This window comes from Cervus canadensis, chromosome 11 (genome assembly GCF_019320065.1).
Source record: "Cervus canadensis isolate Bull #8, Minnesota chromosome 11, ASM1932006v1, whole genome shotgun sequence".
In the NCBI taxonomy this organism is placed as follows: Eukaryota; Metazoa; Chordata; class Mammalia; order Artiodactyla; family Cervidae; genus Cervus; species Cervus canadensis.
This window is the reverse complement of record NC_057396.1, coordinates 18,808,713-18,880,801: the sequence shown is the minus strand read 5'-3', so window position 1 is coordinate 18,880,801 and position 72,089 is coordinate 18,808,713. Positions and strand designations below refer to the sequence as shown.

The window sequence follows — 72,089 nt, the reverse complement described above, 5'->3', positions numbered from 1 at the left end:
GAACAGTTCAAGAAAACTCAGTAGTCTATTGAACTATTTAATTTAAAATTAATAAGGACTAACATTTATTTACTCCCAACTAGCTATAACTCAGTCAATCATTTTCCTCAAAATCTTCTTATACTATCTGTTGGCTTAATCCTGGATAGCTAAAAATAGTCACATGTTCTTCCTAGCTATGATATGTTATAACAGAAAATATTTTCTTAAAGTCATAGTCAGTAACTTGGAGCTTATCTACATTGTAGTTAATGGTTGGGTTGGGGAATATTTTACTTCTCTGGACTTTTTATGCTATTTTCTTTAAAGTTGCTTTCTTCACTACAATAAATACCTGAAGTTTACCAGTCTGTTCCTTTTAACTATTCAAAGTAAAGCAGCCTGTGTCCTCTGGTTAAATTAATAACGGTACTAACTGAGTAATTTAGGACTTTTTTGTTTTAGGTTTCAGGTGGTGGCTTTAAAGTTTAAAGGGACCAGCCTTGCTCCGAGAGTCTGTGCTAGGAAGCAGAGCTGCGCACGCCCGTCTCCTGTCTTTCGGGGTACTCTGCACGCCCGTCTCCTGTCTCTTGGGGTACACTCACAGCTGTATACTGAACCGCTGGGAGCCTGCACAGTCAGTCGCTGCTGAAACAGGAGGTGGTGTTAATTTTGAAAACGATCCATGCTGTAATGTCATGAACCAGGAAGCTGGAATCCTTCACCAGCTCTTTATGCAAATATTTGGCTGCAGCTTGAGCTCAAGCACTTGGAAGGAGTGGGTTTTAAAAACTCGGCTTCATTGTAGAGCTCTCATTAACCCCATTCCTCCCCCGGAATGGTCCCTTTGTAGACCTCCCCAGGTTATCTCCCGCAGGTATGTTTATAATATCCTACGTGATATTATCTCGCTAGTCATGGGTTCACTTTCTACTCTGCTCCAAGAATACAAAGAAAGTCTCCTCTCTCTAGATTTCAAACAGCGCAAAAATCCACAATCTATGATTTATAAAAATACATCATCTGTTTAAAAAAATTAATAGTAGAAAAGGGTAAATTATGTTTTTTGGTAAGTACTAATTCAAGTTTCTCTTTATCCTGTAGGTGAAAGAGTTATGTGTGTGCATGTGCGTGTATGTGTGTAGGGCTGTTTGTAAACTAATTCTGCTGAAGTAAGTTTTTGAAATTGATAAATCTGACATGCATGTGTGTCTCCTGGCACTACCGGATACCTTAACATTTGTCTCAATCTATAACTTCCATCCAGGATTGCCTTCTTAAAATTTCAAATTGTGGATACTACTCTGTCTTTATAACAAATTATGATAAATTTCTTCCTGCTTTACGTATTTGATAAAAAATCAACTCCTTCCTTGGCTTAATGCTTCCCAAAGGTCTCCTTCACCCACTGAACAAATTGGAGATGATCTCTGTTAAACCAGAAGCAGGCATACATACACTATCCCCTGCTACCTGCCATCCGTGTCTACTGACTATACCCCTAGGCTTCCTAGAATCCCAGATCCTTTTGCTGGTTCCCAGTGAGGAATTTTACATCTGACTCTCATAGTTAAATCATCTCTGTGTTACTCCTCCATGCCTGTGAGGACCTGGGTGGATATCATCTTCCAGAAAGCAAAGCTGGGGCCAGCTTTGCCCTGCATGTTCCTGCAAAGCACTGGTTTAGAAGTACTGCTTGATTATTTTTCAGAGAGGAATTCAGAAAAATTTAGATAAATCAAACTGCTCTAGGGAATAGATACTAGTCAGATACACAAATGAAATGTTTCAGCCTTGCTTTCATTCCAGCAGCTAGCTAACAGGGAAACAGTGGCCAAACCAATCCAGAAGTGGCCAAGAATAATACAGTAGCCATGTGCAAGTGAGGCTTCTCCACATTGTAGCTGGAGCAGAATTGTACAAGGTACCAAAGCCCCTTAATGAAAGATTACATTTTGTTAGGAACATCCTGATGATTTTTTTTTTTTGTACCAGTAGTATATCCCAGTTTCTTTGTTCCTGGTTTTATTAATTTTAAAATAATCTCTGAAATAAAGGAGTTGGTAGTTAAGGCTACCAGACTCCTGCTCAGTACAGTTGGATCTGCAGGAAGATGAATTTAGGGAGCCAACAGGTGGGAAGGTATTTTTTTTTTTTTTTAAGAATAAGAAGGTCTTGGTCCCACTTTTTGCTCTACCATTAGCAACTGTAAGGCTTTGAACTTTAGCTATAATAGAGGCATACAGATCCCTGATTCACTCACCTCTCCTGGTTATTGTAAGAACTAAAAGAAATAGTGAGTGTGCAAAAGTGCTTTAAAAGAACCACTGGAAAGACCTCTACAAATGGAAGAAAGTTTTATGGCATGAGCTGAAGTTCTACATGTGGAGGCACTGACTTTGCATGCATGCTCACTGGCTCAGAAGTGTCCGACTCTTTGCAACCCCATGGACTATAGCCTGTAGGCTCCTCTGTCCATGGGATTACCCAGGCAAGAATATTGGAGTGGGTTGCCATTTCCTCCTCCAGGGATCTTCTCGATCCAGGGATTGAACTCACATCTTCTGTGTCTCTTGCATTGGCAGGTGGATTCTTTTACCACTGAGCTACCTGGGAAGCCCACCGACTTGACATCCAGCAAATATAAAATTTGTGCTGCCCATGCCATATCACAGCGACCTCTAAACTCCCACTAGAACCCTAAACTCTGAGCAAAGGGTGTGAGTGAACACTAGTGAATATCTGGCTTTTAACTTCTGATTCTAATTTTATTTTAGCTACTTTTCACAAATAATAATAATGATAGCTAACATGTATTGAGCACTTTTTAAGTGGAAAGTGTTCTTCTAAGTGTTTATGTGCAATAACCCATTTACTCCTCACAAAATCCCATTATCTCCAGCGTAAAGATGAGGAAGCCGAGACACGAGAGACTGAGTAACTTGCTCAAGTCTTCACACCATGGAGGAACTGGGGTCTGAACCCAGTTCACTGGTTCTAGAACCTGTGTTCACCACTGCTATGCATCTTCCCCCAAAGGCCCATTTTATGAAATCAGGCATTGCACACAAACAGCACTGAATACAAAAACTGTTGTGGGATAGATGCCAATAAGCTGAAGACAGGACCACTGGCAATATGGGCCCATCCTTCGTATCTGAATCTACACCCAAACTAACCCAAAGGCAACTGTGTGATCAAGGGCTCTCAGTGATGAATTGCCCTCTTTTGGGGGAAACCACCCTAGTTTATTTGGTTCTGTTGCTGAGCATTCTTGCTAGTGTCTTCTGCTTTAGGATGCACATAAAGTGGTAGGTACCCATATGACTGCCTAGGTCTATCTCATAACCCCGAACTGCTTAAGGCTTCATCACATATAAGGAGGTGGTTCTATATGCCAAGCTGTCTCCTCTGAGGCTACACAGCCCCTTTCAGCTGGGTAATTTCAGTGCTTGGGATCATAAGAATGAGGACAGAGGGGGTGTGTATGTGTGTGGGGGGGTTCTATGGAGAATCACCCCATGAAGGGCTCCCTAAAAGGACATTTCTGGGAGAGATTTCCTTTGCCTATGTGAGGACATACACTATCTTCCTACAGAATAAGAACCTACTTACCTACTGGCTGCATTGGACCAACATGCTCGACTATGATCAGTGAGGGCTGGACTCCCCCAAATCCTGAGCCCTAGAACATGTCTGTTTTCTGTGGTGAACTGGGATGAAGGTGGGCACAGATGTTATAAGATCAGCTAAAGAAGGCCAGCTCTGGGGATGGTGATGGGCCCAGGGAGGCCTCCTACAACTTTCTGGACTCAGGGCAGAATGAAGCTGAACACGATCTGGGAACAAGGGAAGGGTTCATGCTTACGGTTCCCCCTGAGGCTGCCTGATGTGCCCGTCTCTGCTGCAGCAGCTCCTTCACCGTGATCTTCACCCGGACACCTTGATACACCTTAGGTTTTTCTGGGGAAAGGCAACTGAGTCAGTGGTCAAGTGTGTAAGGTCTGCAGTGTCAGGCAGGGGTGTAGGGGTCTTTATAAACTAGGCATCTAATGCCAGATCTCCAGGTCTGGATAACACAAACAGAATGCTAAAAGACAGATGGGAAAGAAACTCAAATTTCTCAAACTTGAACGGATGAAGAGATTACCACGGGCAGGTTTCAGGGCCCCAGTGGAAACAGAACCTCTGGAAATCTGTGGGCCTACCCACCCCAGGCTGGGCACAGGTTTTTCTGCTCAGGAATGTGGAGACCAGTCTAGGGAAGCGCTCCTCCTTGGCTCAGTTAGGGAAACCCAGGGTTCTGGTCTGGAAGAGAGACCGGGGGAGGGGCTGGATGCTTCAGTACTGACCTAGCCCACCCCACTCTTTTCCACGGGACCAGTCGTGGCTTCTGGGGAGCCTCTAACCTCAGTGTGCCCCTGGTCTGGAAGCCAGCCCTGGGGCAAGCAGCGGGCGGGTGGGGTTTGGCCGACCCTGGTCCTTGGATCGGTGAGGGGCTCACTAGGCTGAGCCCAGTAAAGGGTCCAGGCGTGAGAACTGCCCCCTCCCTCCCGTCTTTTTCTCCTGCCTCCTCTCTCCTCGCCCCTTTTCTGCGCCTTCGCCTCTTTTCCCGCCTCCCTCCTTAGGCCCCGCTCCTGCTCGCCCCTTTCCCCGTCTCTCCCCACCCCCTCCCTTTCTGGGGCTGGCATTTCCCGGCGGCGCCCGAAGACTCCAAGTCGAGTCCGCGCGGCGCGAGCCCTGGGGAGGCGTGCGGGGCGGCCCAGGACCGCGGGCGCTCGGCTGGGAAGCCGCCCTCCAGAAGGGGCCGCCCCGGGCTGCCGGGCTCCCGGGACAGGCCGGGCGCCCGAGGGGTCGGCGGGCAGGGCGTCCGGCGCGCCGGGAGCTCGGGGCAGCCGCGGCCCCGAGTGGCGGGTGGTGGTGGGGGAGGGCGCGGAGCCGCGGTGAGTAGGTCGGGCCGGGCGAGCGTTCGCGGGCTGAGGTGGCCGCGGGAGTGCGGGCGCGACTCCGGCCCTGACCTCGACCCGGGAGTGCGCGAGCGCGGGAGAGCCGCGCGGGGAGGGGGCGGGCCGCGCGATCGGCCCGGGCGCCCGCGACCGTGTCGGGCCGCCAGCGCCTCGCCTGGCCACAGCGGAGACCGCCGCAGGACTGGTGGGAGCCCCCGGGGCCGGGTCCCGGGAGCTAGACCTCTCCCCCCGCGAAAGGAGGTCGCGCAGTTCGTCGCCCAGACCCAGGGGATCCCGCAGCTGGCCCGCAGGGCCTGGGCGCCGCACCCTCGCCGCCATCCACCGTCTCCTGGAGACTTCCTCGCCGGGTCGGCGGCCCCACGGGCAGCGAGTGCGGCCCGGGGTCCGCGCGGGAACCGCCGCGGCCGGCTCTGAGCGGCCGGCGCGCGTCCCGGGCTCTTCGCGAGCCTCTAGCTCCCCCCGCCGCCGCTGCTGCGCGCGCAGAGTCCGCGCCGCCGAGAAGTCCCAGGGTCACAGCTGTGGCCAAGTGAGAGGGCCGGCGGTGGACCGCGGGACGCGGACCGCCGCGGCGGCCAACTGGGTCTCTGGGCCTCTGCCCTGGGGACCAGGCGCCGAGTGGGAGCGGCCACAGCGTGGCCCGTGCCCGATCCCGGGCTCCTACTTGCACGCCCTGACTTTGTGCCTCTCTGTTCCATGCAGGAAAAGTCGTGGAAATACACCCGGATCAAAACGCCCCTCGCCCTCGTGACCCTACCCCAGAAGAAGCAGTCGAGTTACCCGACATCGTGGTCAGCAGAAGCTGAGGTGGTGGCTGGATGCTGCAGCTGCAGGGAATCAGCGTGGAGGAGGGCTCCTGTGCAGGGGGAGAAGCAGAGATGCAACATTTTTAAAGTTTCACAAAGCATCCAGCTGCATCCAGGTTCCTGGAGCAGGAGACAAACAGAATTAATGTTTTATACCTTCGGGTATAGGTTTGAGTTTTTTCCCCCTCATGCCAAGTATTTAAAACCTCTAGAAACCCATGATTTGACAATCAATGATTGCGCGATACTTTCAATTTGAATATTCAAAGGCTTAACAAAATGGACTATCTTCTGCAGAAATCCTGCATACAGGCACCCCAGGGAGAGTCCACAGAAACAGGGAGTGAGACCCCTTTGGGTCCTGACCCTTGCTTTTACTGTATTTTGAGCATTTTGCCCACCTTCCCACAGAGAGAGCAGGAATCCTCAAAGATGCTCTGTGTTTCTGCCTCAAAGGGAGCTCTGGGATCCCTGAGTGACCTAGGCTGCCCTTCATGTCCACCTGAGCCAGACTGACTGGGCTGACTGGTTTCCATCTCCTCAGTCTCTGTTTTAAGGGAAAATCTCAGGTTTTGGGGAGTGAACATGGCAGCCAGTAGGTATGGCCTGGCAAGGAGTCACTCTGGGCCCAGGTTGCAGGCTGGAGGCCTGCAGAGGCCTTCGCTCTGCGCCTCATCTCCTTCTGGCCCCGCCTGGCCACGTGCCGGCTTCCCTCCCCTTTTCCCCCGCTCTCTTGTCTGTGCCCGACACTGGGGTTTCAGTATGGTATGCCTGCACATTAAGACCCTTTGCTCCTCCCCACAGAGCTGGGGGTGCCTCTGGGGCCTCACCCTCTGGAGAGTTTCTGAGTCTGGTGGTTTTTCACTGTGAAGTTCCCTTTTAATTTTTTTTTTCCTCTCCTCTTTTCCCCTCTAGAGCCACCCCTGCCTTTTGGCCACAGGAGCATGTGTTGAGAAAGGATGATAAGCTTGGCTTCTGCTCATTTTAGCTGAAAGGATATGGATTTGGGTTCAGGCCTTCACACTTTGGGTGAGAGGTGGGAGGGCTTTGAGGTCAGCTGCCCCCTCGGTCCCAGCCTAATCCCCTCACAGATGACCTGAGATTGTGCTGGGTTATGTTCTTCAACCACCTGCTGTACCTCTCCTGTGTGATTTGGAAGCTCGAGAAGATATGAGTGGCCCAGAGAGGGAGTGGGTGCCAGGCCAGATCCTCTCCTAGCCCCCAAGGGAAGGCAGAGTGGGGTTCCCTTTCCAGGTAAGCCAAGACATTTACATGTTGCCAGGACAGGCAATGATTATAGGCCCCTATTCTTTGTTCTCTGAAGTGAGAACAGTGGGTTTGAGCAGAAAAAATATCCAGATGCTCTGGGATGTGTTGGTTGTAGGGTGGAGCATGCAGAAGTGGAGAAAGGAGCTCTCTAAGAGTGACAAGACACCAAGAGTGTGATGGATAAGTTGCCTGACAAGTGGAGCCATGTCTCTGGGATAGGAGATCAGGGCTGGGGACCCTTGAGGTGGCTCCTGGCGGTAGATTTGTCTCCAGTCCTCCTGGAATCTGTCAGCTCTGGAGCCTCTTTTTCCAAAGGCACTGACCTGTGTTTTCCTGATGGACCTCAGGACCAGCCTGGTGAGGAGGGGAGGCCACTGGGAGTTGAGAGAGGAGAGCCCCTGTTTCCTTTCTCCATGTCCTGTTGTGTGTGGGCCCAGCCCTTCTCAGGAAGCAGTGAGTCAATCAGCGTCGAATTAGGGACAGTCTCTTGTCCTCCTAGCTTCTTCCATGACTTCCTTTCTCATTTGTCCTCCTTTTTCTTTTACACTTATTTTCTTTTGGTTTGCTTAAAAAAAATCTTCTCTTGGACCTTTGTGGTGTTACTATTTTTTTTTCTTTCTTTTTTTTGCCATTACTTTCCTTCATTCCTTATCTGCATTGCTGTTTTTTTCCTGGGCTTTGTGTGTGTGTTTTCCTGTGTTCTGGGGTGCTGTCTCAGTTTTTCAGGCTTAGTCACCTTCCTAATTTCTCCTTTCATGTGGAGATGGGCAGGGATGGCAGGAGCCATAGGGTGCCTTTAGCGACATCATGGAAACTGATGCAGTGATTGGTTGCCCTTTGGAGAAGGCAGGCAGGGCTGGGTGAGAGGTGAGCGGTGTGGAGGCCACACACTCTCGGGATAGCAAAGACCTCTCTGTCCCTTCTTCCAGAAGCCTCTGCCCAAACCAGAGCAGCAATTCTGGGGGCTTTTGTGTTGGCCCCTAGCTGAAGTGATGGATGTTCCAGTGCTGTGGCTAGCTCGCAACTTTGGAAAACTGGATTTCCTTATGCTGGAGCCCTGATTTGAGAAACAAGCCCCCCACCCCCCTCCCACCCTAGTTTGTAGCCTAACATTAAGGGGTTTGGTTTCCACTGTTTCTATAATTGCAAAACCCTAGCACAGATATGTAAGAGCCGGATGCCACACCGGTAGGGGTGAGGGAGCATTCTTTCTAACTTGTGCCCGTAAATTCTCCTTGTGGGGCCACGTGAGGCCTGTGGTCTGGAGCAGTGAGCTTGGCTCTGAGACCCCATAGCCTTGGATATTCCTTGTAGACTTTTTAGAGTTTGTCCTTCATTGAGTGTTTGTTGCATGTCAGGCACTAAATGGAAGAACCTCCCCAGATCCTAGATGAGGAAACAGGGTTCAGAGGGATGAGCAACATGATCAAGATTACTAAGCAGGTACATGGCAGGATTAGGAATCAAAGTTTCATAAAGCCCTTACTCTTAACTATCATAGTTATCTTCCTGATCTTTTATAGCAGACACTTTCAAACTTTTTAGACTTCAACCCACAACTAAGAAATTCATCTTACACGTTCACATACTATAACAGTATTTATATGTTTATAGAATAAATTTTCATGGAACAATGTACACCTATGCGTGTCAGATGTTCTGAAATTTCCTGTTCCATCTTTTCCATCTCATATTATTTAGAAAAAAATCTATGTTGGTTGGGAGTCACTGAGATAATTTAATGATCCGCTGATGAGTTGTGACTAAAACTGGGAAATACTGGCTGTGAGACGTGTAGACACACTTGTCAGAGCGTGCTCAGATAGCGCAGCTGTTGTGTGTGGACCGTGTGTGCGCTGTCTCCTGTGCTGTTGGCGCGTGTGGGGAGGCTGGGGCAGTGCAGATACTGCCTGGAGAGTGGTCTGTAAACACTGGGGTGACGGGAACCCCGAGAAGAGGCTGCCTGGAGGGGAGGAGGAGCTGCTGATTAGGCTAATGACAGCTTGTGTGCCTCGGACTGGGAACTCTTCTTTCTTGCTGGGGGCATGTGCTGTGCTTAGTCATTCTGTCGTGTCCAACTGTGTGTGACCCCATGGACTGTAGCCCTCCAGGCTCCTCCGTCCATGGGGATTCTCCAGACGAGAATATTGGAGTGGGTTGCCATGCGCTCCTCCAGGGGATCTTCCCAACCCAGGGATCAAACTCACGTGTCCCACACTGCAGGTGGATTCTTCACCATCCGAGCCACCAGGGAAGCCCAAGAATACTGGAGTGGGTAGCCAATCCCTTCTCCAGGGGAACTTACTGACCCAGGAATCGAACCAGGGTCTCCTGCATTGTAGGTGGATTCTTTACCCACTGAGCTACCCTCATGGGTGCCTGCTAAGTGTCTGCCCTGAGGTCCTGATCATCCCGTTGGAGTTTTTAGTAAAAGACTGAAAAATAAAATGTTGTGGACTTTAACAGGTTCTCTTGCCTCAAAATGTAATACAGGGTCCTGAGGTTTGGATGTTTAAAGGGATCTCTGAGGGACTGAGACAGACTTGGAGTGTTTTTCAAACATCCCTGCTGGTGGTCATCTGGCCAAGGCTCCCTCTACCCTTGGGTTGAGCTGTAGGCTTGTAGATGAGCCTTGAGGAAATGGGAGCTCACTGCATGTCAGGCAGCCTGTTCCACTGCTTTAAATATAATGATTGCTGGCTGAGCCAAAATCCAATGTGTTGTGTTAGTTGAACACCATCTACATGCTTGGCCTGGTATCAAGCACCAGGAATACAAAGACACATAGTCCTGCTTTCTGCCATCAACTGCTTGGTGAGTAACGTGGATTACCTGTTCTCCCACTTCCACATTGCTGCTCCTTCATTATGCGTCTGTCCAGTACATTCATTGGTTCATTCATTCATTCAGTGAGTGTATAATGATGACCTGCTTTGACTAGGCCCAGAGCTAAGCCTGAAGAAATTATCACACTTCCTTCCACTCCTACTGTAAACCTTTTCTTTTTGAGGTTCACCATCCATAGCTTCTCTAAGTCTTCATGTATTACAGTATTTCAGATCTCTGAGCCACTGATCTTAGAAACTCTTAATTGTTCCTTGACTGTCTTGAAGTCCTGTAACACCAGATTAATGGGAATAGAATACATTTCTTTTTAAAGTTTTAAGCTGAATATTTTAACTGAAAAGTTTTGGCAGGCTTTTGTATGCAAATGACACTGCAAAGCATTATATTTTTCCCCCAAAGTAGGAGATTTTATTAAATTACACACATTTGACACATGGATATGGAAAGACTTTCAGTATAAGAAAAAGAAGGAGTTTATTCCCTCTAAATTTGACTATGGCTATAAATTCTCTTTATTAATGCAAAGTTCTTTTGTCATTCTTACTGAGGAACACTGTTACCAAACCTTGTGGGTAATATCAAGTTCCAAAAATATGGAGGAAACAGGTAGTTACTGGGATCAGTGTGAATGCTTGGTCCATATGAAAATGACCAGGAAAACTATTATACAAAGGTTATTTAATGATTTGTAGTAAGTCAAACTCTCTCCATACAACAGATTCAAAGTTTTTACTTTAAGAGACTTCCATGGGGAATGAGCATTTGATAGTTTATCATTTAGGAAGATACCATCAGATTCTTCTTGAAAAGTTCATCTTTTACTTAAAACATTTTTACTATGCAACATTTAAGACATACAAAAGCATTAAGATTACCATGATAAAAGCCCATGAATATATTATCAAGGTTAAGAAATATTATCAAGGCTAAGAAATAAGTAATCACTCATTCATGTTTAATTTTTTGAATTTTTCCACCTAAGATATTTGGTTAAGAAAGAAGGCTATTGATTTTCCTGATGTGAAGAGCTAATTCTTAGATACTATTTGTTCTATCCATATTTTTTCCTTTCAGAACTTGGACATTTTTTACCTATTTTCCTTTTGGCTTGTAATATACTGACAATTGCATATTGCAAACCCACATATCTTATTTATCAGAAATTATGAATAAAGGACACTTTAATATCAAATAAGTCATGGTCTCATCATTTACAAATAAGTATAAAAGATTTTCTTATTATTTATTTAATGTGATCTTTAGGGATTCTAATTCTTAATCTATTTATCATACTTGTTTTAGTCACACCAGATATAATACCAAATACTGAGTAACTTTTATTTCTAAGAATTCTTAGTAATATTTACAGTCTACATAGATCCTAAATGAATTCATAAAACATTTTCTGTGCTACTTCAAAGGTTCAGTAATTTTCCTTGTTAAAGACATTTAAAAATACAAAATCAATCATCTTAAATATATTACCAGTAAAACTTAATATCTAGTACTGACTGAGTTTGCAAAGAGTATGACTAAGTCAAACACTAAACTTAGTGAGGATTTTTCTCATATATCAGAACTGTCATCCACGGTGTTGGGATCTAAGTTGTTATTCATCTTTGTGGTATCATTTTTGCTCAATTTAACAAAGACTAACGGAACACCTACAACCTGCTGGACACTAAGCCAGCTTCTGAAGACATAGAGTTGAAACAACCAGGAGTCTTTTCCTTGATGAGTCTAGTTAGAAAAGCCTCTTTAGCCAGAGGGTACAATTTTGCACTTAACCCCTCAAGAGTCAGCATTTATCGAGTATGGTATATAAGATGAACAGTGTGATATTGTTTTCAACAGAAGGGCTACCCGATAAAGAACTTAATGACAGAATGTAAAGAATGAGTATAGGGCCTTCCCTGGTGGTCCAATGGTTAAGAATTCTGTGTCTGGGACATGTGTTTCATCCCTGGCCAGGGAACGAGGATCCCACATGCTGCTGGGCAGCTAAGCCAGGGTGCCTCAACTACTGCGCCCGCATGCCTAGAGCCAGGCTCCGCAGCTAGAGAAGCCATTGCAATGGGAAGCCCGTGCAACGCAACTAGAGTAGCCCCACTTGCTGCACCTAGGGGAAGCCCACATGCAGCTAGGAAGGCTCAATGAGCCAAAATAAAATGCATGAGTAAATAAAAATTTTTTAAAAGGGTATAATTTTAGTATTTATTTTTTGTAGAATGACTGTAATGTAATGTGACTTAAGCCTTGGACACCAATTGTTATTTCAATTCTTTAAATATAACTGATGTTTTATTTTTATGAATGTATTATTTAGATTTACATAGTGAAAATGGATCACAGAGATACTACTAATACCTTTATACACACACACAGACACAGACACACACACACAGACACAGACACACACAGACACACACACACACAGACAGACACACACACACACAGACAGACACACACAGACACACACATATATATACACACACACATATGTATATACACACACAGACACACACACACAGACACACACACACACATACACACAGACACACACACATATATACACACACACATATGTATATACACACACAGACACACACAGACACACAGACACACAGACACACACATATATATACACACACACACATATATATACATACACACACATATATATACACACACACACATACACACACACAGACACACACACACGCATATATACATACACAGACACACACACAGACACAGACACAGACACACAGACACACACATATATATACACACATACACACATGTATATACACACAGACACATACACACACACAGACACACACAGATATATACACACATACACACATGTATATACACACAGACACACAGACACACACACACAGACACACACATACATACAAACACACACACAGACACACACACACATATACATACACATATATGTATATACACACAGACATACACACACAGACACATACACACATACCCATACACACACACAGACACACAGACACACACAGACACACACACATATATACACACACACATATACATACACACATATACTTACACACACACATATATATACACACACACATGCATACACAGAGACACACACAGACATACACACAGAGACACACATAGACACATACATACACAGACACACACACATATACACACACAGACACACATACACACACATATACACACACAGACACACATATATACATACACACAGAGACACACACACACACACATACATGCAAATATTTATTTTACTATTGAGGTTAGTAATTCTCCCTTTGTGGAATTCTCTGTGCCGTACTCTAGTACTGAAATCTGCCCCCGTCCACTATCGTGCCATCATATTGCATTAAATAGTAACTGAGCTGTAGCGGGTCATAATGCTCATTTACAAGCCGTTATTAAATAAATGAGATAAAGCTATGGTTTTCTTCTCTCATTCTTTGGGGTTTGTATAATATTATAAGAGAAATGCAAACACTTTCAACTACAGACTATAATACCTGTATTTAGTGATTTATAGGCAATTGCCTGTATTTTAGTTTTCGCATGGGCAAATTTTGCTTTCCATTTTTTGCGGACATTATCCTCTAGGGAGATTTCCTAGCTTGAACTTGATATCACCATCTCTGCTTGCTTACTTTGTTTATTTTAAACTTGCTATTGGCATATAAATTACTTACATTGTTGTGTTAGATTCAGGCGTACAGCAGAGTGAATCAGTTATACACATACATATATGCACTCTTTTTTAGATGATTTTCCCAACAGGTCGTTACAGAGTATGGAGCAGTTTCCTGTGCTCTACAGAAAGTTCCTACTAGTTATTTATTTTATGCATAGTAAGGTGTATATGTCAATCCCTCTCCCACTAATCTTCTGCTTATTTCACATCTTAAGGGACCTAAAAGGGATGGTGTTTTGAACCTGAGCTTTTAAATTTTCTCTCACTTCCCCAGGAAAGCTGTGAGTCTGAGAAGAGCAGGTTTAATAAGGAGAGGGAAAGGAGAAGGTGTATTTTTTTTTTTTTTTTGACATCGTACGTTATTACAAAAAGGCACAGTTAAGTCTCTGGCATGCTCTAGGAAACAGAGAGTACTTGAATGGGAAATGGAATAAGGAAATAGAATTAACTTCCCTGACATAAGTTTATATCTTGGTCTCACTTTTTAACAAGTATTGTAAATTCCCGGAGAAATAAAACAGAATTAAATTAAAATACATACAGTATAGCAATACACTGGCAAGCTAAAGAGAATTCTTAAAAATTATTTCCTGTTTGGAATTATTACTACCATTCCCCACTCCCCTTGACCTTTTAGACTGGAGAACTGGAAAGGGTACTAAACAGCATATGGGCTGGTGTGTGTCTCCTTTTTTATTAATTAAATTTCCCCAACACTATGAAAGGACTTGGGTGCTCTAAGAAGGATGTAGACACCACTGGTCACTGAGCTCTACTTATCTGAGAGCCAGGTTGTGAGAAGAAGAACATGACAGGTGAGCAGAAAGCAGCAAACCAAGAGAAATAAGCATGCCTAATATTTAGTGTTATAATCAAATAAAAATTAAAGTTACAGGAACATATACTTATGATTTACACATACATTTATAATTACTGTGTTGTGTGCTACTTAGTAACACATAGAAGCGGCAGATGATTGTAGTGATTATCAATTTTATACAGTCAATCTAGAAAAGTGACTTTAAGACCCTTCCTTGTGAAGACTCCCGCACCTCCAGGGACGGCCAGATCTCCTTCTGACATGGGGCTTGTCGTCCAGGTATGAGTGAGGCTGGATGACAGATGGCTCTGCCAAAGATACTGGCAATCAGGACTAAGTTCTCCAGTGGGAGGCTGGTGACCTGGGAGAGTGCGGTCCAGCAGCTAGGGACCACCAGTGCTCCTTCCATCAACGTCTGTTCCTCTGAGGATGCTCTCCCAGGAGTGGGATGAAGGGTATGAGTAAAAGAGGCTCCTATTCAAGCATTTCTCTGGGGATGCCACAAATCAGGAGTGTGTTTGCTGAACCAGAATATACTCTTGAACACCCAGAGAAGGAGGAACATCAATTATTCACTTCTAAGTGTGAATTAATATCCGTTTTTTACTTTCTAGACTTCTAAACAGAGTGTGGGACCCTGTCACAGAGGATGCGGTGGAAACTGTTTTGAGTGGCTTTGGGCCCCCAGGAGATGGAGGGAAAAAGCATTGGATTAGGAGAAACCTGAAGGGTTAGAAAAATGTGGTGAAGGGAATAAAGAAAGGAAGGTGGCGAGAAGACGAAAGGAAGATTCTGGGTGCAACCTGTGGAGCTTGACACAGGCTATGCAAAGTTAAAGTGCGTGCAGGGTGTTTATGATGGGCTTGGCCTGCAGACCGGCGGGTACATGGTGGGAATTACTGTGAGAGCTTAACTGGCAAAGGAATCCAAACCAATCAGACTTATATGAGACAGACTGATGCTTCAAATGTCAGTTTCTTCATTTATACAAAGCAAGACCTATATATTTCTGACCAGTGAGCCACCAACAAGGTCTCTCTTCAAATAGGAGCTGTGTGTACACCTGAAAGTATGTCCTTCTTCAGAGGCCCTTTGCTTCTGGCAATCTGCAGCCTGTTTTTTCTTGTCGACAGTCCAGGCCTTCTGTCTGCGTTTTCCTTATAATGCATGCGTTCTTATTTGATTATAGAATGTCCATTTCACTAATCTGCTCTGATGACTGCTGGTGTATTCCATCAGAGAAACAATATCTAGCTTAACTGATCAAAGAGGCCATTGGTCAAAGAAAGTTTTTGGCCTTTATTGTTTTTTGGATTAGCCTAATTTTTGGACATCCTGGGCTTCAGTGCAGAGTCAAAACCATATAGTTATGAAGTCATAGTGTCCTGGCTTCATCCTACTTTAATGAAAATAAAGCACTTTTTTATGGCATCACATTTGTTACTTGCAAGTTATTATTTGTTATTTGCAAGTCACTGTAAGGAGAGAAATGTATATAATACTTCACACTTTATAAAGTCACATGGTATAAAGTGCATTTTGTTTTATGCTCCCTAATCTATTTGATACCCTATGCATTATCTTTTATTGAGGAACATACACAGTACATAACTAAGAAAAATTAGACAGGCAAATCAGTATGTTTTATGAGCTGCATAAAGTTTTTAATGTAATTTAAGGAAAACTATCAGTGCTAAAATACTTCAAAGATAACAGAAGATGCAGAACACAATGGGTTATTAAATTCCCCCCAAACCTCACTGTCAGGCTGTCTATCTAGAATCTGGTCCCCGACACACGGAATTCACATTGTGGTGTGTTTCAGTGGGGTTATGGTGGGTGGATCACAAAGAAATGCCGTCATCCATTAACAAAGGGTGGCACAACGGCTTGTCCTGAAAACCCACTTCTGAAAGAACGGCCACACCACAACAGTCTGTGAACACAGAGAACTGACTTCAAGCACAGAAGTCCTCTGGTGCCCTCAGTAAGCCCTGCGGCACTCGTATGCCCCCCATGCCAGGCTCCCATCTTCTTTGGTCCATGGAGAAGCGTCCTGGAGGGCAGAGGTGTCTGCCCCCTCGTCTGGGGAGAAGGGCCCCACCTTGGGCGGTGGGTCATTGGACATTGTCATGAAAGAGGTGAAAGGGTAGGGGGCCGGGGTGGGGTACCCCTGCGTGTGGTACAGATCCTCCAGCGCATGCAGTGAGTAGGACTGAACCCCGGTGAGGGGCCCCCCGCAGCCGGCGCTCCTGTGCTGGGCGACACCTCCTGACTCCAGCTGGGAGAGGCAGCCGGTGTTGGGTGCCAAGCTCTGCAGGGCATCGGCCGGCATGGGGTCTGGCTGGCTGAGGCCTTCGGGCACCGTCTGCTCCCACGAGTCCCTCTAAGGAGGATGGAAAGGTCACTGGGGTTAGTCCCTAGGTGATGGTCTGACGGGGACACATTTCCTTCCCGACACGGGGGCTGCTGGTCTGTGTCTTCCAAAGCCTGCTTTGGAAGCACAGCCTCCCGGTGCTGCCCAAGGCCTCCTTACAGGCGGCCTCTCCTCTGCTGTGGGACAGTGAACCTTCTAGTGCCTTTCTCTAGAATTAAGTGTGTGTGTAAATAGAGTCCTTTCCCCAGAAAACATTAAAAGAGTAAATGTGAAAATAATAAAATGAACATTTAGGCAGCATTTCATCTACCCCTGGAAGGAGAAGCCTCTAAATTACCGGGTGGGCTTCTAAGGGGGCTGGGAAGGCTACCCTGCCCCCAGGGAGCAAAGACCTGGAGCCTCATAGATTCGGGGCTGGAAAGGTTTAGGTCTGATTCACTGCTAGGCCACTTACTAGCTTCCTGCCTCTGAGTGCCTCACTTGGTTCATCTGTAAAATGGGGCTTTAATAACTGTACCCTAAGTTGTTGCCAGTATTAAATGAACATGTGCACATAATTCCCACTCTCTGGAGGCCTGTTTGGTCTAAAACCCCAGGCCCACAGATTCATTCCTTTGTGGTCGCAGGCTTTACAGCTTTGTATAAAAAGGTGATTCGTGTTCTTTCTTATAAACTCATCTCGGGAAGGACTGGGAGAGGAGAAGGTTCCAAAGGGGAGAAATACCGTGGGAGCGGGAGGAGCGAAGGGGAAGGAGAGAGGCGTCCTGGTGCACCTGCCCCGGGGACGGCCTCGCTGGGTCTGCGAGGTAGGTCAGTGCTCTTTTCTCAAGCGCTGGCGGAACAACGGGGGAACATCCGGGGGAATCCTTAGAGTGTTAACACAGTGGCTGAGTCCCATCCTATGCAGTCGTCCTGCCCCGACCCCTGCATAGACACAGCCTCCTACCGCGTGGCTGGCACAAATCCCCGAGGAGGGCTCTCTGGGCGTGGATCCTGGCCTCTCCCGGGGCGAGCAGACCCTTGGCTGCTGGGCGCACGGGCTGCCCAGGGCCGCGGGAACCCCGACCTTGGTGACCCCCTAAACTAAGCCTCTGCTTAGTACTCACCAGCATGAAGTGTGCGGGGTCGCTGGGGAAGGGCGGCGGCAGGAGCGGCGGCAGGGGCGAGGCGCTGAACAGGGTGCCGCTGTTGGGGGTCAGGGCCGTGGGGCGGTGGTCCCCGTACGGCTCCGGGAAGTAGGGGTCCAGCAGGGCCGCGTGGCCCTGCCCTGCTGAGGACTCGCAGCCAAAGGGCTTGGCCCCGCTTGACGTGCAGGCGTCGTTGGCAAACTGCTTGGTGTTGTGAAAGTCCGGGTCGGAGAGGAAGGATCTCCTGACACCATAGTACCCTGACATCACCGGTGAGCCTGTTGCCAAGGGGAAAACAGACGGGCAAATGTTTCCTTGGAGGAAGTCAAGGCATATCTATGGCAGCTGGGTCTTTCCACGTGTGGCATGGTGTTTCTAACTCAGAACTGACGCCAAGGCCAACATTTAAATAGATAGATGGCTTGAAAAGCATTCAATAGAGCGGCATTACCGCTTTTAAGTACTCTGGCCCCCCAAACTGATAGGTTTCAGGTTCGAGCTGCCTTTGGTAATGAGCTCACTTTACGTGGAGATATTACTGCCCAGTGTCTCTCACATACACATTTTTCGGGCACACCTTCTGTCTGTGAGGCACTCTACTAGGTAGTGGCTGGGCCAAAGAGGACAGGGTAAGAACCCCCTGGCATTTGCTGTTATCTAATGAAGCATCTTTTTCACAGCTTCTGAGCCTTGTCCCCATAGATTAAGAGGCTGCTTCTGGGGCATACTATGTGAGATTCAGTTTCTCTAGATAAGGTGACACTGACCTCACCCCGAATCAGAGGCAAGTTGTACTCTTCTTTTGATTTTTGTGTACTGACGGTGACTTGCACCTAGCAGGCAACGGAAAATGGTTTGCCTTGTTTGGCTTCTGCGAAGCCAAGTTAGAGGACCACGGAAAACGTTTTCTGGCTTTGAAGAGTCTGGTGTTATTTGCTGCCCTCTCGTGGCCAGTTTGAGTCCCCACTCAACTCCCCTGGGCCCTGCAAGCTTGAGAAGGGAAATCCTGGCACAGAAAGCCCCCCTTGGTGGAAACCTGGAGAGGCCGAAACTAAGACTCTCCTTTAAGGGAAGGCCAGTGAAATAGTCCCAGAGGAGAAGAGATGTGTTTGCTAAATGTTTTCTGAACCTATAGCTCAGTTGTATCAGGGCGCCCTGTATCATTTAGGAGCATAGACTTAAGGACTGTAAAACAGATTTTTTTCCCCCCAGCTGGTGTTGGGTGTGATCCAGTTAGCTCAGACCTACTCCCTTAACCACAAAAGAGTTGATCTGGGAGGAAGTTGTAGGTGCTTGTCTTTCCTACTTTCCACGATGGCAGTGGACTGCTTCTGAGCTTTGTCCCTGCCCACCCTGCCCACTCTTCTGCAGGGAGAGAAGACAGACTCATCAAGACCCTCCTCCTTGTTACCCTGACTCAGTTGTAGGCGACTCTCCAGACACAGCACTTAGACCCCTGCTACTCAAGGCGGCACATTGTATTGTTCTCAGTACTCTCTCGTCTGAGCGTAGTCCTCTTTCCCGTTGACCCACCAGCCCTACGCGGGCAGAACTTAGATCTTATACATTTTCTGTAAACCCAGTAGTATAATACTATGTGCAACAATTCATGTAAATTTATTCATTCATTCAAAAGAAATCAAAATTCCTTGCAGAAACTTAACAGCACAATTCCACTCACTCTATTTCCATCTTAAATTCTATAGCCCCCGAATTCTAATCTGCTCATGAATTTGAAAGCTGCTGTTAGAGGTTTCATCATAAACATACTTCTCTGAAAAAAATACCTGTGCCCGTGAAAATCAATATCAAAAATAAGCTTTTGTTTCATGCTGTGAATCTATATCCATTGTAGTGGTTAAGGCTGCGAACAGCAAGGAGACTAAGTAAAAAAGGCTACCAGTCTCTCCTGTCTGCATTTCCAATTTCCAAATAAAAAAACACAGAGAAAAAGTCCTTTGCTGTTTAAACATGTATTTTTTTCTCCTTAAAAAGAGGAAGAGCCATTCCAGATAATGAGAGAGGCTGCAGAAATTTTCTTCTGTAGAATGGAGCAGATACAGCCAAATTCCAATGACAGTAAATATGATTGGGAAACATGGCATAGAGACATTCAGACATGCGGGATCTTCTCCTGCTCTAATTTCTTTCCCTTATCCAGTTCTGAAGATGACCCAAATTAGTGGGAAAACCTATGCCACTTCTGAGTTTGGAAGTGGAATTCTCCAGGCAAGAATACTGGAGTGGGTTGCTGTTCTCTTCTCCAGGGGATCTTCCTAACCCAGGGTTTGAACCGGGGCCTCCTGCATTGCAGGCATATTCTTTACAATTTGAGCCACCAGGGAAGCTGTAAAAACTGGATGAAGGGCCTAATTGCTATTATTGCTTTTGCCCAATAAGCTTATACTGGACAGAACTCATTCCAAATTCAGGAACAGCTGCCATGAGGTCTGATTTTACATTTTAAAAATAAGTATTTCAAAGCACCAAAATGTTCAAAGTCTTGTAAGGCATCTATGGAAGAATGGAAGCCTAAATGCCTGATTTACTTCAAAGGGAGGGAATCGACCCCCTTGAACTGCAATACTTACCTGGCACCGGGCCAAATGGAGACTGAGTGGAACCGACACTGCCCTGGAAGAAAGAGGGGCATGCATGTTTTATTCTTTTAAAGAATTTTAATTGGCAGATAATTGCTTTACAATACTGTGATGGTTTTTGCCATACATGAAAATGAATCGGCCGTAGGCATACATGTGTCTCCCCCCTCTTCCCTCCTCCCTCCCCATCCCGCCCCTCCAGGTTGTCTTTAGTTGCAAGTTTGAACTTAAAGATTAAGAATACATTTCACAAATTTTATTTTCTACTGCTAAGAAACTGAGAATTGACAACAAGTTGAATACAAGTACCAGAAAACGAACTTCTACAAGGGACAGAAAGAAATCAAAGTTTTAGATTCTGGTAAACATGCCAAAAAACATAGACTACGTGAAAGGAAATCATTTATCCTTTTTTTTTTCCCTCTACTGTTTGCGTTAATGAAAGTGAAATTTGCTTAGTCATCTCCAACTGTTTGCAACCCCATGGAATATACAGTTTATGGAATTCTCCAGGCCAGGATACTGGAGTGGGTAGCCTTTCCCTTCTCCAGGGGATCTCCCAACCCAGGGATTGAACCCAGGTCTCCCACATTGCAGGTGGATTCTTTACCAGCTGAGCCACAATATCCTTCCGCATATCCTTCCACAATATGTATCAGTGATTTATACAAATGGGCTTTGGACTTCCCAGGTGGCGCTAGTGGTAAAGAACCCGCCTGCCAATGTGAAAGACATGGGAGATGCAGGTTTGATCCCTGGGTTGGGAAGATCCCCTGGAGAAGGGCACGGCAACCCACTCACTCCAGTATTCTTGCCTGGAGAATCCCATGGACAGAGGAGCCTGGCGGGTTACAGTCCACAGGGTTGCAAGGACGACTGAAGCAACTTAGCACGCATATGACACACATGTTTATATAGGTACATACATACATAAATAAGGTTGTATTTGGTGTTACCATTGAATGGCCCCCTTTTAAACTGGCTGCCTCCCTGTAGAATGGACGTTTCACTAAGGGTAGAAACCTTGACTGTGACTTGTTCTCTGCATCCAGAACAGGGAGTGATTCAAAGTAGACACAATAAAAACATGTGGAATAAAAATAGCAGTTTAATGAGCATAGCAGGTTGAGGATGTTGAATTATTGTCTCCTGGAAAGATATATTGAAGTCATAATTACCAGTACCTGTGAATGTGAACTTATTTGGAAACAGGATCTTTGAAGCAGTAACTAATTAATTTAAAACGAATTTACTCTGAAGGCTTGTGGGCCCTAAATCTAATATGACTGGTGTCCTCATAAGAAGAGCGGAGACAAACACAGACGCAGAGGGGAGAAGGCAGTCTGAAGAAAGAGACAGAAATTTGAGAGCTACAGTTTCAAGCTCAGGGCCACTAAGGTTTGCCAACAACCTTCAGAAGCTGGGGAGGGGGGTTTCCCCAGTAGCTCAGCAGTAAAGAATCTGCCTGCAATGCAGGAGATCCAGGAGGCGAGGGTTCGATCCTGGGGTTGGGAAGGTCCCTTGGAGGAGGGCATGAAAACCCACTCCAGTATTCTTGCCTGGAGAATTCCATGGACAGAGGAGTCTGGCGGGCTACAGTCCATGGGGTCTCAAAGAGTTGGACATGAATGAAGCAACTAGGCACCCAAGCGCCTATGCCAGAAGCTAGGAAGAGGCAGACAAGGGTGTACCCCTAAAGCCTTCAGAGGAACTGGCCCTCCTGACAACTCGATTTTGGACTTCTAGCCTCCAGATCTGTAAGAAAATAAATTATTTTTTTAAGTTGCTTAGCTTGCGGTAATTTGTTACTGAGCCTTAGGCATGCCCTAATACAGGGCGTGATTGATGATGAAGCAGAATTCACTGCAGTGTGAGAAGGGGCCCTGTAGGAGTAAGATGGGATGAGGTGGAAACTTAAGCTGTATTAGGGATGGGGTGGGGAACACGTCCTGGGGGAGGAGATGCTCAAGCTGACTGCTGAAGGAAGGGTATCCAGGTGTGTCGAGTCTTAAAATGCCAATTCTGGCTCCAAGATGCCCAGGAACAAACTAAGTGGAAAATGTAGCTGTAAAAGTGAAGAGGTATCAACATCCACTTTTTCAGATTTGAGTTCTTAGTCCTGTCTTGACCCTGATAATCCTACAGACTCTCAAGCATTGGAGGGATTTTATAGAGTCTTATTCACCCAGCACTCAGTGCCGAAATCCTCTCCAATGTTATTAACCCTGGGTGCATTCAGCCTTTAGTGATGGAGAACTCAGCACCCTCTGAGAAAGCCAATTTCTTCTTTGGCAACTTCTGTTACAAAGTAGGATGAAAATAGTCTTGAACTTATTTCTAATCTCCTTGGTCCATAAAGAATAAGTTAAACCCTTCTTCCATAAATAGCTCTTCAAATATCTGAGAGTAACCCATCATTTCCCAACTGTCTTAATCAGACTGGGCTGATATAACAAACACCATAGACTTTGTGGCTTAAACAAGAAACACTTCTCCCAGTTATGGAGGCTGGAAGTTTGAGATCAGGGTGCCAGCATGGTTGAGTTCTTTGGGGGGCCTTCATCCTGGTTTGCAGATGGCTGTTTTCTTGCACTGCCTTCATGCGGCACAAAGAGAGATCATCTTTCCCATGTGTCTCTTCTTATAGGAGCACCAGTCCCATTCATGTGGCTAAACCCTCCTGACTTCATTACCTCCCCAAAGGACCCATCTTAAAATACCATCATACTGGGGACCAAGGCTTTAACATATGAATTACGGAAGAAGGGGGTGAGGTATACAAGGCTTCCATCCATAGGACTAAATTGGAATTTTATCTTCTCTAGGGAAATACCCACCAAGTGGCAAGTTTTATTTTCTTGGGCTCCAAAATCCCTGAGGATGGTGATTGCAGCCATGAAATTAAAAGACGCTTCCTCCTTGGAAGGAAAGCTATGAAAAACCTAGACAGCATATTAAAGAGCAGAGACACCACTTTGCCGACAGAGGTCTGGATAGCCAAAGCTATGGTTTTTCCAGTAGTCATGTACAAGATGTGAGAGTTGGACCATAAAGAATGCTGAGCACTGAAGAATTGTTGCTTTTGAACTCTGGTGCTGGAGAAGACTCTTGAGAGACCCTTGGACTGCAAGGAGATCCGACCAGCCAATACTAAAAGAAAATCGCCCCTGAATGTTTGTTGAAAGGACTGATGCTGAAGCTGAAGCTTCAATACTTTGGCCAGCTGATGTGAAGAACTGACTTATTGGAAAAGACCCTGATGTTGGGAAAGATTGAAGGCAGGAGGAGAAGGGGACGACACAGGATGAGATGGTTGGGGGGCATCGCTCAATGGACATGAGTTTGAGCAAACTCTGGGAGATAGTGGAGGACAGGGAAGCCTGGCGTGCTGCAGTCCATGGGGTCGCAAAGAGTGGGACACGACTGAGCGTCAGACACGGCTTAGCGACTGAACAATAGCCACTCAGAGGTAGCACGGTATTTGAAAGTGCAGACTTTGGAATGAGTGTCTATATTTGAATCCTGGCTCTGCCTCTTGTTTGCTATGTGATCTTAGGCACATGACAATTAAATATGATCTTATATGTCATGCACTGAGAATAGTTCCTGGTTTTGAGTAAGGAGGGCATAAGTATTAGCTATTATCACTCAGATGCATTTTTACGTTTCTTCAAATCTATGGTTTATTCCTGTAAACACGTCTCCATGTCTGAAGTTAAAGTTTTTTAAAAAATTATTTTACTGATGTAGAGTTGATTTACAATGTTGTGTTAACTTCTACTGTAGAGCAAAATGATTCAGTTATACACATTCTTTTTCCTATTCTTTTCCATTATGGTTTATTACAGGACATTGAATATAGTTCCCTGTGCTACACAGTAGGATTGTTTTTAAAATTTTACAAAATATCCATTCTATTTATAGTAGTTTGCCTCCGTTAATCCCAAACTTCTTAGTAGGTGAACAATATGTGTGGGGTCCAAGGTGAGTGTAGGTCAGGATGCTGTGATGTCTTGTACGGGAAGGAAAGGAGGTGGTGATTAATTAGAGAAGAGCTTGTGTTGGGGCACATTTTCCCATGTTGCCAGGGCCCATGTTATCTAGTGTTTCCCTCTGCTCTCCAGCTCTTTCTGGCTGGGTCTCTCCTCAAAGGCCCACGCCAGGACCCGTTCCCTCTGCCTCTTGCCTCAGCCTGGGGAAGCAGAGTGTGGCAGGGTGGTGGCTGTCCTGGGCGCTACCTCGGGGGGTGTCCTGTTGCCTTCTTGCCTCCGTTTCTGTCTGCCTGCTCCCCTTAAACTGCTCTGGCCAAGGCTGGGGCCAGGAGGGAGGCTTCCTGTGAAAGGCGGGGTGCATGTCCAGCTGGACAGACAGAGTATGAGCACGTCTCAGTAATGCACCAGCATCAGCCGGCCCGGCCCTGGCCTCGGCCTGAAGCGTGAGCGAAGGTTACCCTGGGGTCACGCAGTCCCTGCAGCGTCTGCCACCACCAACGCCACCGCCAATCTCCCTCCATCCCTTTTCCTTCTGCCCAGTTTTACTTATTACTGTGGAAATGCCAGCCCTGTACCCCCAATCCAGTTTTAATACCTGAAGAACTTTCATAATGACTAGGCTAATTGATTTTATTTGTTACTTGATGAAAAGAAGCCTCTTGTGTTCGTTTCCCCTACATAATTTTGCCCTTTACCTGCTGTGGAAATTAAACACTATTTCCATTCTTTATGGGCAGTCATAAAATTTTACCTTGCGCGTATTTAACAAAGCCTACAAAGAGTATCTTAAGCCTCCCACTGACAGACAAGACCCTTAGGACATTAACTCTTTTTGCTCCTCTCCTAATGTGCCTGAGTATGTAATTTCTTGAATTTTTAGCTTAAACCTCCACAAATTAAACATGATTATTTTCATCATCATTTTGCCAAGTAAATATGTATTAGAATTACTACATGTTTACCATTTTCTTTGCTTATCTGTCCTCCAAACTTTTTTCTAGATTCATTGTCCTTCTTCTGAAAGAAACCTTTAGAAAATCCCTTTCCTGTAGGTGGTGGTGGTTTAGCCTCTAAGTCATGTCTGACTCTTTATGACCCTATGGACTGTAGCCCAGTAGGATCCTCTATCCATGAGATTTCCCAGGCAAGAATATTGGAGTGGGTTGCCATTTCCTTCCCCAGGGGATCTTCCCGACCCAAGGATTGAACCCGTCTCTTGCATTGCAGGCAAGTTCTTTATTGACCTAACCATCTGGAAAGTCGGTGTTGGTGGCAACTTCCAGCTTTTATGTAACTGAAAATATAATTCCTTTTGCCTTTGTACTTAAAAGATACTATTTCTGGATTCACAATAGTAACTTTACAAGTATTCTTCTCTCAGCACTTTAAAGATTTCACTTCACTGTCTTGTGTCTTCCATGATTGCTGTTGAGAAGTTTGTTATTAACCTTACAGATATTCTATGTAACAATCTTTCTTTCTTTTCTGACTACCCTTTAAAGTATACTCCCTTTGGTTTTAAGATTTTTCAGCTTCACCTCCTTTTATCTTGAGATAGATTTTTAAAATGTATTCTGATTGTATAGGATGTGCTTCATGTGACTGGGGATGCATGTCTTTTGGAAAAGTTTCAACCATCTTTTACTTAAATATTATCTTGTCTGTATTATCTGTGTTCTCTCCTTCTGAGTCTTCGATGTTTGTTAAATCTTTTACTTTTATCCTCAATAAATTCTCACCTTCTCTTTACTTTCCCTTTATCCATGATTCTATGTTCTATGTTTTGGAACAGATTGGCATAGATTTCTTCAGCTCTATATCCAGTTCATTAATTCTGTCTTCAACAGCAGCTAATTTGCTGTTTAACTCATGCATTGATTTCTTTTAGTATCAATGATTAGATATTTTTTCAGTCCTAGGAATTCTATTTGATCTATTAAAAATATTGGTTGGTATTTTGTTGATTGTTCACTATTTTTTATTATTATTTCTGTTTTAAAATTTTGTATTTGGTTATGCTAATACCAAAATTCTCCAAAAGTCCTGGGAATTTGTTTATGCTCTCATTCCTAGTGATTTGTTTCCTTATGCATTTGGTAATCTTTGATTGAAACATGTATCTGGGTTGACCTTAACCTGTGAAAATCTGAGTTCCTAACATGAGGTTGGGTTTCTCCAGAAGATTTATGCTTATATTTCTTGGGAAGCAGCTCCCTTCCAGGTTCCCCAGTCCTAGGTTTAGCTACCCCAAACTTAGCAAAACTAGCTCAAGGACCAGTCAGTCTTCACATAGAAAGCTAGTTTGGGCCCCTGTCCTCTGGGGACTCTGCCTTTCCAGTGTGATCATCTTCTCATCATTCAGTGTCTTTATTTCTGCTCAAATATTTCCCCTCCCTTCCATGTCAACCCTCAAATCACCCCATCAAACCCCCTAGTTTTACTGGTTTCCCTTGTATCCTACCAGCTCAACAAATCAGCAAAAAATATTTATGCAGGATCCAGTTTTTTTGTGGGTTTAATCTCCCCACCTCCAGACCATTGACTCTGCCTGAAACAAAATCACATCCCTAAGGATTAAAAACAGAAGTAGATGCTGTCCTGTCTTTCACATACCAGATTTAAAAATTTTTTTTCTATGACTTTCAACATTTTCCAGCAGAGATATGAGTTATAATAAAATTCATAAGCACATACTTGTAGAAATTTTATAAGCACACATTTAGGCACGTGACCAAATATGTTATATTACTATCTCACTTAATTATCAAACCACCCCAGAAGGTAAGTAGTATTATTTTCATCTTAATGATGAGGAAATTGAAATAGAGAATAACTCAGGTTCCTCTGCAGATAGGGTTGTTGCTGGTGATAATGGTATGATTTCAGGGTTTGTTTCTTTTATTTAAAAAAATTTTTTTTTATTGGAGTGTAGTTGATTTATAACATTGTGTTAGTTTCAGGTATATAGCAAAGTGATTCAGTTATAGATATACATATATCCACTCTTTTTAAGATTCTTTTCTCATATAGGCCATTATGGAGTATTGAGTAGAATTCCCTGTGCTATACCGTAGGTTCTTAGTAGTTATCTATTTTATACATAGTAATGTGTATATGTCAGTCCCAATCTCCCTATTCATCCCTCCCCCACCCCTTGTGAACCGTAATTTGTTTTCTACATTTGTGACTCTACTTCTGTTCAAAACTTATTTCATAACTACCACACCAGACTGCCTTCCAGGAGTTTTAATAACTGGAAAATAGAAGTGGGAAAACATCATAGTTTAAAAATTTAGTATAAAGGAGACTTAGGATATTAAGCATTACTGACTCAATGGACCTGAGTTTGAGCAAGCTCTGAGAGTTGGTGACGGACAGGGAAGCCTGGTGTGCTGCAGTCCATGGGGTCTCAAAGAGTCGGAAATGATTGAGTGACTGAACTGAACTGAACTGAGGACATTCAGAGAAACCAAGTAATTAAATAAATGCTCACAAAGAAGATTCAGTGGGATTTAGATTTCTCTGTGTTTGTGTGTGTATATATACACACACTTCCATATCTATATCTATCTATCTATACATTTTTAGCCTTCAGTGGGTATTCCATTTTGGGGGGAGGAGTTCAAATTATTTAAGGCATAATTATGTACAATGCAATTTCCAACTTGTAAGCATATGATTTGATCAATTTTGACCATTTCAAAAAGCTCCTATATGATCTCCCCCATTGTGGTATAAAACATTTCCACATAATTAATTATTTATAGCTATAATCAGTGCTTATGGTGACCTGCGAAATAGTTAGATTGGATAAGTCATATAAAAGGCAATGATAGCACACAACTTCTGTTCATCTCACAGAACATAGAAGAGTTCTAAAAGGCCTATGTTGGGATCAGGAAGGGTTTCACTGGACTGATTTCAGAGCTGGTATCCCAGATTCATATGTTGAGAAAGAACAGCCTAAGACATGAGCCTTAGATACGCACTAGGTATCTTTGCCCATGTGAAGGGAAAACACATTTCTTTTTACCTTGTTCAAGATATTATATTCATTCAGTTGCATCTCACCATATGAATTCTTTAGAAATAATATTGAAATTAATATTGAAAAGCCCATAACTTTTGACCAAACAAGATGGTATATAATTTTTATTTTGCATACAGCAAACAACAGGATCTTGCAATGCCAGGTAGCCAAATTTAGAGGTTTACATTTGAATGAAATTTGCCAGTGTGCAACTTCCTGTAGCTAACACAGTAGCCTCACAGCTGCCCTGAAAGCCCCTCCATGAAAATGAGTTAATTTGAACTAATAGGTCACCATGATAGTAAAGTGATAAGATCAGGAGTTTCCCTTTACTACATTCATTGTCATTTTTATGACCCTATACTATTTTTAGGTGCAGCCTGAAAATTGAAAGACCGTGTGAGATGTACTAAAGAAGAGGGCTGCAAGGCGTGTAAGATTTTTCACGATATATATTTTAAAAATTCCGACTATATAGTTTGAAAGTGTCTCTTTAAACTCGAAGATATTGCTGCTGCTGCTAAGTCGCGTCAGTCGTGTCCGACTCTTCATGACCCCATGGACTGTAGCCGACCAGGTTCCTCCGTCCATGGGATTTCCCAGGCAAGAGTACTGGCCTGGGTTGCCATTGTCTTCCCTGAAGATGTTGCTGCTAATGCTTAAATAAAAACCATAGCCTCTGCTGAATGGCTGGGATTCCTTTTCAAGGTATTCACAGTATATTTAATTTCTCACTGTCATCATATTGATGATTGGGAGAGAGGTAGAGATGATGATATACTGAACATTTTAAAACCATATTTTAATATCTGAATTGAGAACAACCATTAGTCACACAATTTTCCTCCAACTTTGAAATGAATGCCAGGTATAACGTTGTTATCCTTTAAATAGGTATCTGTGTTAGGATGGAATACCTTCTTCCTCCACAAGAAAATGGGCATAGAGAATTAGATGCCTTAGCTAATGTGACAAGTATGTAGTAGATCTGGGGCATTCTGATTGGTGTGAACTCTTATGCAGTGACTCAACTATAACAAGCCTGTTCTAATAAGTCTTATTAATTTTGAAAAGTTTGAAAAAGGTTTTGATTTATGAACCAGTTATCTGAGTTACCTAGTAATTTAGCCATAAATATTGATAAAAGAAATACTCCATAATGAATAGGAACTAGAGTTTTAAGCATCTACCATGTGTCAGATGCTTTATGTAATGTTATCTGATTAAAAAGTAGATATTATCATCTTAAGTTTACAAAAGAGGAAACCAAGCATCAGAGAAGTTAAGTAACGTGTCCCAAATTATCTATCTTATAAATTACAGGACTAGGATTTAAACCCAAACTCTCTGATTTTAAGATTTATTCCCTCTCAAGCTCTCAGTGAGGTAACCAGTAGGTTTTGTGCACTAGACCTTCCATCAAACCAAAGATAGCTCCTGGCAATTCTGACATGCTGAGTACAATGTTGAATGCTTCAGGTGCTAGAAAAAATGCAACCAAAGGGCTTAGATTAGGATCTACTTAGGGACAAAAGCCATTTGCTATAGATTAAGTATGGCCACAATTACTCTGCAGCTCTTCCCATCAATAAGTGGCAGACCTCTACTGGTCTTGAATCTGGGATGGTTTTGTGACTTGTTTTGGCTAGTAGAATGTGGACTAGCATTTTATGAATACCTCCTTCATGCCAGACTCTATGCCAGGCACTTTATATATATTAGTATGTGTCTCATCGCTTTTAGTAATTAACATTTGTGTACTTTATATACTCTGCATAATGCTAAGTGATTCACATTGTTTCATTAAAGCCTTGCCATTATACCAGTGAAATAGATCACTGTGATTCTAGATTACAGATCGGAAAACTAGCTGGCAGTGTAAAGACTGTCAAGGTCACAGAACTAGTGAGTGACACAGGCTGGATTCTAATAGATCTGCTCGAGCTATGCACGTAGAGAGGGGAGGTTGGGGTAGGGATGAGCGTAACAGTGGCCGTGAGCTGCTGTCCTGAGGGAAGTGACTGAACACTTCACACTGTAGGTGATATATGAATCTTGTTTTGAAGGATGACAGGAAATCAGTAAGCAGGTAGGATAAGGGGTCTCATTGTTGAGGGGCAAAGCAAAGGCTCAAATGTGTGGACAGCATGTCACAGATGTGGAAATATGCAGACAGGAAAGCCGGAGGAAGGAGCAAGTGCCAGGTTATAAAGAGCATTTTTTTGAGCCAGGCTGAAGGAACTTGGACTTTGTCCACTAACAGAAGTTGTTCTTTAGACAGCTATTAGCAGTGTAGACATACTGAGAGTGACATTCTAGGAAATTTAATCTGGGGCTGAAAATGATGGTCAGAAATGGTTGGTGTGGGGAGTGTATGGGCTCCTGGAGCTTCCCAGATCTGTGATACAGGCCCGACGGGCTCTCGGTGGGGCAGGGTTGGGGAGGCCAGCAGGTGACGTTTATATCCACTTCTATTTGGCTTTGTGTTGGAGCCTGGTGAAGGCTGATATTCGCCCTGTGAGTGCTAAGGGCTGCTGGCCACCTGTCCCAGTTGTACCAATTCCCAGGGCTCTTTGTCTCTTTTCTTCTTTATCTCCAGCCTCCCCATTGAGACCCGTGTGTAAAGAGGGGCCTGGCATGTCCCGCTCATGCGGCCCTATTTACAGAGGAAAAAACCCTATGTCCTTAAATGATTTAAGAGGTCACTGTATAGGTCCAATCCTAAAGCCTGTAAGAATCTGTGAGGAAGTAATATTGAAACATAGATCTTTAAAAACATTTGCCTTGATTCTATAAAGCCTAGATTATAGAGTATTTATCTCACAAAGAAGAGTTGATTTGGGGCACCTTATCTCCAATATCTCAGGTGACAGAAGGGACTATGCAATTGATATAAGATGGAGACATGTTAGTATGAAGTGCTTTGCCTAATGCCTTCAAACATATAGAGGTAAAATGAAGACTAAAACAGACCTGTTTAAATTTTCTCTTGGGAGAAGGAAATTCACCACAAGAACACTATGCATTTTTGTAATAGTGCATGTAAATAACATAGATTTTGATATTGATTAACTTGGTGCAACAACTTAATTTCTTTATAATAAAATGTCATAGAGAAATTCTGGAAGATTGCACATGACCCTGGGAAGTAGAACAAGTAGGCAGGGAAGGTCAGTAGACTTAAAAAAAAAACTATACTGTTTCATTAAGTTTGAAATTTTACCATGTGTTATTTTTGTAATTGAAACTAGTTAATAAAAATTAAAAACCAGAATTTAGGTCTTGTATCTTTATTGTAGATTTCAAAAATTAAAAAAAAAAATCTGTGGTTACAACTGTCTTACATTTCTGGTCTATGAACTATTTTATGCCCTTTGGAAAGTAACACTATTATAGAATTCCAAACTTCTGACAGTTTCTTAAAATTTTACTGTTAAAACTTTCCTGCTTGGCACAAAATTATGTCCAGGCTGCCTCTGTGAGAAAGTTATTTCTGTTGCCTGAGTTACAAAATGAAACACATTTTTTTTTCACCTTTGGGTCTTGGCTTGCCTTTGGAATGTTATTTGTATTTATGTATATCAATAGCTAAGTTAGAATGACAGGAGCTACTGGGATGCACATTAATAAATGGTATCGTACAGTTTGGCCAGAACGAAATGTGCAGAACTTCAGCTCTGCCAGATGGACTTGCTATGGCGGTTTCACTGAAAAACTTGATTACTTTTGCAAGCTGAGTAAAAGAATTCACCACCAGGAAATATTTCAAATTTCATGACATTAAAAACAACCACTACAGAACCAATAAGACAGCCAAAAAAAAAAAAATAAGGTGCTTGTAAAAAGTTTGCCTTTATTAATATTATTAAAAAAAATTTCTGCAATTGTGGAGGAGCAGGTGGTTGGGTGGGGAACATGGACAGCTCTGGAAATGTGGTTCAGTTCTCCAAACAGGCAGGACTGTGGGCTAATTAAAGTCAGACAATGGGCCATTTTGAAAGCTTTAGATAAAACATTCATCCAGATGAATGCCAGGGATATAACATGTACTTCTATATTCAAACATTGGCGTTTTGAGTTTACAGGGCATTGCTTGCTGGGAAAATGTTTGTTTCTTTTTAAATTCTTTCTGGGCTCAGAAGGGGGTTAGTTGGCAATGTTAACAAGCAATATGCAAAGCACTGTGCCATGAAAGTTGTGAAAGGTGTGGGGGAGCATTCCCAGGGTAGACACTGATTCCCTTTATCGATAACCAGACAAACATTACAAATGAATGGATCCTTCTGCTAGCAATTCAGAAAAAAGTAACAAGGGCAAGTGAGATGTACTCCTTAAGGAAAAATTGTATTTTTTCCTAAGAATTTATACTCAAACACGAAAAGAACAGGTACTTCTAAAATATTTTTTTTAAGTAAGAAAAATAAAACATTAGCAAAGCAGGAAGATACACACTGGGCCATCTGATGACCATTTGCTGTGCCCAGGCAAGCAGGAAATTCTTACTAAAGCAAGACTACATTACAGGATGGGTTTATGAGAGTTGAAGAGATGAAAACTAATTTTTATGGTAAATTTTTAGAAATCATAGAAGAGCATGAAGATTTCTTGTAATAGCAGTGGTCCAGATAATTTGCACTTGTGCGTAGTCATTCAGTCATGTCCGACTCTTTGCAACCTCGTGGACTGTAGCCCGCCAGGCACCTCTGTCTGTGGGGTTTCTGCAGGCAAGAATACTGGAGTGGGTTGCCATGTCCTCCTCCAGGGGATCTATCCAACCCAGGGATTGAACCCAAGTCTCCCTCATTGCAGGTGGATTCTTTACCTTCTGAGTCACCATGGAAGCCCAATTTGCACTTATATTGAGATGCCTCTGACCATGAAATCAACAGAACCTGCCTGTTCTCTGTTCTTGTCTTGACGAGTCCAGAGAGGACTGCAATGGCTGTGATGTCTTCCTTGAATTTATGTGTGGCCAACCACCTACATTTAAAGCATGGAGGAGGGTGGGAGGACATGGCAACCCATTATTCCTGTTTGGAGAACCCCATGGATAGAGTAGCTTTGAGGGCTGCAGTCCATATGGTCACGCAGACTCAGACAGGACTGAAGCGACTTAGTACGCATGCACAAATCAGTTTGTGGGCTTATTTATATTCTGCCTCTTCCTTTCACTTAGAATTTTCCTTGCTATTTAATACCACCAATAGAATATCAAAGAGAAATAGCACAATATATATAAATTGCCCAAGTTTTAGGAAACTTTGGAAATTATATCTTGATTATATCTATCTGTCTTTAGCATGGAATTCTAAAAACCACCCAGGAAATGAGATTCTTGGTAGTCTATCTCTCTCCATCTCTTACCATATATTCATAAGAAGATCAGAGAAGGAAATGGCAACCCACTCCACTACTCTTGCCTGAAAAATCCCATGGACGGAGGAGCCTGGTAGGCTGCAGTCCATGGGGTCGTGAAGAATCAGACACGACTGAGTAACTTCACTTTCACTTTTCACTTTCATGCATTGGAGAAGGAAATGGCAACCCACTCCAGAATTCTTGCCTGGAGAATCCCAGGGACGGCGGAGCCTGGTGGGCTGCTGTCTATGGGGTTGCACAGAGTCGGACATGACTGATGCGACTCAGCAGCAGCAGCAGCAGAAGAAGAAGGTAAGAGCAGAAGGAAATTACCCTCCCCTTTCCTTACTAGCTATTTTATTTATTTAGCATATGCATATGATTCTTCAGTGTGTACAACTGTGAGAGAGTGCTGGAATACCACGTAGGTTGGGAGAGCATCTAAGAGGTGAATGACCAGAGTGAACTGGTAAGCTCGGCAGTTCCCTGAGCCTGGGGTCCCTTCCAGCCTTCAGAAAGGAGCTGAGACGGTCTCCTCCTCCTTGAGTGGGAGAGTGGTATATTACCTCCTGTCCCAGGAGCGAGTCATGTGATATCAACCTCTCAGGTCAGGTCGGCAACTTTCAGGAGAAAAATCAGACTTCAGCAGAAGGCAGAGCAGGGTAGCAAGCTTCAGGCAAGAAGAGGAGGTCAGAGTGAAATGGGTTGGCTGAGGCAGACCTAGAGAGCTCAAGAGGAGCAGCAGAAAGGCTTCTGCGAGGTCCGTGTGGACTCTGGCTCCGGAAATGCTTTCCCGTTTTACAGGGAGGGCCAGGTACCATACAGAACCGAGGAGAACACGGGTCCAGGAGAGGTGGGGGATGGCTGAGAGGAAGGACACTCTGGTAGCAGGTTCTGGGATGGAGCTAGAGATAGGTTCTGGAAGGAAATCAAGTCCAGTTTCTTCCAAGATGTCTGGGTATCAAAGCAGAGGAAGGTCCCGGCTCTGGTTTGCACTGGGTGTGGCATCATCTGAACGGTATAAAGAATCACTGCAGGGACAGGCAGGGAGACAGACGTGTGGTTGAGAAGGAGTGAGAGACATGATGGGGTGTGGAGTTTGGAGGGGGAGCTCAGGGCTGAGCGGAGGACCTGAAGCAAAGTGGTTATTTATTTCCAAAGCTCGTCCTTCCCTGGACTCGAAATGTGAACTTTAGAAGGCACTATGGTGGGTAAAATAAAGACTGTGAAGTCCAACAAACCTGGTTTCAAATCTATGCTCCACTGATTCCTACCCGATTCTTAGTTTCCCCATCTGAAAAATAGATATGAGTGTCGCCCTCTTAAAGCTATTGTGCTCCTTGTTGATAAGTGAAATTTACTCTAAAATGAACAAATGAAAATATTTGTGACATCTTTACTTTGGAGCCTAGAAGAAATGTTAGGTATTATTATTAAGAATTCTTATTTACCCCAAAGAAAATTGAAGGGACAGAAGAGGACTCAGGCCCAGAAGTCACCTCAACTGTTCTATCCGTGCCAGTCTTTGACTAGATGTTTAAGCTAGTACACTCCGTGTAATTGTTCTTGTGCCTTATGTGATTTTTCTATTGCCTATTTCCCTTGCAAACTCAATTTGCAACTCTAGCTGAACTAGAAGAAAGGAGGTTTATCTTTCTCAGAAAAAAGAAGGGATTACAGCTCAGCTTTGGGTAGGCCCATCAGGTTGGCGAGTAGGGTGGAACATGTTCTGGGGCCGGGAAAATCTAGGAAAGCAGGAAGATAAACAGCTGTACCCAGTGGGGAGAAGGGGGACACATCAGAAACAATATGAGTACTGGTCCCCTCCCACCTGTACCATTCATATGATTATATGATCCTTTGTAATTGAGAAAATATAGACTTAAAAAAGTAACTTGCTAGGTCGGTAAATTGATAACTCATCCTGATCAAAATGCTGAGACTTTTATTTCTTTCTTCCTGCCATTTGAAGTTGGTGTTTTCATAAAACAGTCATCCAGGGTGGTGGTGGATAAGTATAATACTTGATTTGTTATTTGAGACTAGTTATGTTTTTGGATAATTAGGACTGCAGGATGGGAGCTGTTGACTCTATCTTAATGAAAGGCATGAAGCTGAAGCTAGAACTTAGCCATCTCCTCATGTATAATGGGAGCTTTCCTGGTAGCTCAGCTGATAAAGAATCTGCCTACAACGCAAGAGACCTGAGTTCTATTCTTGGGTGGGGAAGATCACCTGGAAAAGGGATAGGCTACCCATTCCAGTATTCTTGGGCTTCCCTTGTGGCTTGGATGGTAAAGAATCCACTTGCAATGTGGGAGACTTGGGTTCGATCTCTAGGTTGGGAAGATTCCCTGCATGGGAACATGTCAACTCACTCCAGTGTTCTTGCCTGGAGAATTGCCATGGACAGAGGAGCCTGGTAAGCTACAGCTCATGGGGTTGCAAAGAGTTGAACATGGCCAATTGACTAAGCACATGTACACGGGAGGACTGAGCAGTATAGTGCTGGTATTGCTGAGTCAGAAGAAAAGTAATGTTGCTAACTGTCGCTTCCATTATTTTGTTGTTTCATTTGCTCACAGTGAATCAATTTTTCGAATCTACAAAAGGCATCCCATGGCCTTACTAGTAGCCAATTTATTTACACAGTATTAGTAATGTAGTACTTAGTAATTAGTAGTAATGATGACAGAAGTATCTATTTCCCGAGGTTGCTGTTCAGAGCTCACCACCACCTCTGGATGTCTTCCTTTTCACAGAACACTAACATAACAGATAACAATTATCAAATGCTGCCATGCTCCAGATACTAGGAAAGCCATAAAAGCTGCCATTTTCTGAGCACTTACAACATGCCATGCACCATGTACCGGCCAACCAGAGGCTATGGGCATAGAGGGGAGTGTCTGGGATACCTCTGCAGGCAAGACTAGAACTAAATTTTGAAAGGTCACACACCAGGCTGCTTCACTTCTCCACCACTTAGACTAAGTGGGTCCACCCACTTAGCATATCACAGAGTCTCTCCTCTCCCTCTGGATGGTCACCCCTCCTCGCGTTCTTTTGAACTCTGCCCCTTGTCACTGCCCACCTGAGTTTTCTTCTTTCCCAGCTTAGCTCAAGGCTCATGCTCCTCCAAGAAGTCTTTCAACTTCCCTGACCATGTCTTGCCCGCCCTCTTTTCAGCCTCTGTCCTGCTCACTGATGGTCACCGTCCTGTGTTTGGGCTTGGATACCAAAGCTGTCTTTTAATTTTTAATCACTTATTTCATGTGTAATTCCTTCTCTCAGCTGGGCTGTACATTTCTTCAGTTCAGTGAATTTCTTATATCACTTGAATGCTAATGTTCATTGGATGAAATATTTAATGCTCTAGCATTGATTGAACACATACCATGTGCAAAGCCCTTGACACATGTTAAATCTAATGCTTATGTTAACTTTGGGAGGCAGATATTATTATCTTCCTTTGACACTAAGATTAAAGTACCTTTACAGTCATCATGCAGTTGGCAAATGGCAGTGCTGGGATTTGCATTCAGGTCATCTGGATCCAGAGTCCAAACTCTTCATCATGCTATGCTGTCTGTGTCTTAGATGAGAAACCCCTGCGAATCTGAGCACTGAGGGTTCCCAGATGACAGAGTGATCTGAAACTTCAGCTCAAGGATGCTGGAATTGGAATATGAGCTGGTTCTCAGAAACTGAGATATATTTCAAACCATAGTGAGATGGGAACATTTGAAATACGAATAGTAAAGAAGTAAGGGGATGGGATAAACTGTTAAAAGTTTGAGTATTAAAATTGAATACTGAAATAGGACCAACCAAATTCTACTTGTATTGACAAGGACAGAGGCCCAGAGAGGAGAGAGGAATTCCTGGAGACCACTGATAGCCAGAAGTAGGGGATTCAAACAGACCGAGGAGGGAGCAATTTCTTTTTTAATGCCAAAGAGAAGTCTCAGAAGTGTTTTCCAAAGTTTCAGGGAAATCAAAGAAACTTTGAGATGCTATAACATGCAATTTTTAATTGCCTATTTCCATTTTTTAATACCTCATGAGAAACTCAAATGCAAATCACAGATACGGACATCATGTTTACACTTGGTGGTAACCGAAAGGCGCACGTGACTGGTGCCACAAAACAGCAGCTGGATACAGAACAAAACAAATCTCTAACCAGCAGTCCTGACGGAAAGACAGTTGTTACAGATGGAGCTGGACAATGTGCATCTGTTCGACAGTTAGAGGTCACCGACCTCTCAAGGAAGATCAAACACTTTCATATAATCTATGTTGTAAACGCATTATATGACTTCCATTCACCTTCTGTTCTTCCAGGTTTTTCCATCAGTATGTACTGTTATCATGCTTCTTTTTTGTGTTTACAATGTTAACTTCCAAAAATAATCAGGAAAGGGTGATTAACGGAGATACCCAGCTGACATTGCAGCCTTATCCTGTATGTTCTTGATGTAGAGATTTTAGCAGCTGATTTAAGTGTAAGGATTCAGGAAAACATAGAAAAAGAAAATAACTGTTACTATTGAGGCTTACTATTTGGAAAGGAGATACTTGAATTTAATATAAAAAGGATCATATCGAGTGGAAATAGATTTTGGTCTGTGTATGCATATGGTATATAATTCAAGGCTGGTCTAATCCGAATATATTTCTCATTTGGGATATAGCTCCTCAACATTTTTCTCAGTTTGGGTCTTCTAAAAACCACCAGGAGTCATCGTTTGTTTTTCCTCTGGTTTATGTAGAATATTAACTTAAAATCACTTTCACATCTATTTCCTTATTGTTCCTCACTATAGCATTTTGATGAATGAGTAGAACAGGATAACTGCTAGGATGTCCATAAACCAATAAAATAGAGTAAACATCAGACCCTGATTACCCAGTCCATTCTTAATCCCCAACACTGCACTGTATCCACCATTCCACTACTCAGTTTTAACTCCAAGCTGAGTTCTGTTTCCTATTTAGCAAGTTCAGAATTTTTTTCCCCTCATGCAACTATTGTATATTCAATAATTTTAAATGAACCTTAATCATAGTTTGAGGAAAAATTGATCAGAAAGCTCAATAGCCTGCAAACTGTTCACTGAATTTCAAAACAAAATGAAAAATTATGGCTATTAGATTTACTGCCTCTTCTTTTTAAAAATTATTTATATATTCTAGTTTTATTTATTTTAGCCAGGTTTATTTTTTAAATTTGATTAATTTTCAACTGGAGGATAATTATTTACAATGTTGTGTTGGTTTCTGCATATATCAACATGAATCAGCCATAGGTATACATATATCCCCACGCTCTTGAACCTCCCGCCCACCTCCCACCCCATCCTACCCCTGTGGGTTGTCACAGAGCACAGGTCTGAGCTTCCTGCGTCATACAACAAATCCCCACTGGTTATCTAATTTAAATATGGTAATGTATGTGTTTCCACGTTGCTCTCTCAATTCGTCCCACCCTCGCCTTCCCCCACGGCGTCCACAGGTCTGTTCTCTATGTTTGCGTCTCTATTTTGGCCCTGCAAATACGTTCATATCCGTGCCATCTTTCTAGATTCCGTATATATGCATTAATATACTATATCTGTTTTTCTCTCTCTGGCATTTCATTCTGTATAATAGTCTCTAGGTTCATTCACCTCATTTTTATGGCTGAGTATTATTCCATTATATATATGTACCACAGCTTCTTTATCCATTCACCTATCAATTCTTCTTCTTTTAAATTTTACTGATGATAGCTGAGAGTTCACTGAAATTTGTTGATATTGTTAAAATTTTTCAATGAATAGTTTTTATGAAATGTCATTGAAATAGTGTAATTGAAACAGTGCAGCATAAACTTACATCAAAAGTCCAAACATACATCTTTTGGTGCTAGATGCTGGTGAGTGGCTCCTATTTAAAGTGTTCTAGTTGAAAATCTAGTAGTGTGGTAACGAGTAACCCAGAAAAAATTTGGAAAAAAAAAAAAAGGAAACAATTACTTAAAAACAGATACACATGATAATAGTTCTGAAACCACAGGATTATGGCTAAAATGAACAGAAGTGGTTTTAAGTCCAGTCTTTGGTGAAAGTCTCTTCGGAAGCAAGGGATTTTTTCCTCTTTGATTCCTACTTCAAAAATGTGAAAACATTTCATGGTATCAAAAACAGATGTTTGTGAAGGAAACTGTGGTAAAGATGAGTCAACATAACCCATGTAAACTTATCCAAGGACTGTCACAGAGAGCAGAACAGCAATTTGGGCATTGAATAGATGCTTCCTAGAGAGTACTTATCTGAGGGACATAGTTTTTGTATCTGTGTACTAGTTTCCTAGGGTTACTGGAACAGATTACCACTACCTGGGTGGCTTAAAAACACCAAAATTTATTCTTTCATGCTCTGGAGGCCTGCAGTCCAAATCGAGGTGTTGGTGGGACTTGCTCCCCACGGGGCCTCGAGGGGAGCCCCCACTCTGGGCCCTCCAGCTTCCTGCCTGATCACGTGGCCCCAGCTCTGCCTGCTCTTTCACGTGGCCACGGCCCCTCCTGTGTGTCTTCTCTTTGGTGTGTTCCTCGCACAACTCCCTTCTGTAGAGTACATGGGGTTGCATTTAGGGATCAGCTTTTTCTTAAGAGGGTAAATGCCTTCACTCAAGATCCTTTACTTAATCACATATTTTGCCACTTAAATGAGCATTCACACATTCCACAGGATTTGCTGTAGAATCTTTTGGGTCTGTTTTCTGGCCTGCAGGTGTGCTAAGTCACTTCAGTCACATCTGACTCTTTGCAACCCCATGGACTGTAGCTCACCAGGCTCCTCTGTCCATGGGATTCTGCAGACAAGAATACTGGAGTGGGTTGCTGTGCCCTCCACCAGGGGATCTTCCCAACTCAGGGATGAAACCCACATTTCTTACATCTCCTGCATTGGCAGGGAGAAGGCAATGGCATCCCACTCCAGTACTCTTACCTGGAAAAATCCCATGGACGGAGGAGCCTGGTAGGCTGCAGTCCATGGGGTCGCAAAGAGTCGGACACGACTGAAGTGACTTAGCAGCAGTCTGCATTGGCAAGTGGGTTCTTTACCACTAGTGTCAGCTGCGAAGCCCTGTGTTTTGATCTTGGATGATATATACAGTAAAAACAGTATGGAAGGGCCTCCAATATCCTCAAGTTATCTTTTGACTCGTTATCACGCACTTTATCAGTAGCAAGTTTTGAACACGTGTAAGGATGACTTTCCTATCTGAACTTGCCCTAGATATCAGACTCATTGTCACCTAGTGAACTGGATGAAAAAGGGGATGGAGTGTCGGTATTACTCAAGCCATTAGAGCCCCTTAGGTGCTGTCAGTAACGTCCATGTTTCCTGCTCATTGAGTTGTGTTTACCACAGGGACAGAAAAAGTTAAGAGTCGGTGATTACTTATTATGCTATCTTTCTTGGAATATACAGATATTTTGGAAGAGTGGTTGAGATGAAATGTGAGCAAGTAGATGGTAAAACCAATTCATGGAGATACCTAAAGTCCAAATAGCCACATATTAGAACAGTGTACATTTAATTATCCGCATTTAAAATATCTTTGAAATGAAGAAGAGAGTAAGATACTAGCAGTGAGACACTGAGTAACACATGACAACAGGAAATTGGGGCTGAGTTCATACTGCCTATGGAGCTGATGCCTGAGAAGAATGACCAGAGTTAGAGCTGTTTTGCCCCTTTCCACTCCTTTCTGTATGATATATTCTCTTATGCTTTGATTTCCTTTGCATGTGCTGTGGTCTGATTGTTTGTGTCCACCCCAAAGTCACTTTGATATCCTAAGGTCCCATGTGATTGTATCGTATGAGGAGGTGGGGCCTTTGGAAAGCGACTGGGTCATGAGGGTGGAGCTCTTATGAATGGGATTAGTGCCCTTATAAAAGGGCCCTAGAGTGCTCTCTGTGCTCTTCCACCAAGTGAGGACACAGTGAGAAGCCTGCAACCCAGAAAAGGGAAAGGGCCTTCACCAGAACCTGACCATGTTGCAACCAAAACTCAGACCTCCAGCCTCCAGAACTGTGAGAAATGTTTTCTGTTCATAAGCTTGGCTTCCCAGGTGGCTCAGTGGTAAAGAATTTATCTGCAATGAGGAGACACAGGAGATTCGGGTTCAATCCCTGGGTCAGGAAGATCCACTGGAGGAGAAAATGGCAACCCACTCCAGTGGTCTTGTCTGGAAAATCTCGTGGGCAGAGGAGCCTGGCGGGCTACAGTCCATGGGGTTCCAAAGAGTCAGACATAACTGAGTACACATACACACACGCACACAAGCTACCCCATCCCATCTGTGGTATTTTGTGATGACAGTCCAAACGGATGAAAACTGCATGAATCAGAGATGATTCTACTCCAGTCCACATTGGTTTTTCCCTTTAAACACGATGTGGAATTGAGCATCAGAAAACTTGCTACTTGTTAACTGTAACCTGCAGATAATCTCTTCCCTTCTTTTGTCCTCAACTTTTTCAACTATAAAATGTAAAACTACGTCAATATCAGTCTCGTGGGGCTAGGGTGTCCGTCAAATGAGATAACACACAGGAAGTGCACTTTAAACTGTGCTTATGTAAATAGTGTCCCAGTCTTCATATCACATGGCAATGCTGCCCAGTCTTTTGTTTTGAGCATTCAGTGTAGTGCTTGGTTATAGGGTCATATATTTTTAAAATATATAAGCATTTTTCCTTTCCACCAGGTTATTTGATGTTTAATGGCACAGACCATGTATCACACGGTTCCTGTACCCACTTCTGTATTACATTCACAGTGTCACTGGGCCAGTCGCAATAGCTCAGCAAATTCTTATCTGGGTAGAGATAAGAAACTTGGCTCAGGGGAGGGGTTTGATAGTTGCTCTTTGCTCTGTGGTGAAGTTCTTATACTGTGATGTGCAAAGAAATCACTCAAGGAGCTTATTAAAAATGACCATTCCCTGGCCCCAGCCCTGGCATAACTCTATGTTCATAGACATTGTACAGGGATGAGGAGTCTGAATTTTAAAATTACAGTGTAATATGACTTATTATTGTTTATATTGTTATGTCTTTTTAAAAAGCGAACACATCAAAAAAAAAAAAAATAAAGAAAACACACAGCCACAGAGCTTAAAAAATCATGTTAGGGAGTATTTAAATAAAAATATATTTACCTCGACCATTTGAATAGGAACCTCTTTGTCTTGTTATATAATTCCGTCTGGCACAGCGCCTTATCATTGTGTATGTGTATCCATGACGATGTCGAGGAGGGAGTTATACCCTGACTCACACGGGGTAGACACACTATCAGCTCCTTGCCTATGGCATTGCGCTCATTTTACTCTTATCTTCCCAACTGACCGCGCACCTGGAACTTTAGCAAGTTTCACAATCCTAGCGGTGGGGGTGGCCAAGCACTCCACTTGCATCCATGAAGCTGTGGTTCACTCAGAGTAGACTCTGAATTCTCTCTCTCTCTCAAGAGACTCGATTCATAGGGTCGCTTTTAACTCACATTCCAGATGATCCTGAGGAAGTTTTACAAGGAACATGGTACTATGAGCAGACGAGAAGCCGATTATTCAGATTTCTGTTTATCAACTAAGCTCCATTTGTTGAACTAGAAGATAAGAGGAGGTTCCAAAGAAATGAAGACCCCAAAATACAAGGGGTTCTTAGATGGCAGGAAATTGAATCTGGAGTCAGTTCACTTGAAACATGTCCCAGAAGTTTGACTCTGCAGCAGTGTTGAAGCTGGTGCTGATGTTCAGAGCAGAACATACTGGAAGAACCAGTTTGCCCTGTGTCCCAGCCCCTGTGGTTGGTGTTATATGTGGCCCCCTCCTTTATTCTTGGTCATCTGTTCCCATGTCCTGACCCCAGCAATGCCCTGGGGGATGTCTGATATTCATGTTGTTATATTTCACCCAATAAGGTGAGTGATTATATACCCAACCTGATAGCCAACTGCTATCTCCATTCAAGAATCATTGTTGGAGATTTGGGTGTAACTACTTAAACATTTTAGGTATAGAGAGGGGCTATTTATGAAGACAAGGGTGACAGACAGAGATATTAGACTTAAGACAACTCCTACCAGGATTTTAAAATCTGATTTTGCATGTTACAGAGAAGTTGTTTGTTCATAAGTTGTCTCTATCAGATTTAGAATAACCTGGGGGTGAAGGTCTGCCTGCAGTGTGGGAGACCTAGGTTTGATTCCTGGGTCAGGAAGATCCCCTGGAGAAGGAAATGGCAGCCCACTCCACTCTTCTTGCCTGTAAAATCCCATGGACGGAGGAACCTGGCAGGCTACAGTCCATGCAGTCGCAGAGTCAGACATGACTGAGTGACTTCCCCTGCTGTGGGTGAAGGTCAGCTTTATTTCTACCAAACGAACCATTGCTAGTTCCTGACTGGGGTAAATGACAATGTCAGGATACATCATCATTTCATATCCATGAGGTGAAGTGGGCAGCCTATAAATTCACAGAGCTCTTGGAATCCTTGCTCATAGATTGACATATGTGCCATAATGTTAATAATAGTAATTATATAGTGTGTGTGCCAGCTAAAGGGAGACCCCATGGACTGTAGCCCACCAGACTCCTCTGTCCGTGGAATTCTCCAGACAAGAATACTGGCGTGGGTACTTATTCCCTTTTCCAGGGGATCTTCCTGATCCAGGGATTGAACCCAAGTCACCTGCATTACAGGCAGAATCTTTACCTTCTGAGCCACCAGGGAAGCCCTGGCTAACACTTGCTATGGAGAATATCAGACTTAAGAGGTTAGAGACTGGTGTGAAAATAAAAGGAAGGGGAGATAACTAACCTTAATAGAGGACTTAGCCCCCAAAGACTTTAGAATGTATTTAACTGAGACTTACATTAAATCTTGAGTTACTTGTCTGCCTGGATCGTTTTTCGGCCAGCAGGTCTTTGACCGTGTGCTTCACTCTCACTCCTTGATACACTCGTTTGCTGTAGTCTCCTGGGACTTAAGCAAATGGAACAGTAAGAATCAAATGTAGATGGTATAATTAGGTTAACCTCCCTATGGATGCATTCAAAGGCTAATTTTTGTGATGCTGTTTTCTTATTAGAATGTTAGACTCGAGTTTTAAGTGATTTCAACAGAGGTCATTTAGTCCTATCTCCTGGTTCCTGAAGGAAACTGACCCAAGCTTTGCTTAAATGAAAGAAAGACTACGCCCTCCTTTACACAACAGCTCCTCAAAGTGTCCTCTTTTTTGTATTCTTGATTTCCCAAGATTTACTCCTGAAAGATTTACAATGTATGCTCTAACTACAAGATCAAGGATTGGATGCAACTTGAAATAATGCTTAGGATATGGTGCAAAAGTTGGATTTGTACGATTCAGGTTACAGAGTGACATTCTTGCTGTGTCACCTTCCTACCTGATGTGGGTGAACAGGTCAATTGGACTGTTTTAAGAAGATAATGTTATAAAGAAGGAAGTTATTTTTTATCTCTTCACTGCACTAATACTTAATGTATTTTTATTTTTTAAATTTTATTTATTTATTTAGCTGCAGCTAGTCTTAGTTGCAGCCTGTGGGATCTACTTTCCTGACCAGGGATCGAACCTGGGCTCACCTGCATAGGAAGTATGGTGCTTTAGCCACTGGACAACCAAGGAAGGCCCTATTAAATGTATTTTTAATTTCTGAAATTAAATCCAAGGCTACTTGTGTTATTTCATTTGTTTCACTTCACAGATGAAGAAACTGAGGTTTGGGGCTAAGTTATTTGAAAGGCTTCATAGCTGCTAGTAAACAGCTGAGCTAGGATCCAGATTTAGGTCATATTGTAGCTCTAATTACCAAAAAAATCCTTACTTTTCACCGTGACAAAATGACAGAGAGATAACAGCCAATAGACAAAAATATTTTCCCGATGTTCTGAAATTGGCAGCACTGTTTCCATAAGCAGTGACTTCATTGTCACTGAGGATGGTCAGGCAGGGACAGAAACACCTTTTGTCTGGAGTGCTATAGAAAGCATTTAAGCACTGAATTAGCAGTTGAACTACAAGAATTACAAGATATTTTCTAACTCTGAACTCCTTGTTCTATAGTAGGTTGGTTGGTTTCAATTAATTTTAGTTGAGGTGTTGCTGGCTTACCAGCATTTTCAGCTGGCACAGAACTCAGCATTAGTCTGTACGGCATAGAACCAAAAAATCTTCTCTAGTCTAGGATTGACTTAGGAGTCAAATCTTATTACAGAAAGAATAAAAAGAAGGAAAGAAAGAAGAAATCCAAATCAAAATGAGAGGTAGAGTGGAGCATTGGGTGGAAGAGGCTGCTGGCCTGGCAACCAGTGCTTGCTGACTTCGTATGAGCCATTGACTTCGGAAAATTACAATTTCTCAGCCCTATTTTTTTATCTGTATAATGGGTATAATAGTCTCTCTAAAACTGACCACAAAATTTTATAAGATATGCATGTGAAAATGTTGCTAAAAGTACCAAAGTAAATACAAACTGTCTGCACACAATGAGGGAGACAAAAAACAAACAAACAAAAAACTCATAAAACTAGGTTCCAAGACAATTTATCATTCAATTCAAATAAAGTTCACATGCAATCTGATTTCGGCAAAAAAGTTATTTGACTGATCCTTTGGGTCTTATTTTGACAGGATTTGGTCTATATATCTTTTAATTAAAGAGGCTTGCAGTATCTCTTTCAAATCAGCCTCAAATTGAAAGCTTAAGGATTTTATGTTTGTTCCAAAGGAATCTAAATGTTGCTCTTAGAATTGTGTCTGAGGCCTTATTTTGGGGGGAAACACCAAGAGTGCATTTATTCATCAATAATTTATTGAGTATTTTTTATGTGTCAGGCATTGTGTTAGAGCTGGGAATACAAAAGAACATGCTATCTTGTGGGAGGCAAGAAATACTCAATTATAAGGCAAATGTGCTAAGTACAAGTACAGAAATATGCATGAACAGAATACTCAGAAAAACACAGAGTGTGGCAATTCTTCATGAGCGTGGGGACAGATTTAGGGAAGGCAAGTTGATAGCAGAGGTAAGAGGTGGGTATGATGATTAATGGGCAAGAGCAATCCAGGTATGGAGGGCAGCAGGACAAAGGCCTGGAGGCAAGACGAGAAGGAGGGAGAAAATGAGGTTGGGGAAAGGAAATGAAGGAGCCTCAGTCATGAAGTTTCTCATGGGTAAAGGAGTTCGGACTTTATCTTGTTGGCAGTGAGCCATTGGAGGCTTCTGAGTATGGGGGTAGTGTGGTTAGATTTGCATTTGAGATAGACTTTTCTAACAGCTGTATGAAGGGCAGATTCAGATTTAAGAATCACAGAGCCACAGGGAGAACAGTCAGCAAGATTCCAGGATAATTCATCCAAGAGATTGTGGGGTCTGAGTAAGGGTTGACAGGAGGGCGAGGAGAGGACAGTAAACAATAATTTGGAAATTATTATTTAGATGTAGGAGGGAAAGGGGAGAGAACATTCAAGGGTGATTCTCAGGCTTCCACCATGGGATTGGTTTGGGTACACAAGTTTCAGAGTCATCATAATGCCGATAGTAATGAAACCAAGAAAGAGCATAAACTTTCTTGGAATGTTTGCAAATTAGAACCATACCATTGTGCACTGGCTTCCCATGAGGCCCTAGTGGTAAAGAACCCAGGTGCCAATGCAGGAGACAATCCCTGGGTGGGGAAGATCTCCTGGAGGAGGGCGTGGCAATCCATGCCAATATTCTTGCCTGAAGAATCCCATGGACAGAGGAGCTTGGCGGGCTACAGGCCACAGGGTCAGACACGACTGAGGCAATTTAGCACACATGCACCGTGGTGCACACAAAGACCATATGCATCTGGCATGTTGGGATAAATAGGCCAGGATTCTCCCAACAGCTCAGAGGATCAATATTTTGGGAACTCGTACAATGATGATTCCTGACACACTGGTTGGGAAGTTGTAGACTAAATGATCAAAGATAGAAGCCTGGGGTATATCCACATTTGAAGGGTTGTCAGAGGAGATGGAGGGAACCCTAGTGAAAAAGAAATGGTTGGAGAAGAACCAGAAAAACAGCAACAACAAGAGAATAAGACATTACAGAATTTGAGGGAAGGAATTTTGAGAAAGAAGGAAAAAGAATAAGATACAACAGAATTGTCCAGGAGGATAAGGACAGCAAAACATCCATTGCTTTCACTCCAGTAGCTGGTGTTGACTTAGCAAGAGCAGTTTTGGGAGTGTGAGGTCGTCAGAAGCCAAGTACTAATGTCATAGGCAGAGGTGGAGACAGGGAGACTACTTCTTGAAGTTTGAAGCAGAAAGGGAAATAAGAGGTTGGATGATCATTGGAGAGAACTACAGGGTCAAGGAGAGGTTTGTGTATGTTTTTGTATCCATTTAATGAATTCCTGGAAGGAGATACTTGAGAATATTTGAACAGGAAGAGGGAGGGACTGAAGATTTAGGAAAGAGGGAAAAAATGATGGAAGGAGATCTTCAAGAGGAAGCAAGAAATTGGGGTCAAGGGCAAAAGCTGGCTCTCAACATTTGAGCCTGGAATAAAGAAGGGCAGGGGAGGGGTGGTGGTTGGAGCATGTGGTCAGTAACTAAGATGCCTCTGGGGCCCGTCTAGCAGCCTGGTATACGAGAGTGATTCAAGCACTAAAACTGAGAACAAAATAGGAGTCAAAGCAAGACAGAAAAGTCAAAGTGAGAGTACACACCAGTGATCCTCAGTGTGAACCTGGCGTCAGGAGCAATAGCACTGGCTAAGAATGTGTTAAAAATGCAGATTCTCAGGTCCTTCTCCAGATATACTGAATCAGAAACTGTAGGGGTGGACCCAGCAATTGTGTCTTAAGAAGCCCTTCGGGTGATTCTGATGTTCTCTGAAGTCTGAACCTTCTGTTCTCTGAACCTTCAGAGGTTCTCAGATATACACATGAGTAGGGATTTTATAAGTTTCCTGTGGAGGCGGGGGCCAGCTCTAACCTAGGCATTCCTAGCTGAGCAAAAAGGGGGAACGTCTGGCTGATTGATGGAGGTGTGGACTTGGGTCTGAGAAGTCTGGGGTGGATGTTGAAGAGGTCCAGGCTGATCCTTTGTGTGTTTGCAGACTGTCTTGTTTTTACTTTTTTTGGGAAGGGCTTTTTAATTGATGTGTTAAATCTGAATTATTTATTTATGTTTTATGTGTATGCCAAAAAGCCTAGAGGAAATATACCTGTTCTAAATAAGTTTAACAAATAACCACATGGAGACTAATAGAGGGATAAAATTCTTGAGATGACCAACAAACAGATCAAAACTTCTGAAGTTTTGCCATAAAAAAAAATCAGTCTTACGTACCGGTTGGCACTGACTTTGGTGCAAAATATGGGGCTATATGCCGCAGGGGATGCAAAATAAATTTAGAACTTACAACAGATGTCCTCAAAGACACCTTATTTTAGTGAGAGAAATAGACATTCACTTGTGAGGGATTAGGGGAGGGGGAAGAGCGTATTTTAGTTTGTTGATGAAAACTTTGTGGGAAGGGATGGGACTTAAGCTTGATTCAGACTGACGTGGATAGGTTAGGAGGAGGGAGAAAGGTCATGTATATTAGACTTAGCATGAGCAAAGGCAGAGGCTGGTGGGAAAGAGCAAGGCATGTGGAAAGAAAGGGGACAAACTAAGGTCATTGGAATTAATAGATTTAAATGCCATCAATATACAGATGAAGTTCAAATGGGTACCCCTAGCCCAGACCTGTCCTGGACTTTAGACTTCGATGTCCATCTTTTTTCAGATGTATAGTAGACGTTTCAAACTCCACACGCCCAGCTCTGAACTTTGTTCTTCCCTCTGTATTTGCTTATCTGAAACCTTCCTGTCTCAATGGTGATGATGGTGCTGGGCTCAGTCGTGTCCGACTCTTTGCAGCCCCACAGACTGTAGCCTGCTAGGCTCCTCTATCCATGGACGTTTTCAAGCAAGAATATTGGAGTGGGTTGCCATTTCCTACTCCAGGGAATCTTTGCAACCCCGGGATCAAATCTGCATCTCTTGCATCTCCTGCATTGGCACCCCTTCCTGTCTCAGTTGATGGCAACTCCATTCTTCTGATTGCCCAGAAGCTATAGAGTCACTCTTGGTTCCTCTCTTTTCTCTCAGACTTCACAATCCATCCTTTAGGAGTTTGATGGTGCCACCTATGAAACAGACCAGAATCTGCAGATTTTTCTCCAGCTCCACTGGTAATCTGTTTGTTAGTCACTCAGTTGTGTCCGACTCTTTGCAACCCCATGGACTGTAGCCCACGAGGCTCCTCTGTCCATGGAATTTTCCAGGCAAGAATACTGGTGTGGGTAGCCATTCCCTTCTCTAGGAGATCTTTCCAATCCAGGGTTTGAACCCAGGTCTCCTGCATTGCAGGCAGATTCTTTACCATCTGAGCCACAGGGACGTGCCACCCCCCACCCCGCCCACCACCACCTGCTGCTAATATCCAGGTACAATTGACTGTCATCTCTGATAAAGATACTGCAGTAGCCTTCCAACCGATCTCTTTGCTTCTATTCTTCCTCCATCCCTGGTCTATCTTAACACAACAGCCAAAGTGATTCTTTCTAAAGAACAAATTCCAGTTGCCTCAGTTCTCTTCTCAAAACCACACAATGGCTCTCCATTTTACTCAGAGTAAAAGCCAAGGTCCTCATGATGGCCCAACATAAACTTGTGCCCCCACATCTCTGATCTCATCTTGTGATACTGTATGTACTCCAGACAGTTTCTGAAACACATCGACCCACCACTTCTGCCTTAGGACCTTTGCATTAGAGGCTGTCCTCTCTATCTGGAATATTCTTCCCTCTGCCACCCACATGACTAAATGCCCTTGTTTCCCTCAAGATTTGGCTCAAATGTCATTTTCTCAATGAGAACATATTTAAAGTTGCATTTACCCTCTTTTACTTTTTCTATACGTTGCTTGTCACTTTTTAAATATCCTATATACTTTCCTTATTTATTAAGTTTATTGTTAATTGTCTTCCTCTCCCTTGCTAGAGTGTAAGTTCCACAAGGATGGGAATCTTTGCTTGCTTTACCTCATTGGAACATTTTAAGTGCCGACGCCTAGAACAGCACTTGGCACTTATTAATGTGAAAGTCGCTCAGTTGTGTCAGACTCTTTGTGATCCCATGGACTATACAGTTCATGGAATTCTCCAGGCCAGAGTAATGGCAAGGCAGTTAGTAGTCCTCCAGTAAATATTTGTTGAAAGTGTTTTTTTTTTTTTTTTTTTGGTTGAGAATAATGGAAATGTTGAAGGTCTTGAAAATCAGGCTGTAAAAGTCTATTCTTTATGTTGTAGATGGTGAAAACCACTATTCCTTTTGAATAGGGGAGTATTATGACTTTACCATATTTAGGAAGATTTGGAATTCTGGGGGGAAGATTAATCTAAGGGCACACCTCAGGATGGGTTAAGGATGAAGACGCAGAGAGGATGGAAAATGATAAAACAGTGACAGGCTAGCCAGAAACTTTGGAAATGAACAGGAAAGGGCAGGTTTAAGGAATCTTAAAGGTCTCTTTCAAAACAACACACACACACACACACACACGTACAGACACATACTACCATGATTAAGAAGAGAACTCAAGAAGCCAGGAAGATTGGTTCTGACACAGAAAAAAAGAGTTCAGTTTTGAATATGCTGACTCTGAGGTTGTGGTGGCTTAATCAAGTGAAATTATCCTGTGGACAGATGAGAACTTCGACAAGGGTTAGAGTTGTATATCTCAGAAACCTCTCTAAAACTATGCTAACTAGAACTATGGAAATAAAGTTCTCCAAGAAGACTTTTCAGCAAAAGGAGTAGAAATCCAAGCCCTGAGCCCTGGGAAAAGGTGATAGTTCTGATGCCCAGGGAAAGGCAGGAGATAGGGAGGGTCAAGGCAGACGCGGGTGGGGGACGGGGCAGAGCTGTAGGCATGTGATGCCGTGGTGTGGTAGCAACAGGGGCCTGAAGGAAAGAGGAAGTGTAGAGGAAGAGGAATAATCAGGGGTGTTAAGTATCTGGGACCTGCTGCTGCTGCTGCTACGTTGCTTCAGTCATGTCCGACTCTGTGTGACCCCGTAGACGGCAACCCACCAGGCTCCACCATCCCTGGGACCTAGTAGGTGCTTAATAACTACTTGTGGAGTAAATAAAATGCTTTAGAGAATCTGAGGAAAATGGGGGCACAAAAAGGCTGGAGATCTTTAGAATGTGGGAGAGATCAGTTTCATCTGGAGCATGGGTGGTAAGAAAATTAGGACAATGGGGATAAACCAGGCTCTGAGGTGAATACAAAAAAGGCTAGTTAAAATACATGTTATTAAAACATGGAACCTCCTAACAATTCTTTAAACCTATTACCCAGATTACTCTTCCTGTTTTGGGGAATTCTGAAAGTTCCTTAACCTACCCTATCCTCCTTTTTAAAAGAAGAATGATATTTAGAGTTTAAAAATATTGCCAGTATGCCTATTTCCAAACGTTTCCCCCCTTGTCCACTGTCTATTTAAAGAACGCACACCTGCATAAACCAGGAGATGCTGAAGAGTTTTTATTCAAATACTCTAGATACAAACTTGCATTCAGATCAGTTGTTGAGAAAACAAAGATGTGTTTCCAGAGAGAAAGCACAAGCAAATTTGTTAATAAGAATCCATGTATCCTTTCGAATTTTGGGGAAAAATTTATGCATCAGTATTGTGACTATGTATACTTAGCAAATTGTCTCAGTCATGCCTTCTCCTCATTCCTATTCACTTTGAAGAAGAACTTGGCCCATAGTAGATTTAATGATGTTATTGCTTTAATATTGTTTCTGAAAATTTCAATTTTTTCTGTCAAATCAAACTCATACATTCTGCAACTGGTTATTAAAAATGTAGGATATTCCTCAATTGTTTTTAGTTATGAAATATAAAATACGCTTGACATTTGAAGCACCTTATTTTACTACTTTTGATGACAGTCTCTGGAATACATTTTCTTGCTTTTAAATTCTTCAGAGTCCCTAAGCAGGTGTGTGTTACATAAGCTAAGGGGATAAAAAAAGAGTTTGAAACAAAAAGAGGATAAAACAAAAAACCATCCCCTAACTTTAGAAGACAATTCATATTTTGAGTTGCAACATTAGACAATGGTAAAATTAAGATAATAGACGATGTCTCTCTGAATTGTAGTTCCTGATGGTATGAAATACAGGTACCCTCTCACTTAAGTAGAATAGAATAAACATCCTGAATGATGGATTACTGGTGAACAGCACCCACAGTGGTTCCATTTCTCTGCTTGTCAGGGAAGTGCCGAGAGTGAGGTCTTGGACAGGCCAGTGGTATTACAGTGTGTTGGCCCACTGTCTGGCTCAGGTGCCAGTTCTGGGGCTGTGGGTACCCTCTCGGCCCCCACCGACCTCAGCCTGTCTTGCTCAGGACGAGAGCCCTCTCCCCAGGAGGAGGCAGATCCCCGTGTAGGATGCAGGGCTTCCTCCATGCCCACTAGAGGCTCAGTGAGTGTGGCTCTGCTTCTGGTCTGGGGAAATGATACCATACTAGTTTATTATGGGAAACCTCCAGGACAGCACAAGGAAAAACAAGTTCAGCAACTAATCGGGAAATGTTCAGTATATTAATTTATACATACTGCTTATGAAATTTTACTCCGAAATAAAGACTAAAACTTCTAAAAAAGTGGAGCTAAATTAGTTAACATGTGAGGATTTTGTAGAAGTTTGGTTTACCTATTACCGTAGGCACCCACGAACCCCTCCCAGTAGTCACCCCCTGGCACTATTTAAGCCTCAGAATTAGATCCAAAAACTTAAAACTTCCATTTATAACCAGTTCTACACTGCAGGAGACAGATTCTCTTATCGCTTTTTAAAAATTTTTGGGGATGAATCTTTGAGGAGTTGTAGAATTTTAAAAAAATATTAATTTTTCTTTCAAGCTACTTTACAAAGTGTTTAAAGAATATTTCTTCTATTATCATTTATTAAAACTTACAATGCTAACTTTTAAATCTCAAGTTTGTGTCTGAAACACAAACTTGACACTAATATTAAACTAATATTATTATGTTGACACTAATATCTGTATCCTCAGAGTGAACAAACCAGGAAAGATCTATATACAGCTTGAATTCATATAATAACAGCTCTTCCTTACTATGTGTATGTGGAAAGTTCTTCATCCTTAATCTTAAAAGCAAGATGCATGAATAAAAGATATTTCAAGCTCTCTATAAATGTGGATTCTTCTCCTGCACTTTTCTTACAGTTGAAAACTTGCTAGAAATTGTTACTGATATACTATATGGCTACACTGGAAAAGAATGCTTTAATATCCAGGTTGTTATTTTATAAAACTAATGTTCAGTAGAATTGATCTTTCAGAAAACATACCCTCATGTACTTGATACAGCAAAATAAATCCAACAATTAGTAATTAAATGTGAACAGAATTGTGAAAATATTATCAAGAGTTCTAAGTTGTTGGTCTCTGGTCTGTTTTGATAGCTTTTCATGTTCAAGCTAAAGTTAGGGATATTTCTTCTTGTCCTTTGCTTTCTGTTATAGCTTTGTGATGTCAAAAATAAACACTAGGCTTCTCAAAGTTTTTAAAAAAATTTTAGATAATTGATATTGACTCACCACTTTCCATTCTGGATGGTTCTGGTAAATTTCCTTCTTAAGGCAACGTAGGATTTCAGGTGAATGGTGGATTTTCCTTGATAAGGGAGCCAATCTCCTGGAAAGGTCAGCCTGATTCTGATGGGAAAGGCTTCTTCTGTACATGGTAATGATGCTTCTGAAATGACTTGCTTTAGATTTGATTAAATGCAAATCCTTTGGTGTCTGTTTCTCTACAATTTGCATCCCCAGTGTAGATTATATATGAAGGTACTTTTTCCCTCCCCAAGTAGATTTTTATTCAGTAACAATGAGTTTCCATTAGGAACAAACTCTCTTAAACATTTATTATGGAAACAAGGAATCTATAATTTGTTTTATGAATAGCAGTGGAATTTTCTATCCCTTTTACATAGAGTTTGGTTTTGAAAGATACTGTGTATGAAAGAAACATATTTCCCAGTAGGAAATATAGGTATTATACTGTTAATTCTGTAATTATGAATACATGATTTTTATAAGCTAGGTATCTTTTAGATATAGATAGAATTCAGAAAGGAAGTTGTTTTTGTTTAGGAATAAAAAGAAAAATGAATGTCACTTTAATACAACGGGATAACCTTTTTATCATATATAAAGCATAAATATATTATCTATATTAGAGGTTTCTAAAACCTGCCAGTACTACAGAATCACTAGTGGAGCTTGTTAAAAATACTTTTGCCCAATTCCACAGCCAATCCTAATTCAGAATCATTTGAACCAGGACTCAGAAAGCTATATTTTGAAACAAATTTTTTTGAGTTAAAAAAATTTTTTTTTTTTTTTAATGCACAGTCAGCATGAAATCTTCTGGATCAAAATTTAAAGAAACCAAATTTGAGGTCCTTTCTGACATTTTCATTATTTATTTTTACCCGCTATTGCAGCTTAACCTAATTTTGGTCTCCCAGTCTTGAACAAAGTTAGTTCCTGGTTGTTCTGGATTTGTGTAACACTTGGTGTTTTAAGACTTCAGGCTCCCTGGTGGCTCAGACAGTAAAGAATCTGCCTGCAGTGAAGGAGACCAGTGTTTGATCCCTGGGTCAGGAAGATCCCCTGGAAGAGGCCTTGGCAACCCACTCCAGTGTTCTCGCCTGGAGAATCCCTGTGGACAGACGAGCCTGGAGGGCTACGATCCACAGGGTTGCCAAGCGTTGGACACGACTAAGCGACCAACACTTCAGGCCTTCAAATAGGTGACAACAAATGTTCCTCCAGCTCTGCATCACATGCGCATTTCAGAGAGATGGAATCCAGAAAACAGTGGTTGTGTTTTAGTCAAAGGGTGTTCTGGACATCTTCCGAGGTCCTGGAGACTGGTTCAGAAGATCAGCATAGTTGAAACTGATTTCATAATAAAAACGAAAAATTATCTGCCCTTTATTCTCTCATTCTCTCATGAATGCCCAGAGGAGTTTTCTAGAAGCTGCATGAACTGTGCCACTGCAGCATATTGAATGGAGAAGCAGATAGAGTCCAGCTGTTTTTCTGAAGCCAGGCAGTCAGGCCATTTGTAAAATTGTAAAACAGTGCTACCCTTTTCAATAAATTTGTTTAGGGTTTGGAAATCATAGCTATTTTTATGAAAAGTTATTTATGTTGACATGTTATGGTTTATCATAACTATTTTAAATGAATAATGAATATTTTAAATACTATTAGTTTTAACTTACAATGTAATAAATATATGTGAATATAAGTCCTATAAAAAGCTGGTTGATGTCCTTAACTGTGTATAAAAAAGTAAGGGGTTCTGAGACTGAATAGCTTGAAAACTCTCCTCTGGAAGAACATTTGTAGTTCAAATGAGCTTCTAGAATGTTCTAACTCACAGTAGATTTGAGGACGTTGTGTCTGCGTTTCTCTTACTGATAGACTACACCTTTGTGGTCTCCACATTTCTATAAGAACACCAAAATGACAAATTTATTTCAATTTTCCAGTTTCCTGCACCTGTTTTCTTTACTCTTTTAAGCAAATGAGAAGACACAGAGAGAGGATAACCACATTGGTCCCAGAGCCTGTGATTTGTATCCTATTTTAAGCAGGAGTGCCCTGCTGGGCATCCAAATTCATTCTTGCTTACTCTTTGAACCAATAGCTCTATATTAAAATGAAATATAAAAATTTAAGCCACAGCAAATTCTCTAACATGTATATTCTTCTCAAAACTGTAGTTTTAAAAGAGCTGGAGCATTATAAAACTTCCAAGTGTAATGGAACCTTTTACAAACATAGATACAGCACCCGCTGCTGAAAGGAAAGAGCTCATCCTCCTCAGCATGGCACTTCTATGGTCTGGCCCATCCTACCTTTCTTCCTGTTTACCATTTCTTCCCCTAGCACAGCCTCCACCCCAATGCACAGTGCGGTCCTTGACCACCTGCCTCAGAATTACCTGCAACACTCAATCAGTGCAGTCTATCTTAGATTTACTGAATCTAGGATAAATCTGGCCATCCTGTCAGATAATCTGCATTATACATTATAATTGTGACTCTTAATAAATACTGAAGGTTAAGACTTGCTCTAGCTATAACCGACCACTCAGTGATTTTCAGGATTCAGCAGAAATGCTACCTTCTCCAGGCAATTTGCTTTTATACTCAAGATGGATTCAGTGGCCCATTCATGGTGCTTCTTGTTTGAATCTCTAATGGCACTGATTTCATGCTGCTTTCTATTCTGGTCAATGGTTTTTGCATAGCCATCCCCCATCCTCAGTCAGAATGCCTCTCCCTTCTGCTCTGTATTCTGCTCTTAACTGTGTTGATGGTGCTGTGCACCTAGAAAGTCCCCAGTGAGCGCCTGCCATCCTGAACCTTGCTACAGAAGGCATCAGAGATGCGAGTTACTGGGTAGCAGTAGCAATATGAGATAAAGCATAGCAGAGGGAATTCCATTTTTCATGGTAGAGAAATGTTATCACAAGTACTGAGTTAGCCAGAAAGTTCGTAAGATGTTACAGAAAAACCTGGATGAAGTTTCTGGCCAACCCAATATAATCTTTCTCTTTACACAAACTGAACACAACTGAACACAACACCAAAGAGCTTGTAATCATCTTCCTGTAGGCTGCTCCTGCATCTATAGCTCAAATCATAGATTTTCTAGAAACATTTTAATATAGAAATGTCTAGTACACTGCAGAAGCATTTCAGAGATTAGACATTATTGGGACAGCTGAGATGCACTGAAGTTGAGAAATTGATTTGCAATCAATACAGGCTTGAGCTTTAAAAGTTGGCTGTAGTACACTTGCTGTATTTGCATAGAACTCCAGAATTGTTTACATAGAATTAGATACATTTAAAAAGAAATCCCCGGAGAGAACAAGGTGGTGGAGGAGTAGGTGGATGTGGAGTACTTCTCTCTCCACCAGTACATCAGGAATACACCTTCAGACACAGAAGTGGATGCCGAACAACAGCTGAGGGTGGACAGGAGTACCTGATCAGAGGAAAAGAATGTATAGAACCATGCAAAACTCAGTAGGATGAAGGAACTAGGGGGAAAAACAGGAGTGTTAGGACTGGACCTGCCCTTTGGGAACTGAAGCAGGGATCCAATTCCCACATCAGGGCAATTGTCTGAGTCAGAGGAGAGACATTTAAGGCTGAGAGGGTAACAGCTGATCTGTGGCAGCCTAAATGGAATGAGAATCAGACAGTCCTTGCTGCACCCATACATACCCCAGACAGGGACGCAGGTCCCCTGGAAAGTGCAGTGGCTGGGAGCTGGAGTTTGGGGACTGTGGAGCAATCCCAGGGCAAGGGTTGCTGTTGATTGCAGAGAGGTGCATTGAGGGGGTGTGAGGAAGGAGGTTGTGGTGGGAAAGGGCTGTGGAGGAAAGCCAGGCAGCCATGGAAGCAAGGCGATACTGCTGAGTCATGCGTAGGGGGTGGAGCCATCACCATAGCCTCTCTCCCCCCCCACACCAGCACTGGCAGCTGAACAATAGAGAGGCTGGCCCATCAAACATCTGAGGGACTGAACTACAGAGCAGGACTCCACCCAGGATGCTCCTTTAAGTGACGGATGTGCAGATCTACAGAGTAAGACCCCAGCCAGGGCGCCCCTTTAAGTGCCTGACATGCTGATCTACAGAGTAGGACCCCAGCCAGGGCTCCCCTTTAAGTACCTGACGTGCTGATCTACAGAGTAGGACCCCCCAGGAGGGCCCTTTTATGTGCCTGACACGCTGAACAGCAGAGAAGGACCCCAGGCAAGGGAGCCCTCTAAGTGCCTGAACGGGCGGAGCTATGGAGAAAGACTGGCCAAAGAGGCCTTCAATCGCCAGCTACAAGAGGCTCGAAAAAAGACTCTGAGAGGACCATAACTCCTGCGGCAGAGGCAGCCTGTCCCTGCATACTTGGCGCTGCCAGGGTCCCCGCAAGCCAAGCAGCTGCGCCACCTTCACACTCAACTCTCACTGGGGCAGAGCTGCCACAGGCAAAACAGGTCTTGCATCTATGCACTCAGGGTCGCTTCAGTTGTGTCCAACTCTTTGCTACCCTATAATCTGTGGCCCACCAGGCTTCTCTGTTAGGGAGGTGGGTTCTCCAGGCAAGAATACTGGAGCATATTGGCCAATACTGGTTGCCATATCCTTCTAGAGCACTACATTTCCTGCTGCCCTAGCTGCCAACTCCCCTGAGAACCTGGTGCTGCCAGAACCCCTGTGACCCAAGCAGCTGCACCACCTCCACCCCTGGCCCTCACAGGGGCAGACCCAAGTCCTCCAGGGCAGCCTCAGGAGCTAACCCCAGTGGGCAACCCACATGCAGAGGTGGAAATAAAACCGCAATTGAAACCAGGGGCAGTGTGGCTAAAGAAGAAGACCCAAAACCTTCCCACCAGCTATACAAGCTGCAGATTAAATCCACACAACCAACTAACCAGACTCTGTATCTATGGAATATATAAAAGGTTATTTAGAGCTCCCACAGAAGACAGTGCACTACTTTTGATAGCTGTGGACATTGGAGGCAAGAACGCACAGGAGTAGGACAAGATTAGGATCTGAGCTGCCCCCACAGCAGATCCAGAGACCAGCAGAGTGTTGGGGGGCATCCTAGGGAGGTGAGGTGGACTGTGACTCCCAGCGAGGGAAAGGACTCTGACAGCAGTGACTCAAGAAAAACATTTATATTTTTATGTTTTGACTTGTTCTGCAGATTCTTTTGGACTTTTTTCTTTTGCCTCCTTTCCCCCCACTCTGTTGTAGTTGTTCATTTTATTGGCACTATGAAATCTAATTAAGCTTTTGAGCTTTTTTCCCCCTCAGTCATATTTTTTATTGTTGTTATAAACCTCTGCCACTTTTACAGTTCTGTGGAGTTCTCCTCCCCCTTTTTTCTTTTCTCTTTTTTTAATTTTAATTTTTTAAATGTATTGATATTTTTTCTACATTTATTCTTTTGTTTGCCTTCCATACTGTTCTTTTCCTCTTGCCGTTACTCTTTAATGTATATAAATCTTCTTCATCTACTTCTATTCAACTTTGCATGTCTATTCTTTCTTTCTTTACTTTCCTCTCAACATATTTGTTAGTTTTGTTTTCATTGCTTTATTCCCCACTTGGCATCTTGCTCTAGTTTTGTTTTCCAGTTTGTGCTTTAGTCAGTTTTGTTCTTAACTGGTAAATATAATTTTTGATTCCCTTTGTTTGCCTGGTCAATCTACTGTACTTTATTTTTGTTGGACAGTTTTGACTTTGCTTATGGGTGTATATGTATATGTGTATATTCCATTATTTTAATTATTATTTGCCTGATTTTTATAACTGCCCTTTGTCTGGGGTTCATCTTTGTTTCTCGTTTCTGGATATTTGTTTAAATCTCACAATGCAATAACAAACCACTTCTGGAATCTTCATTCTTATCCAGAGGTCAAGCCCTGAGCCTTTGGAGTGGGAGCACTGACTCCAAGGCCCTAGACTACCAGACAACTAACCCTAGGGAGTGTCAAATAGTGAGAACTCACACAAAGGAAACCACGTGAATACAAGACCCAGCATCACCCAACCATCAGTAGCAACCTGTGTAGGACACCTCATCTAAACAACAAACAGAACAAAAATACAAACCAAATAATCAACAGACAGGATTACCACCTCACTCAGCCTTGCCCATCAGAGGAAAAACAAACAAACAAAATCTCAGCACAAATCTCAGCCTATACGAAGTTTACACAAACCACTGGACCAAGCTTAGGAGGGCAGAAACCAAAAGGAAGAAAAGATTCAACCTTTAAGCCTGGGAAAAGGAGACCTCAAACACAATAAGTTAAAAAAATAATGAAAATGCAGAGAAATACTACACAAACGAAGGAACAAACTAGAAACACCGAAGTCCAAATAAATGAAGAGGAAATAGGCAAACTACCTGAAAAAGAACTCATAATAATGATAGTAAAGAGGATCAAAAACCTTGAAAACAAAATGGAGAAAATGCCAGAAGCAATGAACAAAGACCTGGAAGAATTAAAGAATAAACATACAGAGACAAACAATACAATTACTGAAATTAAAAATACTCTAGAAGGAATCAATAGCAGAATACCTGAGGCAGAAGAATGAATCAGTGAGCTGGAAGATAAAATGGTGGAAATAACTTCTGAAGAGCAGAATACAGTAAAAAGAATGAAAAGAACTGAGGAAGCTCTCAGAGACCTCTGGGACAATATCAAATGCACCAATATTCAAACTATAGGGGTCCCAGAAAAAGAAGGGAAAAAGAAAGGGTATGAGAAAATTTTCGAAGAGTTGAGCATTTCCCCAATATGGAAAAGGAAATTGTAAATCAAGTCCAAGAGGCACAAATAGTCCCATTCAGGATAAACACTTGAGAGAGAAGCCTTCTGATAAACTCTTCAGAAAGAAGCCAAGACGCATACTAATCGAACTAACATGCTGCTGCTGGTAAGTCGCTTCAGTCGTGTCCGACTCTGTGCGACCCCATAGACGGCAGCCCACTAGGCTCCCCCATCCCTTGGATTCTCCAGGTAAGAACACTGGAGTGGGTTGCCATTTCCTTCTCCAATGCATGAAAGTGAAAAATGAAAGGGAAGTCACTCAGTCGTTTCCGACTCTTCGCGACCCCATGGTCTGCAGCCTACCAGGCTCCTCCGTCCATGGGGTTTTCCAGGCAAGAGTACTGGAGTGAGGTGCCATTGCCTTCTCCGTCAAACTAGCATAGCCTAAACACAAAGAAAGAATATTAAAAGCAGCTAGTGAGAAGCAACAAGTAACATACAAGGGAAACCCCATAGGCTTAACAGCTGATCTTTCAGCAGAAACTCTGCAGACCAGAAGGGAATGGCAGGATATATTTAAAGTACTGAAAGGGAAAAATCTACAACCAAAATTACTGTAACCAGCAAGGATCTCATACAAAATAGATGGAGACATCAAAAGCTTTTCAGGCAAACAGAAGTTAAGAGAATTCAGTACCACCAAACCAGCTTTACAACAACAAATGTTAAAGGGTTTTGTATAGTCAAGAGATACAAGAGAAGAAAAAGATCTATTAAAAACAAACTCCAAACAATGAATAAAATGGCAATAGGAACATATATATCAATAATTACTTTAAATGTAAATGGATTAAATGCTCCAACCAAAAGACAGACTGGCTGAATGGATACAGAAGCAAGACCCATATATATGCTGTCTGCAAGAAACCCACTTCAGACTTCAGAACACATATAGACTGAAATTGAGAGGATGGAAAAATACATTCCATGCAAATGGGAGGCAAAAGAAAGCTGGAGTAGCAATCCTCATATCAGACAAAATAGACCTTAAAATAAAGAAGACCTTAAATAAATAAGGTTAAAATAAATAGACCTTAAAATAAAATAAACAAAGAGATAAGGAAGGATACTACATAATGATCAAGGGATCAATCCAAGAGGAAGACATAACAATGTAAATATCTATGCATCCAACATAGGAGCAACCTCAATACATAAGATAAACATTAACAGACACAAAAGGAGACATTGACAGTAACACAGTAATATTAGGAAACTTTAACACCCCACTCACACCAATGGACAGATCATCAAAACAGAAAATTAACAAGGAAACACAAGTCTTAAATGATATATTAGATGAGATGGATCTCACTGATATCTTCAGGACATTCCATCCAAATGCAGAATACACCTTCTTCTCAAGTGCACATGGAACATTCTCCAGGGTAGACCACATCTTGGGTCACAAATCAAACCTCAGTAAATTTAAGAAAATTGAAATCGTATCAAGCCTCTTCTCTAACCACAATGCTATGAAACTAGATATCAATTACAAGAAAAAAAACTACAAAACACATGGAGATTAAACAACATGTTTCTAAACAACCAACAGGTTACTGAAGAAATCAAAAGGGAAATAAAAAAATTCTAGAAACAAATGACAATGAAAACACGACAGCTCAAAACCTATGGGATGCAACAAAAGCAGTTCTAAGAGGGAAGTTTATAGCAATACAATCCTACTTCAAGAAACAAACAAACAAAAAAAACATAGAATAGACAACTGAACTTTACAGCTAAAACAACTGGAAATAGAAGAACAAAACCCCCAAAAATTGGTAGAAGGAAAGAAATCTTAAAGATCTGAGCAGAAATAAATGAAAAAGAAATGAAAGAAACAAGAGTAAAGATTAATAAAACTAAAAGCTGGTTCTTTGAGAAGACAAACAAAATTGATAAGCCTTTAGCCAGACTCATCAAGAAAAAAAGAGGGAAGAATCAAATCAACAAAATTAGAAATGAAAAAGGAGAGGTTACAACAATGCATAAATGCAAAGGAGTATAGGAGACTATTTTGAACAACTATATGGCAATAAAATGGATAACTTGGAAGAAATGGACAGATTCTTGGAAAAGTTCAATCTTCCAAGAGTGAACCAGGAAGAAACAGAAATTATGAACAACCCAGTCATGCACTGAAATTGAAGCTTTGATCAAAAATCTCCCAATAAACAAAAGCCCAGGACTAGGTGGCTTCACAGGAGAATTCTATCAAACATTTAGAAAAGAGCTAATGCCTATCCTTCTAAAACTCTTTCAAAAAATTGCAGAGGAAGGAACACTTCCAAACTCATTATATGAGGCCACCATCACTCTGATACCAAAATCAGACAAAGACAACACAAAAAAAGAAAACTACAGTCCAATATCACTGATGAACATAGATGCAAAAATCCTCAACAAAATTTTACCAAACAGAATTCAACAACACATCAAAAAGCTCATACACCACAATCAAGTCGGGTTTATTCCAGGAATGCAAGGATTCTTCAATATATGCAAATCAATCAATGTGATACACCAGATTAACAAATTGAAAGATAAAAACCATATGATAATCTCAATAGATGCAGAAAAAGCCTTTGACAAAATTCAACATCCATTTATGATTAAAACTCTTAAAAAAGTGGGCATAGAAGGAGCCTACCTCAACATAGTAAAGGCCATATATGATAAACTTAGAGCAAACATTATTCTCAATGATGAAAAACTGAAGGCATTCCCCCTATGATCAGGAACAAGACAAGGGTGTCCACTTTCAGCACTATTATTCAATATAGTTCTGGAAGTCCTAGCTACAACAATCAGATAAGAAAAAGGAATAAAAGGAATCCAGATCAGAAAAGAAGAAGTAAAGCTCTCACTGTTTGCAGATGACATGATACTGTACATAGAAAACTCTAAGGATAGTTATCAAAAAATAACTAAAGCTAATCAGTGAATTTAGCAAAATCACAGGCTACAAAATCAATACACAGAAATCACTTGCATTTCTATATAGTGACAATTAAAAATAAGAAAGAGAAATTAAGGAATCAATCCCATTCACCATTGCAACATAAAGCATTAAATATCTAGGAATAAACTTACCTAAAGAGACAAAAAAACTGCATACAGAAAATTATAAGACACTAATGAAAGGAATCAAAGATGACATAAACAGATGGAGAGATATTCCATGTTCCTGGGTAGGAAGAATAAATATTGTGAAAATGACTATACTACCAAATGCAATCTACAGATTTAATGTGATCTCTATCAAATTACCAAGGGTATTTTTCACAGAACTAGAACAAAAAATTTCACAATTCATATGGAAACACAAAAGACCCCGAATAGACAAGCAGTTTTGAGAAAGAAGAATGGAGCTGGAGGAATCAACCTTCCTGACTTTAGACTATACTACGAAGCTACAGTCATCAAGACTGTATGGTAGTGGCACTAAAACAGAAATATAGACCAACGGAACAAGATAGAAAGTCAGAAATAAAGCCATGCCCTTATGAGTACCTTAATTTTGACAAAGGAAGCAAGAATATACAATGGGACAAAGCCTCTTCAATAAATGGTACTGGGAAAACTGGACAGCTACATGTAAAAGAATGAAATTAGAACACTTCCTAACACCATTCACAAAGATAAATTCAAAATAGATTAAAGGCCTAAATGTAAGACCAGAAACTATAAAACTCTTAGAGGAAAATATAGGCAGAACACTCAATGACATAAATCAAAGCAAGATCCTCTATGACCCACCTCCTAAAGTAACGGAAATAAAAAGAGTAAACAAATGGGACCTGATTAAACTTAAAAGTTCTGCACAGCAAAGGAAACAACCTTCAGAATGGGAGAAAATAATAGCAAATGAAACAACTGACAAAGGATTAATTTACAAAATACACAAGCAGCTCATAAAACTCAATGCCAGAAAAATAAACAACCCAATTAAAAAGTGGGAAAAAGACCTAAACAGACATTTCTCTAAAGAAGACATACAGATGGCTAACAAACACATGAAAAGATACACAACATTGCTCATTATTAGAGAAATGCAAATCAAAACCACAATGAGATATCTCCTCACACCAGTAAGAATGGTCATCATCAAAAGTCTACAAACAATAAATGCTGGAGAGGGTGTAGAGAAAAGGGAACGTTCTTGCACTGTTGGTGGGAATGTGAATTGATACAGCTACTATGGAAGACAGTATGGGGATTCCTTAAAAAAACTAGGAATAAAATCACCATATGACCCAGCAATCCCACTCCTAGGCATATATCCCAAGGAAATCAAAATTGAAAAAGACACATATATTCTATTGTTCACTGGAGCACTATTTACAATAGCTGGAATATGGAAGCAACCTAGATTTCCATTGGCAGATGAATGGATAAAGAAGTTGTGGTACATATACACTATGGAATATTAATCAGCCATAAAAAAGAATGCATTTGAATAAATTCTGATAAGGTGGATGAATCTAGAACCTATTATACTGAGTGAAGTGAGTCAGAAAGAAAAATATAAATATCGTATTCTAAGGCATATATACAGAATCTAGAAAAATGGTACTGAAGAATTTATTTTCAGGGCAGCAATGGAGAAACAGACATAGAGAATAGACTTATGGACATGGGGAGAGGGGAGGGGAGGGTGAGATGTATGGGAAGAGTAACATGGAAACTTACATTACCATATGTAAAGTAGACAGCCAACAGGAATTTGCTGTACCTCTCAGGAAACTCAAACAGGGGCTCTGTATCAATCTAGAGAGGTGGGATGGGGCGGGAGATGGAGGGAAGTTTAAAAGGGAGGGGATATATGTGTACCTATGGCTGTGAGGTTTGACAGAAAATTCTGTTAAGCAATTATCCTTCAATTAAAAAATTAATTAAAAAAACAAAAGAAATCCCCAACTGGCAGTTTTCTTATTCCAAGGAAACAAGTCTTCTGCACATGTGAGTGGATGATTGTTGTGGATGGATGTGGGTCAGTGACAGGTTTTTTCCTGAGTTTGCTTCAGGTGCTGGTGGGTTCAGAAACAAGGCACATGCCCTGTCATGCAGGTTGTTGGGTTGAAGTAAGATCTGCTTATGGTCTGGAGCAGCCCATTCAGAAGGAAGGGGAAAACAAGGGTAAGTTTAGGTAGAATAAACACAAACCGACATAACGCAGGCACCATGAGTATTTGTCTCCTTTATCTTGCATGGGGAACACCCATCAGATACTCCCAACCACAACGTTTCTGAATCAGCTTCCCCGTTCTTTCCAGGGCTGGGCACCTGCTCTGCATGGGTTGGATAGTTCCTGACAACTTGGCAAGGGCTTCACTGACTAATGTTCAGTAAGGCGGTCAGGGTGGAGGTGAGGGTGCAGAAGGCAGGTGGGAGGGACCCCAGAGCAGGCCTGCCAAGGTGGGAAGCATGGCACACTCTCTTCCAAGCCTTTCTTATTTCCATGTCTGTTTATGAGTGAGGGCTGCAGGGAGAAGTTAAGCCCACCTGGTGGTGTGAACCCCACTGCACAGTACACAGGGGCCCAGGGACACGCTTACTCTAGGTGTAGAAGGGAAGGAAGAGGATTCTACGGGGAGGCAGAGGCAAAACGTGCTAGTATCATGTGAGCTGCCTCTTAAACGGGTAAAAGAATGGGCATCATGACATAGTAAATATATACCTGGCATCTGCCCTTGATTCTTGACACAGAGCTTCTAAAATCTTTGTGATTTCCTGAGTGTTCGTGGTGCTAGGAGAATCTTTTTAAAATTTTCTTTCTAATATTTGGTCTTTGACTCTGGTTCCTGGCACAGAACTCCTAAATCCCCTAGAATTTTCTGGATGCTGAGTGTCTTTTGTTCTAAGAAAGCGACCCCTGATGGGCTCTTGGATAACTTCAGAATGGGTGCTGGTCATCAGAAAGACCAATCCATGAGTGAAAACTTGGAACTTTCAGCCTTACTCCTCATCTTCTAGGGAGGGGAGAGGAGCTGCTGGCTGATCGTGTGATGAAGGCTCCTTAAAAAACCCTGAACTACAGGGTCCAGAGAGCCTAAAGGTTGTGAACATATTGAGGTATTAGGAGGGTGGTGCCCCAAAGAAAGTGTGGGAACTTCCTTCTTCTTGCTCTGTACATCTCTTCCATTTGGGTGTTCCCGAGCTGAATCCATTACAATAAATGAGTGATAGTAAGTAAACTGTTTCCTGGGTTCTAGGAGACATTCTAGCAAATTATTGAATCCAAGGAGGGGTCATGGTAAGTCTTGATTTATTGCCTGTTGGTCAGATGTAAGGTGACAACCTGGGACTTGTGATGGCCCTCTGAAGTGAGGGCAGTCTAATGAGACTGAGCCCTTAACCTGTGGAGTCTGCATGAACTCCAGGAAGTTAGTGTCAAAACTGAATGAAACTCCAGGGCACCCAGCTGGTGTCTACCAAAAATTGGAGAATTGCTTGGTGTGTGAAAACCCACATATCTGGTGTCAGAAGTGTTGTGAGTAGAGAAAGGAGTTGTTGTTTTTCGTTGTTGTTTAGTCACTATGTTGTGTCTGATTCTTGGCCGCTCCATGGACTGCAGCATGCCAGGCTCCCCTGTCCTTGTCTATCTCCCAGAATTTTCTCAAACTCATGTTCATTGTGAGCCACACAGTCAAAGGCTTCGGCGTCAGTAAAACAGATGCTTTCCTGGAACTCTCTTGTTTATTCTATGATCCGATGGACATTGGCAATTTGATCTCTGGTTCCTCTGCCTTTTCTAAATCCAGTATAAACATTTGGAAGTTCGTGATTCACATACTGTTGGAGCCTCGCTTGGATAATTTTGAGCATTACTTTGCTAGCGTGTGTGATGCGTGCAATTGTGTGGTAGTTTGAACATTCTTTGGCATTGCCTTTTTCTGGTGTTGGAATGAAAACTGACATTTTCCAGTCCTGTGGTCACTGCTGAGTTTTCCAAATTCACTGCCATATTGAGTGCAGCACTTCAACAACATCAACTTTTAGGATTTGAAATAGCTCAACTGGAATTCCATCACCTCCAATAGCTTTGTTTATTATGATCTTCCTGAAGCCCACTTGACTTCACATTCCAGGATGTCTGACTCTGGGTGAGTGATCACAACATCATGGTTATCTGGGTCATTAAGATCATTTTTGTATAGTTCTTCTGTATATTCTTGCCACCTCTTCTTAATATCCTCTTCTTCTGTTAGGTTCATACCATTTCTGTCCCTTATTGTGCCCATTTTGCATGAAATGTTCCCTTGGTATCTTTAATTTTCTTGAAGATATCTCTAGTCTTTCCCGTTCTATTATTTTCCTCTATTTCTTTGCATTGATCACTGAGGAAGACTTTCTTATCTCTCCTTGCTATTCTTAGGAACTCTGTATTCAGATAGATATATCTTTCCTTTTCTCCTTTGCCTTTAGCTTCTTTTCTCAGCTATTTGTAAGCATCCTCAGGCAACCATTTTGCCTTTTTGCATTTCTTTTTCTTGGGGATGGTCTTGATCCCTGCCTCCTGTACAATGTCAGGAACCTCTGCCCATAGGTCTTCAGGCACTCTGTCTATCAGATCTAATCCCTTGAAGCTAGTTGTCACTTTCATTGTAAAATCATAAGGGATTTGATTTAGGTCATACTTGAATGGTCTAGTGGTTTTCCCTACTTTCTTCAATTTAAGTCTGAATTTGGCAATAAAAAGTTCATGATCTGAGCCACAGTCAGCTCCTGGTCTTATTTTGCTGACTGAATAGAGCTTCTCCATCTTTGGTTGCAAAGAAGATAATTGGTCTGATTTTGATATTGACCATCTGGTGATGTCCATGTGTAGAGTCATCTCTTATTTTGTTGGAAGAGGGTGTTTTCTGTCGCCAGTGTGCTCTCTTGGCAAAACTCTGTTAGCCTTTTCCCTGCTTCATTTTGTACTCCAAGGCCAAACTTGCCTGTTACTCCAGGTATCTCTTGATTTTCTATTTTTGCATTCCAGTCCCGTATGAGGAAAAGGACATCTTTTTTGTTGTTAGTTCTAGAAGTTCTTGTAGGTCATCATAGAACCGTTCAACTTCAGCTTCTTCAGCATTAGTGGTTAGAGCATAGACTTGGATTAATGTGATATTTAATGGTGTCCCCTGGAAACAAACAGAGATCATTCTGTCCTTTTTGAGATTGCACTCAAGTACTGCATTTTGGACTGTTTTGTTGACTATGAGAGGTACTCCATTTCTTCTAAGGGATTCTTGCCCACAGTAGTAAATATAATGGTTATCTGAGTTAAATTCACCCATTCCAGTCCATTTTAGTTCACTGATACTTAAAATGTCCATGTTCACTCTTGCCATCTCCTATTTGACCATTTCCAATTTACCTTGATTCATGGACCTAACATTCCAGGTTCCTATGCAATATTGTTCTTTACAGCAATAGGCTTTACTTCTATCACCAGTCACATCCACAACTGGGAGTTGTTTTCACTTTGGCTCCATCTCTTCATTCTTTCTGGAGTCATTTCTCTTCTCCAGTAGCATATTAGGCACCTACAGACCCAGGGAGTTCATGTTTAAGTGTCATATCTTTTTGCCTTTTCATACTGTTCATGGGGTTCTCAAAGCAAGAATACTGAAGTGTTTCATCATTTCCTTCTCCAGTGGACCATGTTTTGTCAGAGCTCTCCACCATGACCTGTCTGTCTTGCGTGACCCTACGTGGCATGGCTCATAGTTTAATTGAGTTAGATGAGGCTGTGGAAGATTCTTCAAGAGATGGGAATACCAGACCACCTTACCTGCCTCCTGAGAAACCTGTATGCAGGTCAGGAATCAACAGTTAGAACCGGACATGGAACAACGGACTGGTTCCAAATTGAGAAAGTAGTATGTCAAGGCTGTATATTGTCACCCTGCTTATTTAGCTTATATGCAGAGTACATCATGAGAACGCTGGGCTGGAAGAAGCACAAGCTGGAATCAAGACTGAAGGGAGAAGTATCAATAACCTCAGATACAAAGATGACACCACCCTTCTGGCAGAAAGCGAAGAGGAACTAAAGAGCCTCTTGATGAGAGTGAAAGAGAGTGACAAAGCTGGCTTAAAACTCAACATTCAGAAAACTATCATGACATCTGGTCCCATCACTTCATGGCAAATAGATGGGGAAACAATGGAAATAGTGACAGACTTTATTTTCTTGGGCTCCAAAATCACTTCAGATGGTGACTGCAGCCATGAAATAAAAGATGTTTGCTCCTTGGAAGAAAAGCTATGACCAACCCAGAGAGCATATTAAAAAGCAGAGACATTACTTTGCTGACAAAAGTCCATCTAATCAAAGCTACGGTTTTTCCCAGTAGTCATGTACGGATATGAGATTTGGATCATAAAGAAAGCTGAGTGCTGAAGAATTGATGCTTTTGAACTGTGGTGTTGGAGAAGACTCTTGAGAGTTCCTTGGACTTCAAGGAGATCAAACCAGTCAATTCTAAATGGAATCAGTCCTGAATATTCATTAGAAGGACTAATGCTGAAGCTGAAACTCCAATACTTTGGCCATCTGATGTGAAGAACTGACTCATTTGAAAAGACCCTGATGCTGGAAAAGATTCAAGGCAGGAGGAGAAGGGGATGACAGAGGAAGAGATGGTTGGATGGCATGACTGACTCTATGGACATGAGTTTGAGCAAGCTCCGGGAGTTGGTGATGGACAGGGAAGCCTGGCGTGTGGCAGTCCATGGGATCGCAAAGAATCAGACATGACTGAGCGACTGAACTCAACTGAACTGAAAAAGATCTTAGGCAGAGAGAGGGCAGGGAAGGTGCTGGCATGGCCACTTTAAACCAGGTAAATTGTCATTCAGAGGGACCTACCTAGGGTTTGCAGTGGAGACCTGCAGCTCTCCTCCAATCCTTCTACATGTGACCAGTTTCTGGCCACAAGCTTTCCTTCAAATCTGAAAACAACAATTTTGCAAATACTCTGGCATTGGGTGTAAGGAAGATCAGTTGAGAAATGAATTGTGGATGATAGGCTGTTTATGTTGGAAGGGACACTGGAGATCAGTGGCCACACTCAGTTTTCATGGGAGAAAAACACAGTCCTAGATCTGTTGGGTCAGAGTAAACCACCTCCCTGGAAAATGATTAAATCGCCCCTGGTTGTCTGTCTGATAGAGCAGGCACACTGGCGTTACAGACATGAGGGGTCTGCAGGACCCCTAGAGGCTGCTTTGGCAGCAGGACGTGCTCTAGGGGAGATTGACTGGAGCCATGGAAGAAGAGGAATGAGAGTGCCTAAAGATGCCTTCGGGACGCAGTTATTTTATTTCTCAGGTGACACTATTCTGCAACACCTCTGGATCCTCCAGGAAGTAGTGAGATCCCTGAGAAGCTCTCTTTAGGGCAGGGAGGTGATGGTTATTTGCTGAGCAGTGCATAAGGACTGAAGAGGGTCTTGGACCTTTAGTCTTACATTCATAGAAACCAGTCAACTTCCTGAGGTTGTTTCCAGAGTCCATTAGTGAGGGGCTTTTAGGGATTGGGCAAATGCTGAGCGGGTGGTCTGGTGGTACTGAAGGGGAACGCTTCTGCCCCACCCTGCC

At 42.4% G+C, this 72,089-nt stretch overlaps 2 protein-coding genes and 1 long non-coding RNA gene across 3 annotated transcripts in view; 1 reads left to right on the top strand and 2 right to left on the bottom strand.

The window, feature by feature from the left end:
* Positions 1-5,766, bottom strand: part of COLCA2 (colorectal cancer associated 2) — a 9,735-nt gene extending 3,969 nt beyond the window's left edge. The window contains exons 1-2 of the mRNA XM_043482623.1: positions 5,724-5,766; positions 3,848-3,942 (exon numbers count right to left, since the gene is read on the bottom strand). Coding sequence (XP_043338558.1) covers positions 3,848-3,942; positions 5,724-5,730 — 102 coding nt within the window. The 5' untranslated portion in view covers positions 5,731-5,766. The remainder of the gene's footprint in view (positions 1-3,847; positions 3,943-5,723) is intronic.
* The window catches only part of LOC122450341, a 7,444-nt gene extending 1,678 nt beyond the window's left edge, over positions 1-5,766 (top strand). Inside the window, exons 2-3 of the long non-coding RNA XR_006272101.1 lie at positions 445-856; positions 5,646-5,766. This is a non-coding gene — a long non-coding RNA (uncharacterized LOC122450341). The remainder of the gene's footprint in view (positions 1-444; positions 857-5,645) is intronic.
* Positions 5,767-16,099: 10,333 nt separating this feature from the next.
* On the bottom strand, positions 16,100-54,750 carry C11H11orf53 (chromosome 11 C11orf53 homolog). The gene is made up of 5 exons (XM_043482800.1): positions 54,660-54,750; positions 44,837-44,946; positions 20,511-20,553; positions 17,899-18,197; positions 16,100-16,801 (listed from the first exon to the last, which is right to left on the bottom strand). Exons 1-5 carry the CDS (start codon positions 54,667-54,669, stop codon positions 16,400-16,402), a joined length of 864 nt encoding a protein of 287 aa, XP_043338735.1. The 5' UTR covers positions 54,670-54,750; the 3' UTR covers positions 16,100-16,399.
* Between the last annotated feature and the right edge of the window lie 17,339 nt (positions 54,751-72,089).

Coding starts and splice junctions, on each gene's coding strand:
- C11H11orf53 (XM_043482800.1), bottom strand. Junction 20,554..44,836: donor CAAGTAACTCAAGATTTAAT/GTAAGTCTCAGT, acceptor TCTTTCTTCCAG/GGCAGTGTCGGTTCCACTCA. Junction 16,802..17,898: donor ACCCCGCACACTTCATGCTG/GTGAGTACTAAG, acceptor CATCCTCCTTAG/AGGGACTCGTGGGAGCAGAC.